We start from the raw sequence: 72,089 nt of genomic DNA on the forward strand, positions 1-72,089 counted from the left end.
GTAATTAAATAAATATAAGTTGAAACTACAATGCCCATATCACTATACTCGTAAGAATGCCTAAAGTTAAAAAGATGGACTAGACCAAGTTTTGGGATTGATGTGAAGCAAGTAGAATTCTCAGAAGCTGCTGGTAGAAATGTTAAATGGTATAGTCACTTTGGAAAATTGTATCTTAATAGTTAACATGCTTTTCCCTATCATATGATGACACCCTTTCCTCTTAGATATGTACTCAAGTGAAAAAAAAAAAAAAACCCTTAAGTTCGTACAAGGATTTATACACAAATGTTCATAACAGGTTTATTTGTAATGGCCTAAAACTGGAAACAACCAAATGCCCACCAACATACGAATAAATAAAGAAATTATGGTATAGTCATACCATGGAATACTATATGGCAATAAAAATTAACTAATAATGATGCATGTGAAATCTCAAAATAATTGTTAAGTGAATGAAAAAAAGACAAAAAAGGAGCATGTATATTACAAACAAACAAACAAAAGTCCTGAATGGCCTTTTTGGTAAGGAGACAGGAAATGCCCACCGACTTAGATTTGAGATATCTGTGGCTCCATATATGGTTTCTGACAATGGCACCAGGAAATTCTTTTGTAGAAGACACTGTCATTCAATACATCAACTGCAAAAATTTAAGTTCTCTTTCTTCATTTATAACAAATGACTAAAAGTGATGTTTAGCTATAAGCTATTACTTATAACTTATAAATAATAATTATCCTTCACTGCTTCTAGGCGTCTTCCAGAGCCCACAGCATTCTGTATTGGGAAGTGCAAACCAGTCTGGAAAGAAAGTGTTTTGGACATGTGAAGCTTGCATTGATTTAAGATGGTCTGGAATTGAAGCACAATGAGCTTGTAGCTCCAGGATGGCACATGTTTGAATTAAAAATTCTCTGCCAAGTACAGCCAAGTATTTTCTAGGAAAAGCCATTGAACTGAGCTGAAGCTACTGGGGTACCTGTTTTTGTCTGTTTATTACTAATTGAATAGAATTCCTTCCGGATGTCTTTACCAATCAGAATTTTAGGCCACCTGGAAATGTTACCAGTTTTTCCTTCAAGAAAAATTGTTGGGTTGAAAAAAGAAATGCACTTCTATGCTTTTTTTCCTTTTGTTTTAAAAAATCTCCCCCTTAGAGAGTACTAGACTCTTAAGATCAACTGAATTTCAGACTCATATCTTCCAGGAATATGAATCTCCAGTGAATAATGAAAGACAAATTATAACAGTCATAAGCATATTCCACTAATGTAATACTCAGGAGTTCCTTGTGCATATGAAATCTCCAATTTTATTCTTTGAATCTATTTATTATACTCTTTGAAGCAGAACCATACAAGTGAAGGTACAATTTAGATGTCTATTTGATATGAGAACTTAAGAAAAATAAAATGTAGTTAAGCAAAAAAAGTTTAGAGTGGATTTCTGAGCAAAATTAGATTGCTTTATATTCCACTTCAAATGTACTCTCAAGTATCATTTGGAGTATATACTAATGAAAAGAATATTGGCTTTGCAGATTAATCTTAGCTATGTTCAAATATTAATATCATGAGAATCAAAGTGAAAAAAAGATAATAAGTATGCAATCTTTTTATGAATATGTTTACATTCTTAATATTTGAAAAAATATTCCTAAGAGCTCCCATTTTCCTATCTCTACCTAGAGACTAGTTCAGTTCAGTTCAGTTACTCAGTTGTGTCCAACTCTTTGCGACACTAAGGACTGCAGCACACCAGGCCTCCTTGTCCATTACCACCCGGAGTTTACCCAAACTCATGACCATTGAGTTGGTGACGCCGTCCTACCACCTCATCCTCTGTCATTTCCTTCTCCTCCCACCCTCAATCTTTCCCAGCATCAAGGTCTTTTCAAAAGAGTCAGTTCTTCGCATCAGGTATCCAAAGTATTGGAGTTTCAGCTTCAGCATCAGTCCTTCCAATGAATATTCAGGACTGATTTCCTTTAGGATGGACTGGTTTGATCTCCTATCAGTCCAAGGGACTTTTAAGAGTCTTCTCCAATACCACAGTTCAAAAGCATCAGTTCTTCGGTGCTCAGCTTTCTTTATAGTCCAACTCTCACATGCATACATGACTACTGGAAAAACCATAGCTTTGACTAGACAAACCTTTGTTGGCAAAGTAATGTCTCTGCTTTTTAATATGCTGTCTAGGTTGGTCATAACTTTTCTTCCAAGGAGTAAGTATCTTTTAATTTTATGGCTGCAGTCACCATCTGCAGTTTTTTGAGCCTAGGAAAGTAAAGTCTGTCAATGTTTCCACTGTTTCCCCATCTATTTGCCATGAAGTGATGGGACCAGATGCCATGATCTTAGTTTTCTGAATGTTGAGCTTTAAACCAACTTTTTCACTCTCTTCTTTAACTTTCATCAAGATGCTCTTTAGTTCTTCTTCGCTTTCTGCCATAAGGGTGGTGTCATCTGCATATCTGAGGTTATTGATATTTCTCCTGGCAATCTTGATTCCAGCTTGTGCTTCATCTAGCCCAGCCTAGAGACCAGAGGTCAGCAAACCTTTTGTGTAAAGATCAAATAGTGAATAATTTAAACTTTATGGACCTTACAGGGTTTGTCAGGATGACTCCACTCTGTCCTTTTAATACAAAAGCAACCACAGACAATGCACAAACAAGTAACAATGGCTGTGTTCCAATATCACTTTCTTTACAAATAAGCTGTGGATCACATTGGGCCCATGAGCCATAGTTTTCTGACCCTTGATCTAAACTTGTACCCCTATCATCTGCCTTGACTGTTGCTACTGTCTTTTATACTGGTGAGGAGCAGCCCACTATAAGGGCATGAGTGTAGAGAACCTGTTTGGAAGTTGTAGGTTTCAGCAGAGATGGAGCTGCAACTACCCCAAGATTGTCTGCAGGAAAATTTCAAGCTCCGTCAGAATCACAATGGTTATATAAATGACCCTTGACATAAAAATGACTGGAATTCTTATTGAAAATAATTTGAGGATTTATTTCTATTCTATTTCAATGGACTATATATCTGTTTTTATGTCAGGGCCACACGGTTTTGATTATGGTAGCTTTATATTAAGTTTTAAAATCAGGAAAATTTGTTCTTTCTTTCCAAGATTGCTCTGATGAATTCCACATGAATTTAATGGGGAAAAACAATTTTTTTCCACCAATGATACTGTTTGGTGGAAAAGATTTTTCTCTGATGCTGTGAAAATTGGACACTCATATGCAAATGAATAAAGTTCAACGTTTACCTTATACTGTATATAAAAATTAACTCAAATAGATAAAATCTTATATTTACATCTAAATGTAAGAGATTAAACTCTAAAACTCTTGGCAGACAAACGTGTAAATCAGAGGACACTATTAAGAATGTAAAACACATCATACAGAGTTTAAGAAAATACTTGCAAATCATATATCTAATAAGTTAATATCCATAATATATAAAGAACTCCTACATCTTAATAACAACAACAACAACAACAATAAAAAAAACCCCAAACAGTTAACTCATTTGAAAAATAGGTGTTCCTCCAAAGAAGATAAGCAAGAGGCCAATAGTTCATGAAAAGATTCTCAGATTCACTAGACATTAGGACACAAATCAAAACAACATTGAAATGTCACTTCACACTCAGGATGGCTATTAGGATGGCTATTATACAAAACAAACAAGCAGGCAAACAAACAAAACACTAGGAAGTATCGTTAAGAATGTGCAAAAATTGGAACACTCATGCATTGCTGATAGGAATGTAGAATGACACAGCCCCTGTGGAATAGAGTTTGATGGTTTCTCAGAAAGCTTGAACATAGGATTACCATATAACCTAACAACTAAAATAAAATATTAGTCACAACCTGTAGACAGAGTGTTGTTTTACTTGGTAGGAGTGTTTAGGACACAGAGTCTGGGAGTCAACATCTCAGTAGCTCTGAGAAAACTGCTTCAAAGAGGAGAGAGGTGGACTCAGGCTACATACAAGTTTGTAAAAAAGGAAGCAGGCAGTCTGAACATCAAAGATTACTGTGAGGTAAGGAAAACCAGATATCAAGTTAAGGAATTTAGCATTCTGTGTATGGGAAGATGCAAGACTTTGGGCAAACCAAATGCATTCCTTTCATACGCGCCTTAGTTCTCTAGGACCAAATCCTGTTCCCTAGTTCACCTTAGTGAATGCCAGATGTGGCAGATGGCTGCTTCTTGCATCTCAATCCCAGCTCCTCAGCAATCACTGTGGAGGGTGGTGGTGGTACCTTCTGGATCACAGGCATTGTGTTCCATTTTGGGAGCCTTCATTCACATTTGGAGACCTGAAATTGTTGATGGTTGTGACATTTCTTGTTTATTGATATGACAGGAGATATTTCATTTTACAAATCCAACAATTTTACTTCTGGTTATATATCCAGAATAACTGAAACCAAGGACTCAAACAGATACTTGTATACCAATGTTCTGAGCAACATTATTCACAGTAGCCAAAGAGTGGAAACAACTCAATGTTCATCACCAGATGAATGAGTAAGCAAACGTGGTATACACATATAATAGAATGTTATTCAGTCTTAAAAAGAAATGAAATTCTGAAACACGCTACAACATGAATGAGCCTTCGAAACATTATGCTATATGGAATAAACTAGACACAAAAGGAAAAATTGTATGATTCTGTCTCTATGAGGAACCTAGAATAGGCACATTCATAGAGATAAAAGGTAGAATAGAGATTAAAAGAGGTTATGAGGAGTGGAAAATAGGGAGTTGTTGATTAATGATTGCAGCGCTTCTGTTTGGGAGGATGAGAAATTCTGGTAGTGACCATGGTGGTGGTTGTAAAATGCTGTGAATGCAGTTGATACCACTGAATTGTACATTTAAAAATTAAGATGTTAAATTTTGTTGCATATATTTTATTATAAAAAGTCTGAAAAGAAGCAAGTTTACACATCCAGGCTTCAAATGCTAAGGTTGCCAGTTTTTTAGGATGAAATAAAGAGTTATAGACATTTAGAGCAGAAAGGAATAGAAGAGATCATCTGTGTCAGCCACTGAACCTTGGAATAGCATTTTATTTTAATAAAATAATGAGAACTCTTGAATCCTCAAAAAATTGGTGGTTTAAGAAATGCTACATGGAGACCCTATGAGATAGCAACCTGGTTGGTTGCTATCCTTGAAATTCCTTGAAATTGTGTTTGCTTAGAAAAAGCACACAGTTTTTACTTAGAATGTCTGTTAAATGGCAATAAAAAAGCAGTTTTCAAAGATGTTTTAGTTATCACTTCAGATAAGATTATGGAAACAATACATAAATCGGCTATCTTAAGAAAGAATATCATTATCGTTGTTTTAACAGGCTATAGAATTTGCATAACTGAGGACGACAAATTATTTCACTCCTAGTAATAGGCAGCTGAGAAGGCAATGGCACCCCACTCCAGTACTCTTGCCTGGAAAATCCCATGGACAGAGGAGCCTGGTGGGCTGCAGTCCCATGGGGTCGCTAAGAGTCGGACACAACTGAAGTGACTTAGCAGCAGCAGCAGCAGTAACAGGCAGGGACCTCAGCCACCCCTCCACCCCCAGTTCATTAGTCTTCTTTTTCAAGACTTACTAAGAATCCCTCTTTCGACCTGTCATCTTTTCCCAGCTGTCACTTTCCATATTGCCCTGATAATCTTGTTTCTAAAAAGTTAAAGTCAGACTAGAGCTCTGGCTTTCTATCTTCTTTTTTCCTATCTGGTTCGCCAAAGAGGCCAACCAGTTTTTCATCTTAAGGCGTTTAATCACTAGTCACTCTAGATGGATGAATAGGGAATAATAAAAGCCACACATTGGAAGGAAATTTCAAGACAGGTCAAAAGAGTTTGACTTTGGTGTTTATTAAAATAAATGGTGGTCAGCATGTGTAGTCTACCTTATTACTCTATCTATCTGTGATTTCCTATTAAAATTTCCATGGAAATTGCTTACCTACCTTCTTCCATTTTCCTTTTACTCTTATTGCTGGAAATAACTTCAGCATCTATTGGAAAAACCCCTTTCCTTAGGTCTTAGTGTTACACATACCCTTCAAACAACCTTTCTGAGATGTTTTTAGGGTAGAATATGGCATTCAAACATTTAAATCTTCCAGGTAAGGTGAAGTCGCTCAGTCGTGTCTGACTCTTTGCGACCCCGTGGACTGTAACCTACTAGGCTTCTCCGTCCATGGGATTCTCCAGGCAAGAATACTGGAGTGGATTGCCATTTAAATTTAAGAGTGTCACTGACATGTTGGTGAGAGAGTCTTAACAGCACTGTTGTGGAAAATCACTAATCTAGATAAAGAGCAACCGCTCCTGATTTTTGTGGCTACCATTGCCTGATTTTTTTTTTTTTTTTTTAGGGAAAATGCCTCTTCCCTCTGAACCCATCTGAGTGGCAAGGAAGGGCACAAGATTCATATATTAGTACTTTAAAATCATTCTGGTGTTAGTGATTGGGTAATGACATCTTGGCTGATACAGAATCCCCAATATTTTCAAGAAGGAAGGGATCATCTACTATCCCTTGCCAAGGATTCTCTGGGACAAAGAAAGTGTCAAAAAGATGTCCCCCATTCCTAAGGAAGTCTTGGAACTGCCAGAAAGAAAGTGAAGTCACTCAGTCATGTCCAGCTCTTTGTGACCCCATGGACTGTAGCCCACCAGGCTCCTCCATCCATGGAATTTTCTAGGCAAGAGTACTGGAGTGGGTTGCCATTTCCTTCTCCAGGGGATCTTCCTGACCCAGTGATTGAACCTGGGTCTACTGCATTGCAGGCTGACGCTTTACCATCTGAGCCACCAGGAATGGCTCAGACGAGTCAGGGAATCTTCTGGAATTGCCAGAAGAGGGTAAGAAAATCTTATTGGGTTAAGCATGACATGTCAGTAATTGCAGAGAGTCTTGACCAGTGCCCATTACATATGATCTCAGGTGAGCATCCCTGGCAGGGCACTGCATCACTGATCCATCTAGACATCAGCCACTCTAGCCTACAGGACAGTCCACTCTTCCCAAGAACAAGCTGTATCTCAGAATTTCTCCTCCAACAAAAGCACCAGATTCTTGCTGGAGAGCTAGGCTCTGACCACCGTCTTTACAAGTCTTCATGCTTTCAAATCGTATGACCTTTCCCTACAAAGGCAGATGATGGTAGATGAAGGTTGATTTTTTCATCATGAAAAGAAAGAAATAAGGTTACCTCAGTAGGTCAGTTGAAGGCAATCTTTTTTATGTGGTCCCATAACCATAAGCAATCAATCAATTGTAGGTACTTGAACACTTTTTGTGTGCTTATCATTTTGCTTGACTCAATACCAGCTCTCAGAGGGTTTACTTAAATTAGGAATTAAATCAATCATACTGGGCCAAATTGAGACTAATTCATTCTTAAAGTTCACAGTTCTTACTGTCAGTGAGGGCGGCGAGGTCAGGCTTTTTCATCATATAAAGGTCATTCTAATCACACAGGCTTGGCAAGGATAGCTGATGTGGGTACCAGGATCTGCACAAAGTCCTTGGTGTGATGAAACTCCATTTTACAGATAGATTATTCTACACATATTCTGGTATACTTCCATTTCTGTAAGACTTTACATTTTACAAAGCATTTGCACATTTATTGTCTCATTTAATTTGCTCAGTGACCTCATGGAGTCTATTCTATTGTCTCATTTTTAGATGGAAAACATGTGTCAGAAATAGATGAGCAACTTTCCCAAGTCCACTCTGCTGACTGGTGATCAAATCAGGAAAATATTTACATCTTCACTCAAATCTCAGAGCTCTTCTTCATGCCACACCACAGCTGGACACAGGCAGTCCATTTGACAATGAAATTCTCATTTTTTTAGTTATTCATCTTTGATTATTCCACTGCAACTTCCTTTCTAATGACTAACAGTTTAAAAGGAGAGCCCAAGTCTACCTTTCACTGAAATTATGTATTTTCAGTAAAGCCCAACGATTTGAGAATTCAGTGTGAAGAAGAAAGAAAAGAAGCCGCTCCATTATATTTAATACCATATCTAAAATATTCCATAGATGAAGATAGGATTAATCATACTGTCATATTTTAGTCAATTGTTTTCTGACTCCCTCCCCCACAAAAAGATTTCCAGTATTTTTAATAAGTTATTCTGCATTTTTAAATTGTCCTTGTATAACAATCAGTAATGGAGGAATAAAGTAAATTCACCACATTCTCTACCGCTAGCTAATTTAATGACCATTTCAGGAGAATGACTTTATACCTGTTTCAAAACATCATGGGATTATGATTTCTTATCCTAAGGGATGCTAAGGGAACTTAGCATGCTAAGGGAAGGGAGAAAGGTGATTTGTTTCATTTGCTTTGCTTTAAGAATTTGTACCGAAACAAATCGCTGCTCAAACAGACCTAGTTGTTAGCTAGCAGGAAAACCAGCATCTCAGAGTTGGTAGTGGCACATATTTCACTTGCTAGAGTATTCTTGGCATTTAAATCTGGAGTCACAGCACTGTCGTCTCTATAATTCCTGTTTTTTAAAGATATTGGCTTAGAGAAATATTTCTGGGGAATGCAAAGGTGACCATCAATGGTAACTGGCATGAGACAAGGAGGGACCATGAGGCTCTGTACTGGGCTGTGCTTTGTCACCCAGTCATGCCCGACTCTTTGAGACTCCATGGACTACATAGCCTGCCAGACTCTTCTGTCCATGCAGATTCTCTAGGCAAGAATACTGGAGTGGGTTACCATGCTCTCCTCCGGGGGATCTTCCCAACCCATGGATCAAACCCAGGTCTCCCACATTGCAGGTGGATTCTTTACCACCTGGGCTACCGGGGAAGCCCAAGAATACTGGAGTGGGTAGCCTATCCTTTCTCCAGAGGATCTTCTCGACCCAGGAATCAAACCGGGGTCTCCTGCATTGCAGGGGGATTCTTTACCAGCTGAACCACCTAGGAAGCTCCTCATGAGGCTCCACAAACCATTAAACACATGCCTTTCCCAAGACTACACTTCTCCAGACCTAGATATGCTACCAGACCAGACACTCTTTTTAAGAAATTTAGTGTCTTGGTTTTCTTCAAAATCACATGATTTTTAATACTGTGCAGCTAAACAAAACACATTGCCTAGACATGTTATCCACCATGTCATCAATTCTTGTCCCTTCTACTTTCACTGCCCAGGAAAGCCAGGCACTGCTCCCATTATCCTAACCCTCACCTAAGCAGAACAAATGGTCCAGAATGAACCATGAGGACAGTGGAGCAGCTGAAAAAAGCTAGACTCTCAGAATCACTTTTGAGGCCAAAATGTCCCTAGAACTCTCTTGGTGGTCCAGTGGTTAAGACTCCATGCTCCCCTGACAAGAGGCACAGATTCAATCCCTGGGCAGGAAACTAAGATTCCCAGGTTGCACAGCCAGGAAAAAAAAAAAAGCCTTAAAGATTCTGGGCTATAAATGAGTTTAAAGAGGGCTTACTTGAAACCTGGGGAAATCAGTGTGAATTACCTTTATTTAAGCTAGAGGGAAAACAAAGTTTCAAAACAGAGATTAAAAAAAAAAATCTTAGTTTTCTGAGTAATGGACTGAATCATTTTTTCAATTTCCATGTTTCTTTAATATTTAATCAAAATCTATGCTTTATAAGAACTGTTTGATATTTATGTTTATATTCTATATTTATCTAAACATTCCATTGAGAGAAAGTTATCTAAACATTCCATTGAGAGAAATTGTTTGGTTATCCCTGATTGAATATTTTAAAATCTTTTAAGTATTTTTAGAGATACTTGTTCCTTCTTCAGCTAAACAGGGCAAAGATTGCTCATTTGTTCAATTAATACATACTTTGGTTGTTTTTTGCTTTGTAAAACGTTTATGTATGTGTTTATTTATTTCTGGTTATGTTGCATCTTTGTTGCTGCACACGAGCTTTCTCTAGTTGCAGCAAGTGGGGACTGATCTTTGTTGTGGGGCAAGGACTTACTGCTATGGCTTCTCTTGTTGTGGATCATGGGTTCTAGGCACTCCAGTTCAGTAGTTGTGAGGCACGGGCTTAGTTGCTCCTTGGTATATGGAATCTTCTTGGATCTGAGATCGAATCTGGGTCCCCTGCATTGGTGGGTGGATTCTCATCCACTGTATTACCAGGGAAGTCCAACACATCATTTTTGAAGGCCAGTGATAAACTATGCAGGAGCAAGACACCATACTACAAGGTGTGTCTGTACATGGAAAAGGTTTCATGAGCATCTGGGTAGAAAAGAGGAAATTCACAAAGGCTGTTGAACTAAACCTTAGGAATATATGGGATGAGGGGCTAAGTTAGGAGGAAAGCTGTTTTAATGCATGACAAAAATGCAAAACTCTTTTTTGAAAAGTGTCAAGAATTTCAAACTAGCAACAGAACATTAAACCAAATGTGGGCTCTTTTGCAGATGGGGACCATGGAGCTGCTCTGGCTATAGCCCTTCCACCTGATGAAACCAAGTTTGCAGGTACAGAGAGATGGAGGACAAGGATATTTTTAGGGAGCAGTCAGAAGCAGATGTCCTGAAAGTAGTGTGTGTGTCATATCCAACTCTTTGCAACCCCGTGGACTGTAGCCCACCGGGCTCCTCTGTCCATGGGGTTTTCCAGGCAAGAACACTGGAGTGGGTTGCCATTTTCTTCTCCCCTGAATGTAGCCTTGTGTGGAAACTCAGAGCCGTGAGGCCTTGCTGGGAAATTTGGTCTTCACTTTGTAGGCAATGGGACATTATGTGAAGTTCTCAGGAGAACCAGATATCTTTAGAATAATACACATGGTAGCAGTAAGAATGAGATGGAGAGCAGGGGCAAGACTAGAGGAGGGAGACCCATAAAGCAGCTCAGGTGGCAGATCTTCATGAAGGCTGGAAGACACACTGTGCAAATTACAAAGGGCATGGATATTGTATGATGTTTCAGTCCAGAAGAACTGAACTTAGCATGAGCCCTTGCCAAAGCAACTGCAAGCCCCACGTCCTGTCAGGGCAGGAGGAACACTGATGCATGGTGCTGCTGTGAAACCAGGGCCCCAGGAGCGATTTCTCAACCTGGTTTGTTGTAGGAGTGGCATTGATGATTTATATCCAGCGTCAGCTACAGATTAGCACTGCCATCTACCTCTACAAGGATTATATCATGTGCTGATATTATATCAATCTGCTGATATTCAACACACCGCTGAATGGAGTTCAGGGTGGAGAGCAGAAATGAAGCATTCTGTGCTCTGGAAAGCAGCTTCCCAGGTGGCAAAGTGGTAAAGAACCCACCTACCAATACAGGAGACATGAATGTTGTGTATTTGATCACTGGGTCAAGAAGATCCCCTGGAGGAGGGCATGACAACCCACTCCAGTATTCTTGCCTGGAGAATCCCATGGTGGGCTACAGCTCATGGGGTCGCAAAGAGTCGGACACGACTGAACTGACTTAGTGTGCATGCATGTGCTCTAGAAAATGGGCAGAACAGGTCTTTAGATAGATGTTTTCAGGAACTGATTTTATAAGACCGTTTATTGTATCTCCTCATATCTAGAAAAGCACTAAAATCCTTCACAGTGACAGCTGCTCCCTGTGACTAGCAGAAAACCTTCTGCAAAATATAGTGGTTGATTTCATGTACTTCCCCTTCACTAAAATCACGTATATACTGACCTCCCCCCTCACTTTGGAACCACTTCTCAGAGCTATCTGAGGTGTTATCTCCTGGGCTGCAGTCCTCATTTTGTCCCAAATAAAATTTAACTTGCAACTCTCATGTTGTGCATTTTTTAAGTTGACACCAGTCTTGGTGAGACCTCCAGAAGCCTCTGTCTTTGGGCTCGTTTTGGCCCTGAGCGAGCATTTTGTGTCCACTCTATAATGCAATGCACCCTCGGACATCAGTAACAGGAGGGAGTGCACAGGCATTTCGATAGAACCCAAGTTTACACTCTCTCTAAGATGTCAAAATGTCCCATTTGATTTGCATTGGATCCAGCATGTCTCCAGTGGCCCATGTGAATATGTGTCTTTCCGTTTCTCTATGGGTTTCCTCAGCTACACCTGGTGCAGCAATAATGAGGAGGAGGATTGTCTCTTTTCCACAACTGACAAGGAATGAGTCACACATCAACCCACTCAACTAGCAAAATACTTGACAAGAAATAGAACTGAAGAATTTTAAAGCACTTATCCTACAGCCTATGAGATAGGCAGAAAATATAACACTGAAGATCCCAAACTGATAATTTCTTAAATATCATAACTTCTCTTTATCAATGTCCAAAGTGTAAATGATAAATGAAAGAACAGAATGAGGTCTTTACATTTAGGTGTTTTACCTGGCATAAATGTCTTTGTATTTTTCATATCAGGAATATTCAGGAAAGACTTTCTAACTTACCTTTTAAAATGGGATAACTCATGTGAGTTAAAAACATTGCCTGCAATGTCAGTAAACAAAGGATGTTGCAACCAAAGAGCCACTACACGATGAGCCCTGGGGCTATTCAGGATGGAGAAAACAGGATTCTGGCTCTAGACAGCTAACGTGCATATCAAAGAAACGATATCAATGAGCCCAAGTTCTTGCTCTTGCATCTTCCCATACACAGAAAAGTACTCAATTCATTAACTCATCATTAACTCACCATATCTGATTTTCTTTCATTTCTTTATAACTTTTTGATGTTTCTACTACCTGGACTTTATTGCGAAAATCCCTCTACATCCTGACTCTTCTCCTACCTCTTTGCAACAGTCTCTCAGAGCTACCCAAAAGGCTGCACCCATGGCTTGAATTCTTCAGAAAATCCACCAAATAAAACATAATTCTCAACTATTAGGTTGTGCTTTTTTTTTTTTTTTTTGGTCGACACTTACTTCAAAGCTTATCCTAGTTTTTCAAACAGACATCTGGAATAGCTCAGAGAGACTCCCCTTGGGAAGACAGCATGCTTTTGGCCTCCCACTAATGATTTTGAGATGCCCATGAGTTATTTAAAAGTTTGGCCTCTACTGTGGCTCAGACAGTAAAGAATCTGCCTGTAATGTGGGAGGCCCAGGTTCTATCTCTGGGTCAGGTCGATCCCCGGAGAAGGAAATGACAACCCACACCAATATGCTTGCCTGTAGAATTCCATGGACAGAGGAGCCCAGTGGGCTATAGTCCATTGGGCGACAAAGAGTTGGACATGACTGAGCAACTAACACTCAGTTCACGTACTAGAGCTTGGGTTTTCTGGAAGGTAACCCTTGCCTGAAGGACATCCATAATCCCATCTGATGGCTTGTTAAAATAAGCCATCTTTTTCTTCCTGTGCACAGATCAGTTCAAGATCTTTCTATTCATAAGTCTCTGTTTTCTATTCTAGAGTCTCAGGAGTTCATGGGCAAGAATATGGGCCCTTAAGGTTTTGAGCCACGTGCTGGCGTGCTGCAATTCATGGGGTCGCAAAGAGTCGGACACGACTGGGCAACTGAACTGAACTGAACTGATGTGAATATGTGTGATGGAATGTCAGACACAGGCAGGCATCAGCTTAGTCTTCCTTGAGGGTGACTCAAAGATTTTGGACTAAATCAGCAGAACTGAATTTGAGTTTGATTCCTTCCTCCAAATCTAGGACTAAAGACTGAGGAATTATAGATGCCCTTGAGACTTGTAGAAATAGAGCTGTGAAGAGCCTCCTTGTACTGAGGAAGCTTAGCAGTACTTTATTTATTTATTTTTATCATGGTAAAAGTCGCATAATATAAAACATGCTATTTTAACCATACTCAATTGTACAGTTCAATGGCACTAAGTACATTCACACTGGTGTGCAGGACTCACCTTCTGTCTCCTGAATTTTTCACTTTCCTAAATCACATCTGTGTCTGCATTAAACACTCAGTCCCCCTTCTCCCTCTCCACTTCACCCCCAGCCGCTGGCTGCAGTATTTATTCATAACTGGGACAGTTTGCTGATGAGAGAAGATGGGATGCACAACATCAAACTGTTCCAACCTAGAGAACCAAGTATACAATAAAAGAATGTGTCACCTTGAGCCAAAGATTTCTTTGGGGGGTAGATCATTTTTAATATGTATTTGTTTATTTTGAGGTGTTCTGGGTCTTCATAGCTGAGTGTGGGTTTTCTCTAGTGGCAGCAAGCAGGGGTTATTCTTTGTTGTGGTGCTTGGGCTTCTCATTGCAGTGACTTCCTTCTCTTGTTGGGAAGCAAGGGCTCCCTAGATATGTGGGCTTCAGTAGTTGTGACTCTGGGGCTTGAGCTTTTTACTTTTAACAGAGCATCAGGTGACTTTTTTCTTAAGCTTGAAATATTGCCATTAGATTTCTTTTTTGTTTTAACCAGAACTCAAATTGTCTTACTTAAAAATACTGCCATTGAGTTATCAGTTCAGTTAAGTGGCCTTTTTTCTCCATATATATGTTATTGTATCTTATTTTAATTTAATAATAAATATTGTATATTCATGTTATATTTTCTATAATTATATACTTATATTTATTTATATATAAATTATATTGTAATAGGTGTGTGCGCTTAGTTGCTCAGTTGTGTCTGACTGCTTTTGACCCCATGGGCTGTAGCCCACCAGGCTCCTCTGTCCACAGGGATTCTCCAGGCAAGATCACAGGAGTGGGTTGCCATATCCTCCTGCAGGGGATCTTCCTGACCCAGGGATCTAACCCAGATCTCCCGCACTGCAGGCGGAATCTTTATCTGAGCTACCAGGGATTTTTAATTGTGGTAAAAAATACATAACATTAAATTTACTATCTTAGCCATTTTTCAAGTATACAGTTCACTGCCATTAACTATATTCAAATTGTACTGCAACATATCTCTAGAATTTTTTGTCTTGGAAAACTGAATCTCTATAGTTTACAAAAAACAACTTTCCACTTCCTTCCCTCAGGCCTGGCAACCCATTTTTTCTATGAGTTTGGATACTTTAGATTCTTCAAGTGGTATTTTTACCCAGTGCAAATTCATGTGCCCAATGCATAATGTGGCCAAACAAACTTAAACATCATAAACTGGAGCAAAGAAAGATTTATTGCTGGGCCAAGGAGAATGGGTGACTTTTGCTCAAAATGCCCCAAACTCCCCAAAGAGTTTCAGCAAAGCATTTTTAAAGGAAGACCAGGTGAGGGAGGAGAGGGTCGCAAGGCAAGTGCCCAACTTGTGCACAATTCTCTGATTGATTAATGGTGAGGTAACAGGGCAGTGTCACAGGGGCTAACATTATCAATGCTTAAGAAATCTGGAGGCCATATGTTCATGATCATCAGAGAGTTGATTTCTTCCATTTGGTGGTAGTTTTAGCATCTGAAAAAACTCAGGAAATACTCACTAGAGATTATTATTTAGGTATTTCAGGGTGGAGCTAAAGCAGAGGATAGAGGGGAGGGGTCTGGCCCTGAAAGGTCTCATAGGATCCTACTCAATTATAAGCCTGGTTTATTTTGCTAAGTATAGTGTTCTTTGACAGCTCAGTTGGTAGAATCCGCCTGCAATGCATGAGACCCCGATTCGATTCCTGGTTCGGGAAGATCTGCTGGAGAAGGGATAGGCTACCCATTCCAGTCAATATTCTCGGGTTTCCCTTGTGACTCAGCTGGTAAAGAATCTGCCTGCAATGCAGGAGCCCTGGGTTTCATCCCTGGGTTGGGAAGATCCCCTGGAGAAGGGAAAGGCTACCCACTCCAGTATTCCGGCCTAGAGAATTCCTTGGACTGTATACAGTCCATGGTTCCAAAAAGTTGGACACAACTGATCAACTTTCACTTTTGCTTTCAAGCTCTTTGGTTCTGTAACATGCCACTGTGCTGCCTCCGTTCTAGCTGGCCCTTAACCTGCCATTCCCTTTAGTGCCCTGAGTCTTCCAGACCAGTCCCTGGGGAAGCCAGAACTTCCAACACATGCCCCATCCTCCTCTTTCCCTCATGGAGGAGCAGCCAGGAGTTGGGAACTAGACCAGGCTGCGGTGGTAAGGAGGAGAAACTACAGAAGTCAAATACAAAGAATTTTCTTACTCACCCTTTTCTTCTTGGCTTTGTCCCTACCTGCTGTGCTGCTCTCTCTTAACTGGTTGTGCAGTTATCTCAAAGGCAAATATCCTCTATATTATTTTTAAGGATGTGTCTCCATGGTGGGTGGGGGTGGGGTGGAATGTTGCTTATGTTATTCTTGTTTAACTCAATTAAATTTCCTTAAATACCTTGCCTTTTATATCCCAAACTTCCTGGTATCCCTTTAGAGGAGTTTAGTAGATCTAAAAACAGCAGTGCATAAAATTCAGAAATAAGGTAAACAAACACTCCACAGAGACCTGAGCCCTATGTGCAGGGGCATCCAGCCACTGACCCATATGACCAGGTCATGTGCTACTTCAAAGGACAGAGTTTAATGCATTGTAATTCTATAATACCTGATGCTTTTAGGCTTCTCATTGAATAAAATCTGCAATTTTTATTTGTTCCTTTTTTTTCTGTTCCCTTTTTATTTGTTCCCTTTATTTTATCTTGTTCCTTTTCTTTAAAGATAATTTTCAGTGTAAATTTTAATTTTGCTCAGTAATTGGTGTCTTATAAGAGATGTTAGAAGGACATCTGTGGTAGTCCAGTGGTTAAGAATTTGCATTTTAATTCAGGAGACATGATTCCGTCCCTGGTCTGCGAAGATCCCACATCCCCAAGGCAACTAAGCCTGTGGGCCATGACTAGAGAATCCACACTGCAACTAACACCTGATGCAGCCAAATAAATTAAAAAAAAAATTTTTTTTAAAGAGAGATGTTAGAGGCCTCAGTTAGCCATTAGTACTTTTAGAGTAACAGATTCCCTTGACAGCTGTTCTCTGCTATCTTTTCCCAGAAGCCAGTGAAATTAAATTAAAAATAAACAACAATTTAATACCAAATTAAAAAATGAATAAATAAAGAGAAATAATGTCAAAAATATTTTTAAAGTAGATAAATAAATATGGTTTTTTGGTGTAGATCTGAATGTTAAAATTTAGGGAATGTTAAATGCTTCTGGAACCTAATTAACAATTACCCCTAGATAAAGTTATAATAGAATAGAAATCATAGAGATCTGTACAGTATCTAATTCAAATATCTTAATTACTGCTTTGGTTGGCAAAGAAAAACAATCCAAACATCCACTCTGGAAAAAAATCAGATATGATTGGAATTAAGAAATAGAAAGCATCCACATTTGCTGAGCTGCTCTGTGCCAGCTACTGCACCAGAAAGAAGGCAATTCAGCTTCATCCATTGTTATCAGGGTTGTTTCATGTAATTGCCAAAAAGTCTAGAAATTTTTATTTCTATTTAGCTGGTTAAAAAGAAAACATAACCTTTTTGATCAGAATACTTACAAATTATCTTATGTGTAAATCAGCTTTATAGACATAGAGTAACTGAAAAACTCTCATGTCTCAACTGAGCTACAGTTAGAAATAGCTGTTAGAGTGTTATGGAATCAGGGTCGATTGGACAAATATAAAGTGCTACCAACATGTAAGGTAACAACAAGCACCAATTTTTTTTTAAGACTCTGTTTAGCTCCATGTAAAACTCAAATCCAGCAGCAAAATGGCTTTATTGAGATACAAACAAAAATACCTTTCATTAGAAAGAGTCTTTTTTTTTCATTTTTGTAATCAGAAAAGTGAATGCTTAGGTATTGAACAGTGGATAACAGGCTCACAGAGATTAATTGGGTAGTTATGATTCAGCTAAAATCTCAATATTTCCAAGATCTCTGAGGCCATTTGAAATCTGGAGACAATTGTATTTCAGTTACTAGACTTTTTTCTTTCTTTATTCTTATTTGTGAAACAAATGTCAATAAAAATGCATGTTTTTGAGACTACAGTAAATTCATTGAGGACTTCTGTAGGAAATTTTTAAGATTTTTATGTAAGACAGAATCAAGGAGGTCACAGTGACATTGCTTGGGAAGAAAAGAAATGATTGATAAATATAAGGGTCACTTTTCCCATTTCCTTATTGAGGAAGAAGAGAAGGCATGGTTCATTCATAAACACTTGACAAATATTTCTGATTGATTCAAAGCTGGTTCTTGTTACAGATATGAAGCTCTTGTTTTGGTAAGCAGAACTCAGATGGTTCCAAATTCTCTAAGAATTTTCCACAGTCATCATTATTTCCAGATTTCCTGAATATTTCTTTTCTTCCAGAACCTTCTTTGGATTTTCGTGCTATCCCTTATTTTCTATACATAAGTAGGATCATTCAACCATTTTGTATCCAAAGCAATTTTTTCTCAATGAGAGGAAAATTCTAGCATATGTGAGTCTTCTTTTGGTGAAAATAAAATGTTTGTGTTTTTGTACTTTGGCTTATACACATAGGATGATTACATTTAACCAAATATTAAATCATATAATGAAAAAATGCTAATATTTATAGAAGATTTCACAATAGTTTATGGTTCTATGTATCATACTTAAGAAATATTTCATCGTATTTTTCCACTTATGCTACTGGGAAATAGAGACAAACAGGGACATGAATGGGGGTGACTGCAACTGGTGCATCGTGTTGTTTGGTGGGTCAGTTACAACTCAGGTCCATTTCTCATAAAGAACTAATCACTGGAACCATCTTTCCAGGCTGAATACATGCCATGTGCAGAGAAGTGTTTGATTAAATGAATTTATATTCAATTCTAAAATTCCTACATATTTCAGGTGATTCTTCTTTATTTAACTTAATACAGATTGTTCACAACGGCACACATTATGTATTCTCTAAATTCTGTATTAGCATACTATGCAAAAGCATTGCTTAGAATTTTATTTTTCAGATACTGCGACCCTCAACTTTACTGCTATGACCAAGACACCTGAACTGCTTTGTTTTCCATCATGATGTGGCCCACAAATGTTCTCTCTCTACTCTTCACTTCTTATCCCAAATTATAGAATTCTCAATCTGACATCTGAGGACCCACCACCTTCTCTAACCAGTTTCACACTCTTTCCCAACTTCCAGAGGCCAGCGTCATCACTCTCCCTCCAAACTGAACGTGTCTTCAACTTATTTAAAGTAAAATACCTTTACTCCTCTCTTCTTCCTGGCCACATCCTTCCTGCTTCAAGGTCTACCGCAAGCTGTACCACCTCTAAGCAGCCCTCCCTAACTACATCACATTAATTTTCCCCGTGACACTCCTATTGCACCTGTTGTTTGTCTTATTTATTTTCCTCCTTAGTCATGTATTACTTTGCACTCTAATGCCTTCCCAAAACAGCTTTATCAAAGTATAATTGACATACAGTGCAGGACATATTTTAGGCATACACTTTGATGCATTTTGACACGTGCATACACCTGTGAAGCCATCACCAGAGTCAGGATATAAACATATCCATCAATCCCCAAAGTCTCCTCATTTCTCTTCATGATGGCTGCCTCCCAACCCTGCATCTCCCAGAAGCCACAAATATTTTCTATCCCTCTAAGAATAGCTTGAATTTTCTAGAATTTTGTATGAATGAAAATATATAGTATGTGCTCTTTTTTCTGGTCTCTTTCATTATTTTGAGACCCAAATTGTTATTGTTGTAGCAGAGAAGTGTAGTATGGCTATTTTATTATTTGTTTGCCCTGGCCCACATGTTTAGTCACGATTCTGGAAAGAAAGACCCTCTTCAGCACAGTTCCCGTAAAGGGATATCTGAGGGATGTTTATTGGCCTTCAGCCCAAAGGCAGTTAACAGTGTAATCAGGTATTTTAACAACATGAAACCAATCTGTGCAATGATAAGTTGCATTAATGGGTCCACTGCAAGCATTGCATTCCAGTCTGTGTGCCATGTTTAAATGTCTGTTCATATCGTAAGATGATATGAGAGGTCCAGAACGATGTCACATTGAGATACCCTAGGAGAATCAGTGTCATTCTTAGATAAGACATGGGAGAACACCACTGATTACTTCAGCTCTCTGTGGTGCTCAAAAGTAGGTGAGGAATGATCAGATTCCTCATTAGCTCCAGCCATGGATATAGGACTATGGATGGCCTGTCAGGAAGATGGATTTTGGTTCAAGTAATATATTCTAATATTTAGAGATTTCCACATGAATAAAGAGTCCTTGACACCATCTGAGTAGAGATGGATGTCCAGTGAAAGAGGGTGTTGGAGGGATTCTGACCCCAGAAGGAAGGTTGCAATGGAGGATCCTTAAATAACTTACTATAAAGACAAATGGAAACATTAAGACTGAAGAAGAGTGAATGCATTTTCCCTTGAGGATGTGACCTCTGTCTTGGTATCTGAGGTTTGTACTCATTTTCAGGATGGCTCTCATCAGCACCCTATTGACCTCCTTTAGCCTATGAGATGTTCTTGGTGTACACTACCACCAAAAAATGGCAATTTATTAAAGAGATGTGGATAAAAGAATGAAGCCATAAATAACATCTTTACCCTTGCAAGTTTTCTGCTTTTGCAACCTTATACACTCTTCAGTGTCTATGTCATGTCTCTCTTTGGGCCAGTGTTTAATTTAAAGCATCAGGTCAATTTTGTCCTGAACTAACTAGAGACAAGCAATTGTTAATTTTGTGCACATTAAATCTACAGTAGGATTTGCTAAGGGAAAACAATAAACAAATAACAATATCAACAGTGGCCACAACAATGATAAAAAAAAAGAAGACATTGGAAAGAATTTCTTGAAACTTCTCAACACAGTATTCATATCTGCCTCAACCATAGCTATTTCAGGATCTAGCACATGGCTCGTTAGGAGAAGGAGTTGTGTGTGTGTGTGTGTGTGTGTGTGTTGGGTGTGGGTGGGTGTGGGTGAGTGAGACTGTGTTATGCATAATAGATGATCAATGAATTCTGCATCCTCTCATGTTTAAAACAACAAAATTATTAGAAAATAACAGCTTACATTGACTGAGCCTGCCATATAACAAAGTATTGCAGGCTGGTTATCTGGGAAGCTGATATTGAGATGAAATTAGAAGTTCAGATGGTAACACTTGAAAAAAAAAAAAGAAAAAACCAGGCTGGGAGAGCCATTAAGGCATGACTCACCATTGATAAATATCCCCCCCCCCCCCCCCCACTAACAATGGCCTCTGGAGCACAGCTTCCCAGCTAGAAAAGTCCCTATATGTTGAAACTGTCTAGGCCTTGGTATCCCTGCTTTGCTGAAGAAAACCACAACCTTGGCTATCAATTCCTTTCTGAAGCAAGAAGAGTGCAACTTCAGCTCAAAACTAAGGTGGACCCTCAATAAGCCCCCTTTCTTGAGAAGGTTTCAGCAGGGTGTCTGGATATCCGCCACTGGAGATGACTGACTGCTCTGATCTTCCTAGGGCTGTCCTGGATTTGGCAATAAAATCTCCATGTCCTGGGAATGCCCTCAGCTAGGCTACTTGCTTTACATTCATTAATTCAATCTTAATCTTGAATATGATTCCATTTTATGAATGATGAGACTGAGCCTCAGAGTGGTAGGTGACTTGCCTGGGACCTACACAGGTTAAACTAAATTGACATAAAACAGATTAGGATCCAGTGGAGATCAGATTGGGCTACAGATTGAACGTGATTCAAACCTTTTATAGGCAACTTTGTCCTTTTTTTTTTTTTTTTTGGACAGGTGTGCAGGTCCTAAAGTCTTCATTCATCTTGCATTTCATGCTAAGTCACTTCAGTCATGTCCAACTCTTTGCAACCCTATGGACTGTAGCCTGCCAGGCTCCTCTGTCCATGGGATGTTCCAGGCAAAAAATACTGGAGTGGGTTGCCATGCCCTCCTCCAGGGAATACTTATGGTACATGGAACTCTATTTTGCCCACACAAAGGACCCCAAGCTGCATCCCTTCAACTTTTTTTTAGATAAGGTATAATCAGATAGGACTATGACGCTGTGATTTCAGGGCTTACTAAATTTATATAGATGAAAAAAGTTGAAAAAGAGCAAATGCCGGCAAGGGTGGCTGAGATGTGAATTCAATGTACAGCTGGTGGGTATGGAAACTCTGCAGCATTCTGGAAGACAAGCTAAGGTTAAGTTCTGTGTGCCGGTTGGCCCTCAAATCCCATTTCTGGGAGGAGGGCACTGTGAAAAACAGTGATCTGTGAGAAGACTAGTCCACAGATGATGTGCAAGTGGCGGTGCATATGACAGTGGGGAATCTCGGATCATCCTTGTACGTGTCATGCATTAGGTAAATAAAGTGCGATGGACAGATGTGGCGAAATGCCATGTAGCAGCTGGAAACAGAAAGCTAGAACCTCAGCCATAGGATAAGGCTTAAAGGTACAGTGTTGAAAAAGGCTATATAGGAAGAAGTAAAAAGTAGAAGAAAACAATAAATGCAGTGAATATCTATGCAAATTCAATAATCATACACAAAAATAACCTACTTAACAGAGATACATTCATATTTGAGAACATTTATAATATGAATTTGTTGCTCTGAGTGGGAGGAATGGAGCAGAGATAGAAGATGAATAGATAGATAACTGGTCAGACTATTGTTGTTCAGTTGCTAAGTCATGTCCGACTCTTACTGACCCTCATGGACTGCAGCACACGAGGCTTCCTTGTCCTTCATTATCTCTCAGAGTTTGCTCAAACTCATGTCCATTGGGTCGATGATGATATCCAGCCATCTCATCCTCTGTCATCCATTTCTGCTGTTGCCCTCAATCTTTCCCAGCATCAGGGTCTTTTTCAATGAGTCCAATCTTTGCATGAGGTGGCCAAAGTATTGGAGTTTCAGCTTCAGCATCAGTCCTTCCAATGAATATTCAAGATCAAGTGCCTTTAGGGTTGGCCAGTTTGATCTCCTTGCTGTCCAAGGATCTCTCAAGAGTCTTACCCACTACCACAGTTCAAAGCATCAATTCTTTGGCATTCAGCCTTCTTTATGGTACAACTCTCACATCTGTACAACAACTATAGCTTTGACTAGATAGACCTCTGTCAGTAAACTGATGTCTTTGCTTCTTAATACACCGTCTAGGTCTGTCATAACTTTTCTTCCAAAAAGCAAGTCTTAATTTCATGGCTGCCATCACTGTCTGCAGTGATTTTGGAGCCCAAGAAAATGAAGTCTGTCCCTGTTTCCACTTTTTTTTGCCCCATCTATTTGCCATGAAAGTGATGGGACTGGATGTCATGATTTCAGCTTTTTGAATGCTTAGTTTTAAGCCAGCTTTTTCACTCTCCTCTTTCACCTTCATCAAGAATCAGACTGACAGAATGGCTGCTATCCAAAAGTCTACAAGGAATAAATGCTGGAGATGGTGTGGAGAAAAGGGAACCCTCTTACACTGTTGGTGGGAATGCAAACTAGTACAGCCACTATGGAAAACAGTGTGGAGATTTCCAGATAAAAAACTTGAAATAGAACTGCCATATGACCCAGCAACCCCACTGCTGGACATCCCAAGGAAACCAGAATTGAAAGAGACACGTGTACCCCAATGTTCATCGCAGCACTGTTTATAATAGACAGGACATGAAAGCAACCTAGATGTCCATCAGCAGACCGATGGATAAGAAAGCTGTGGTACATATACACAATGGAGTGTTACTCAGCCATTAAAAAGAATACATTTGAATCAGTTCTAATGAGGTGGATGAAACTGGAGCCGATTATACAGAGTGAAGTAAGCCAAAAAGAAAAACACCAATACAGTATACTAACACATATATACGGAATTTAGAAAGATGGTAATGATAATCCTGTATGCGAGACAGCAAAAGAGACACAGATGTATAGAACAGTGTTTTGGACTCTGTGGGAGAGGGAGAGGGTGGGATGATTTGGGAGAATGGCATTGAAACACGTATATTATCATATGTGAAACAAATCGCCAGACCAGGCTCGATGCATGATACAGGATGCTTGGGGCTGGTGCATGGGGATGACCCAGAGGGATTGTATGGGGAGGGAGGTGGGAGGGGGGTGCAGGATGGGGAACACATGTACACCTGTGGTGGATTCATGTTGATGTATGGCACAACCAACACAATATTGTAAAGTAACTAGCCTCCAATTAAAATAAATAAATTTATATTGAAAATAATAATAAAATAAAATGCTGATATAGAAAAAAAAGAGTCAGACTGAAAGACTGGCAGATAGACTGAGAGATGGGCAGCCTGATGATATTAGCAAGCTGTTAACTGACTTACATGGTTAACCAAGCCTTCATCTAAGGGCAGAATAAAAGCGGAGGCAGAAAGAGATGCAATACTTGAATGCAAATTAATATTTATGAACACAATTAAGTTCAGTGTAATACTTTACCAGAATCTGAGCAGTGAATTGATAGCTGTATATAAAAGGTTGTTGGAAAGAATAGCTTCTACAGAATATAGAGCCTGGAGTTTATAGGAGGAGAATGAACACAGATCAGGTCTAGTGAAAGATCTATCAATCAAGTGTAGGTTACCCAAGGGGTTAGGGGCTCTTGGAGAACAAAGGAACGAGCATAAGTGCAAAAAGTTTAGAGTTTAGTTTACCGTACTTATAAACAAGTAGGAATTTATATACATTTATTTTCTGTAAATAGCACTAAGAATTTAAAATTTGTGAAGTATCATTTTCCTTTCCCCTGAGAATCTTTAAGAACAGAACATTAATCTAGCTCTCTCACCAGGGCAAGGTTTCTTGCAACACCAGTGAATGATGGATACTCTGTTCATTTAATTTTAAAATACAAAATTGAGATGCAGTATCCCAAGTAATATGGACATAAACTTTACAAAACATCATAAATATCCCTAATGAGGTTTTAGCTCCTAGTCATGGTTTCTTGCTGGTGGCTGAGTTCTCTGTCTTCATATGTTTGTGAATTCTGATGGATTGAGTGAGCATGTGAGTATATTAGATGAAAGAACTGGGGCTAGGGGTTTGAAAAACTTGATTAATTAATCATCAAGAATTTCCCAGTGTAGAATGTCTGTCTGGAGGATAAATTAATGGATAAATTAATTTTTCAAATTGAATGTTGCAAATATTCCATGATATCATTACAAGAGAGTGAGCATAATTTTGCAGACCCCACAGGAAGAGAATGTGAAATCCTGGCTGTTTTGCTGACTGGAATATTCATAGTGTTGGGTTGTTGGTATTTTCATAGACTTTATTCCATAAATCCAAGGTCTATAAGGTTATGTAACATCACCTAGTTAATTAAAATATATAGCTTACACTCCTAATTTTTTCCAAACTATTCTGTTTTTAATTGAAAAGGCAGAAAATGTAGGGGTTAGGAGATGAGCTTTCCCAAATTAAAGATTAAGCTTCAAATACAAAGTGGACACTTGGTCTCTGCCCTTCTGAAAATAATGATCTCAGCTCAGCTCTAAAGTCCTTAGATTAAGGGCTTCATTTGTATGAAAAGGGTTTCACAGATGGTGTGAGCACCTGCAAATTCAGGAGACAAATCTATGTATTGGCTTTCCAAAATTATATGATCAACTCTAATAAAAATAGAAATGCAATATATGAGATAGACATATAAACTTTGATTATTGATGAGCTCTAACAGAAAATTACACAGTTTCCATTTAAATCATATTTTCATTGTAGTTAAAATTCTCTTTTACAGTTTATGTCTTAAGCTCATTAAGTTCCTGTATCTTGTTATGTCAAAGACATTTTTCCCTCAGTTAATCTTGATACTTGCAGTTATGAAAGAATTAGTCATTAATTCCAATATTTGTAAAATCAAAATTTGCTTTATTAAATTTTTGAGTGGTTTATTTTATTAAGGTGAATGTATTTTTAATCATTTATTGTCTCAGAGATATTAAAAAAATTTTAAAGTTTGCTTGTTATAAACAAAAAGTAAAAGAACCAGTGAGTAGCCATATGTATAATCAGTTGCACATGAAGATAATCAAGGTCAGTTGATTATTTTCATTTTTATGAGCTGGCATCATGATAATAAAATGTTGAGATACATATTGACAGTTCTGCTGACTGGAAATATGAGTGATGCTTTGTTTTCTTGTAGATTACCATTATGTTGCCATTTATATTGTATGCATATCTCATATAAACTGGGGATTCTGAGAATGAAAAACTCAAATTTCTGACCATTCCAAGTATTCTGAGGATGACATTCATGAACATAATATTTTGCTGATAGTTTCTTTCTCATAAGGTTTATAGTTTTTCAAACATCATTGTTTTCCCATTTTATACTAAATCAGCAATATTTAAAACTCTTGACACAATTTTGGCTTTATAATTCTATACTCTGACTTATTTCTTAATCAAGGTATGCAAAATATAGTAAATGTGATAAAAACATTTAATCTATACCCAGAAAGATTGTTTATTTCCTTCCCAAGTGATCAATTGATTGAGTAGAGCCAACAATTAAAAACTCCAGCTTTGTGGGAACACGGTGAAAAATTACTTTTAGTTTAAAAATGGAAAACATTTAATGAGAACAAACTCTGACTCTGCAGATTAAGTCAGACCTGGGGCAGTACCACAGATGGGGAGCAAAAGCGCTCACCCTTACAGAGCATGCAATTAAGGTACTCAAGGTATGCTTGCAAAACATTATTGTATTAATAAATGTTACAAGATCAGTTTGAAAAAGTCTTTGGAATGGTCAAATTAAGGAACTATCAAGGAAGATCCAGAAGGAAAAACCCTCTGAGCTTCACTTGGAAGGGCTGTGTGTTGGAGGTCAGTGCAGAAAAGATGAGTGGAGCTGCAGATAGAGTCTGAGGCAGAGTAAGGGGATGCGGAGAGCCCTCTCAGTCATGGTTCACTCATCTATCACGGCATTACAAATCTTTCCGAGACTTGAAACAACAGCAGGTATTTTACCATCTCTCTTGTTTTCTTTGGGTCAAAAATTTAGTGAGAGATTGGTTGAGCACTTCAGGCATGGATCTTTCCTATATTTGCAGTAAGAAACCTGTGGAAGGGACCTGCAGGGCTGGATTAGCTGGGGCTGGCTGGGCACCTGCTCAGTCTCTTCGTGCAGTCTCAGAGCATCTCTTTGTACTCTCTCCACACTGTCTAGCTGTGGCTTCCTCAGTATCCATGTAGCAGTTTGACTCCTTGCTTTACATGGTAGCTCCAGCTTTCAGCATGAGTGTTCCAGTGAGTCAGATGACTGTTGCCTTGGAAGTTGTAGCCTTGGAATTCATGCAGTGAAGCCTCCTGTGATTCAGTAAAGAGACACAGACTCATCCAGATTCTAGAGGAGAGTTATCAGGCTTTACCTTGATGGGGAAATGGTAAGGTTCTGGAAGAGTACATGATACGAAGGATATTGTTACAGCCATCTCTGGCAAGTAAAATCTATAGTCAGTCTTCAGGCCACAGTTCTTACACTTCTCACATACAAAGCACATTCACCTTCACTTAAGGATACTCCCCCAAAGTTTTATCCCCTCATGACATCACTCTTAAGATGTTGCAAATCTATAACAAGTCCATGTACAGCTGAATCTTTTCAAGTGTGGTTCTTCAGGTGCAACTTGATTTGTGAAACAGTGAGGCGAATTATGTGCCATTCCCCCACATCCCATAGATAATCTTGAGACGGGAGTAGGCTAATCACTACAGGTATTCCTGTTCAAAACAGGGAATGGATGGGAGACTTACAACCATCATTGGTGGTGGTTTAGTCGCTAAGTCATGTACGACTCTTGTGACTCCATGGAGTGTAGGCTGCCAAGCTTCTCTGTCCATAGAATTCTCCAGGCAGGAATACTGAATGGGTTGCCATTTCTAAAATGCACATACGAACATTTTTCAAGTTTGTTGATTAAGGCTCAATCCTACTCTCTGGGAGTTATTTCCTGTGACTCTTGGCCCTGCATTCTGACCACTGGGCACCACCCTCTGAGTCCTCTTTCCTTTTCTATAGAAAGAGGACCATATTTGCAACCTGAAAGTTTTCTCAGCCTACTTCCTGGTTATAAAAGTTTGAGTCTAGAAATCTTTTTTTCCTGTTTCATTGTCTCTGTCCCGTGGAGTCCAAGCTAGCAGTGCTTCCTCCAAAACGATTCTCTTAAAAATTTTGTGGATTGTTTATGAATCATATTTAAGTTCATAGATCATATTTGAGCCATAGCATAAATATCTTTGAGATAAGCTTTTCCCAATTGAGCTTTTTACTGAATGACAATGTCCTTCAAGTTTAGAAGCTCCACTGTTTAATGAATAGAATCTGTGCAGTTCACCCTTAAAGTTCTTAGGGGGGCCTACTGTCTGTCTGAAAGCATCTATGAATCACTGTCTTAGATTTTAGTGAGGTCTTAATGAAGTATTTAATTGTTCCACTATAGATTTGATCATTGGCTAAAGGCTTTTTTTTTCAAAGTTTTTAATTGAAGGATAATTGCTTTACAGAATTTTGTGGTTTTCTGTCATACATCAACAAGAATAAGTCATAAGTAAACCCATGTCCCCTCCCTCCCAGACCTCCCTCCCATCTCTATCCCCACCCCACCCATCAGACTGTCACAGAGCCCCTGTTTGAGTTCCCTGAGTCATACAGCAAATTCCCATTGGCTATCTATTTTACACATGGTATTGTAAATTTCTATGTTACTCTCTCCATACATCTCATCTTCCCTTTTTCCTCCTCTCCTCCCACATGGACCATAGGTCTGTTTCTCCATTGCTGCCCTGATAATAAATTCATCAGTGCCATCTCTTCAGATTCCATATATATGTATCAGTACACAATATTTATATTTTTTATTTCTGACTTATTTCACTCTGTATAATGGGCTCTAGTTTCATAAACCTCATTAGAACAGATTCAAATGTGTGCCATTTTATGGCTGAGTAGTATTACATTGTGTATATGTACCACAGCTTATCCATTCAACTGTCAATGGACATCTAGGTTGCTTCCACATTCTAGGTATTATAAATAGTGCTGCAATAAACAATGGGATACATGTGTCTTTTTCAGTTTTGATTTCCTCAGGGTATATGCCTAGAAGTGTGATTTCTGGGTTATATGGTGGTTTTATTCCTAGCATTTTAAGAAGTCTCCATACCATTTTTCATAGTGGCTGTACCAGTTAACAGTCCCACCAGCAATGCAAGAGTGTTCCCTGTTCTCCACATCCTCTCCAGAATTTATTATTTGTAGACATTTTGATTATGGCCATTCTGACTGGTGTGAGGTGGTATCTCATTGTTGTTTTGATTTGCATTTCTTTGATAATGAGTGATGTTGAACATCTTTTCATGAGCTTGTTAGCCATCTGTATGCCTTTTTCTGAGAAGCGTCTCTTCAGGGCCCTTTCTCACATTTGATTGTGTTGTTTGCTATTCTGGTATTGAGTTGTATAAGGTGCTTGTGTGTTTTGCAAGAGAATTCTTTATCAGTTGTTTCCCTTGCTATAAGTTTCTCCCATTCTGAGAGCTGTCTTTTCACTTTGCTTGCAGTTTCCTTTGTTGTGCAAAAACTTTTAAGTTTAACTAGTCCCACCTGTTTATTTTTGTTTTTATTTCTATTACTCTAGGAGGTGGGTCATAGAAGATCTTGCTTTGATTTATGTCATCAAGTGTTCTGCCTATGTTCTCGTCTAAGAGTTTAATAGTTTCTGGTCTCACATTTAGGTCTTTAATCCACTTTGAGTTTATCTTTGTGAATGGCATTAAGTAGTGATCTAATTTCATTCTTTTGGATGTAGCTGTCCAGTTTTCCCAGCACCACTTATTGAAGAGGCTGTCTTTGCCCCATTGTATAAAATGGCACACATTTGAATCTTGCTTCCTTTGTCAAAAATAAGGTACCCATAGGTGTGTGGGCTTATTTCTGGGTTCTCTATCTTGTTCCATTGCTCTATATTTCTGTTTTTGTGCCAGTACCATACTGTCTTGATGACTGTAGCTTTGTAGTATAGGCTGAAGTCAGGAAAGTTGATTCCTCCAGCTCCCTTCTTTGTTTTCAAGACTGCTTTGGCTATGCTTAGTTTTTTTGGATTTCCATATGAATTGAGGAATTTTTTGTTCTAGTTCTTTGAAAAAAAGCTATTGGTAACTTGATAGGGATCACACTGAATTTGTAGACTGCATTTGGTAATATTGTCTTTTTCACAATATTGATTCTTCCTACCCAAGAACATGGAATATCTCTCCATCTGTTTATGTCATCTTTGATTTCTTTCATCAGTGTCTTATAGTTTTCTGTATAAAGTTCTTTTGTTTCCTTAGGTAAGTTTATTCCTAGATATTTTATTTATTTATTTATTTATTGTTGCAATGGTGAATGGCATTGATTCCTTAGTTTCTCTTTCTGATTTTTCATTGTTAGTATATAGGATTGCAAGTGATTTCTGTGTATTGACCTGGTATCCCGCGACTTTGCTAAATTTGGTAATTAACTCTAGTAATTTTCTGATAGCTTCTTTTGGGTTTTCTATATATAGTATCATGTCATCTGCAAACAGTTAGAGTTTTACTTTTTCTTTTCTGATCTGGGTTCCTTTTATTTCTTTTTCTTCTCTAATTGCCATAGCTAGGACTTCCAAAACGATGTTGAATAATAGTGGTGAGAGTGGACACCCTTGTCTTGTTCCTGATCTTAGAGGGAAAGCTTTTAGTTTTTCACCATGGAGAATAATGTTTGCTGTGGGCTTTTCATATATGGTCTTGACTATGTTGAGGTAGGTTCCTTCTATGCCCATTGTTTGAAGTGTGTTTATCATAAATGGGTGCTGGATTATGTTGAAAGATTTTTCTGCATCTATTGAGATGATCCTATGGTTTTTATCTTTCAATTTGTTGATATGGTGTATCATGTTGATTGATGGGCATGTATTGAAGAATCCTTGCACCCCTGGAATAAACCCAACTTGACCATGGTATATGAGCTTTTTAATGTGTTGTTGGATTCTGTTTGCTAGAATTTTGTTGAGGAATTTGCATCTATATTCATCAGTGATATTGGCCTGTAATTGTCTTTTCTCATGTTGTCTTTTCCTGGTTTTGGTATTGGGGTGATTGAAGCTTCATAGAATGAGTTTGAAAGTGTTCCTTCCTCTGCAGAAAAATAGGGATTAGCTCTTCTCTAAATGTCTTATAGAATTCCCCTGTGAAGCCATCTGGCCCTGGGCTTTTGTTCTGGGGGAGATTTTTGATCACTGTTTCAGTGTTTGTAATTGGGTTGTTCATATTTCTGTTTCTTCCTGGTTCAGTCTCGGGAGGCTGATCTTTTCTAAGTATCTGTTCATTTCCTCTAGGTTGTCCACTTTATTAGCAGATAGTTGCTCATAATATTTTCTTATGATCTTTTGAATTTCTGTGTTGTCTGTTGTAACCTCTCCTTTTTCATTTCTAATTTTATTGATTTGATTTTTCTACTTTTTTTTTTCTTGATGAGTCTGGCTAGTGGTTTGTCAGTTTTGTTTATCTTCTCAAAGAACCAGCTTTTATTTTTATTAATCTTTGCTATTGTTTTCTTCATTTCTTTTTCAGTTATTTCTGCTCTGATTTTTATGATCTCCTTCCTTCTCCTGATTTTGGGGGTGTCTTGTTCTTCTTTTCCTAGCTGCTTTAGACTTAAAGTTAGGCTGTCTATTCAATGTTTTTCTTGCTTCTTGAGGTGTGATTGTATCACTATAAACCTCCCTCTTAGAACTGCTTTTGCTGAGTCACATAGGTTTTGCATTGTTTTGTTTTCATTGTCATTTGTTTCTAAGAATCTTTTGATTTCTTTTCTTATTTCTTCAGTACCCTCTTTGCTATTTAGTAATGTGTTGTTTAATCTCCATGAGTTTGTGTGTGTGTGTGTGTGTTTTGTTGTTGTTGTTGTTTGCTCCTGTAGTTGATATCTAGTCTCATAGTGTTGTGGTCTGAGAAGGTACTTGATACAATTTCAGTTTTCTTAAATTTACTGAGGCTTGATTTGTGGCCCAAGATGTGGTATATCTTGGAGAATGTTCCATGTGCACTTGAGAAGAAAGTAGATTTTCCTGCATTTGAATGGAAAGTCCTGAAGATATCAATTAGGTCCATTTGGTCTAATGTTTCATTTAAGGTTTGTGTTTGCTTATTGAGTCTGTTTTGATGATCTGTCCATTGGTGCAAGTGGGGTGTTAAAGTCCCCTACTAGCTTCGTGTTGCTGCCAATTTCTTCTCTTATGCTTGTTAATGTTTGCCTTATGTATTGAGGTGATCCTGTGTTGGGTACATAGAGATTTACAATTGTTATGTCTTCTTCTTGGATTGATCTTTTGATCATTATGTAGTATCCTTCTTTGTTTCTTATTATATCCTTTATTTTAAAGTCTATTTTATCAGATATAAGGATTGCCACTCCAGCTTTCTTTTGGTTTCCATTTGCATGGAATATATTTTCCCATCCTTTTACTTTCCATCTGTATGTGTCTCTAGATCTGAAGTGGGTCTCCTGTAGGCAGCATATATATGGGTCTTATTTTTGTATCTATTCAGTCTGTAACTTTTGGTTGATGCATTTAATCCATTTACATTTAAGGTAATTATTGATATATATGTTCCTATTGGCATTTTCTTGATTGTTTTGTGTTTGTTTTTGTAGGTCTTTCATTTCTCTTGTGTTTACTGGCAACCTAAGTCCCTTTAGTATTTGTTGCAAGACTGCTTTGGTGGTGCTGAATTCTCTTAACTTCTGCTTGTCTGTAAAGCTTTGATTTCTCCATCAAGTTTGAATGAGACCTTTGCTGGGTATAGTAATTGTGGTTGTAAATTTTTCTCTTTCAATACTTTAAAGTCTCTGAGGCTTTCTCAATGCTTTTCATTCAGCTCTTCAGCAGTTATTTCCACCATTCTATCCTCCAGCTCACTTATCTGTTCCTCTGCCTCTTAGTCTGCTATTGAGTCCTTCTAGAGTATTTTTCGGAGAAGGCAATGGCACCCCACTTCAGCACTCTTGCCTGGAAAATCCCATGGACAGAGGAACCTGGTAGGCTGCAGTCCATGGGGTTGCTAAGAGTCGGACACGACTGAGCAACTTCACTTTCACTTTTCACTTTCATGCATTGGAGAAGGACATGGCAACCCACTTCAGTGTTCTTGCCTGGAGAATCCCAGGGACAGAGGAGCCTGGTAGGAGGCCATCTATGGGGTCACACAGAGTTGGACATGACTGAAGCAACTTAGCAGCAGCAGCAGCAGAGTATTTTCAGTTTCAGAAATTGTGTTATTCATCTCTGTTTGCTTATTCTTTATTTCTTCTATGTCCCTGTTGATTGTATTAACTGTATTAAAAATGCTTCTTGCATTTTCTCCATTCTATTTTCAAGTCTTTGGAGGATCTTTACTATCATTATTCTGAATTCTCTTTCAGGAAGATTACTTATTTTCTTTTCATTTATTTGATCAAGAGTTTCTGCCTTGCTCTTTCATTTGTGCTGTGTTCTCTGTCTTTTCATCTTTTTCTTTTTTTCTCTAACTCGCTCCACTTGTGATCTCCTTTCCCCAGACTTTAGGATTGTATTACTTCTTCCTTTTGATTTTTGCCCTTGGAGAGAAATGTTGGTTGGGTGGTTTGTGTTGATTTCTTGTTGGGGGTGATTTGTGCCTGTGTCTAGTGGGAGGAAATCAAGTAGGTAATTACAGAAATGCTGAGCCATATACACACACACTTCCACCCATACAGTTATAACCAAAGTGTTCTAAATAAAAGAGTTCAGGAGGTTGACTTGGTCAGCAAGGAAAACCAGAAGTAATATCAACCAATTGAAAGCAGAGTTAGCTAATGCCCAATCTGGAAATCTGAGCATAAGCAGAGGGCCAACTGGGGAATATAGCATAGAGAGCTCAACAATTTAACTTACTTGGTGAAAGAAAAGAGTGAAGGAAAAAAAGGGAGAAAAAAGAAAGAGAGAAAAGAAAGAGGAGAAGGGAGGGAAAAAAGAAAAGGAAGGGTTGGAGAAAAGGATTAAAAAATTTAAAAAGAGAGAAAAGAAAAAATAGAAAGGAAAGATGAATAGACATATGTGGAAAAGATTTATATATATTTGGGTATAGCTACAGCTGGTAAAGAACTGTAGGAAAGGCAATTGAATATATCAAAAACAAAATCCAAAAAAACTTATCAAGAAAAAAGAGATAAGAAAGAGAAAAAAATAAAAAACTTAAAATGAATTTTTTCTCTTTTTTTTTTGACAAGAAACACAAAGAGGAAAACTCTGTAGCATATAAAAGGCTAATATGGAGCTGAAATATGGAGGTGGAAATATGTAGAGAGAATAAACAGTGTGATTTATAAGAAAAAAAAAAGAAAAAAATCTTTAAATGATTTTTTTTTTTTTAAACAAGAAAAACACAGCACCACAAAAAGCTAATGTGGTGGTGGAAATATGTTGGGGAATAGGCAGTGTGATTTATAAGAGAAAGAATCTTAAAATGATATATTTTTAATTTTTATGACAAGAAAAAAAAAAGAGGAAAACTCCACAGTACCGCTAAAGTCTAAAAAACTGAACCCATGGACACTCCGAAACCTACTACTGGATGCTGCACTGTCCTTCAGAGAAAGGAGATCCAGCTCCACCAACCAGAACACAGCCACAAGCTGTGGCTTTGGGGGAATGAAGAATGTGATTTATAAGAGAAAAAAAGAAAAAATAATTTAAAAAAGGTTCTCAAGGCTGCAGTTCTTGGTTGTGGAGTCTGCCCCCGTGGATGCGGTTGGGTTAGTGTCCTGTGATGTTTTCCTGGTTGGTGGAGCTTGTGGTTGTGTGCGCTGGCTGGGTTTGTAGGCCGTGCCATTCTCGGTCCTAGGAGCCAGCCGTCTGTTTGGGACCACAGTCCACGAGCTGTTAATGGACTGAGAGGTGCAGCTTTCTCTGTTTACGGCCCTCCAAGTCCCTGCTTTGCCTGGTTTTCCGAGACTTTGCAGCTCCCCTTTGGGCCCGCCTGTGAAGGAGTTTCCCTGTGCACGGGAACTCCTGTTTCAGGGCTCCCTTTTCCATCTTTTCCCTTTTTATGTCTCCCTCCTCTCTGTTACCTCATTTCAGGGAGCTTACCTGTCCTCTTGGAGGCCTGGGGTCTTCTGCTGTCTCCTAGAGGTTGCTTTGTAGGAGTTGTTCCACATCTTGATGAGTTTTTGGTGTATTTAGGGGGAGGTTGGTGATCTCCCTGTCTTATTCCACCACCATCTTCTTCTGTCTCTAGGCCTTATTTTTATTTTGAAATTTCTTTGATTTCTGAGAAAGGGAAAAAATAATCTGTTTTTAGTCTCTTAAATTTCCTCTAAATTCCATTCAGAATTAAATAATTGTTCTTTAGTTTATATCTCCTCTGTCTCATTTTATCCTTGGCAGAAAGGATAAAAAAGACTGCATTTTAAATATTCTGTCTGGGAATTTGCTTAGCTGGATGACTAAGTTCGTGAAATATATTTCCTATATCATCCTTGCTACCTCAGTTAACAGTTTTATCAAATTCTCTGTTAGTGTAGAATGAGAATCTCTTTTCTTCCAGCTTCCAGAAATATTTTCTTTACTTTCTGTTAAGCTCTTACTGACAGTTTCATGGAGGCTTATTAGGTTGCAGTATCCATCTCCTCAAGGTTCCTCTAGCATCTGCCTGCCTGCCTTTCTCAAAGGTTTAGTTTTTTATTGCAGCAATTACCCACTTTCAGATACCAAAATTTGTTCTTGTTATCTATTGCCATGTTAAAAAAAAAAAAAAAAAAACTTACCCCCAAACTTCACAGCTGTTGTGGCTTTAAATAATAACAACGATGTGGTTGTCTTGCATGGTTTCTGTGGTTATAAGTTTGGAAAGGACTAGATCTGGTGACATTAGCCTTGAGTCTCATTGCGCACCTTCACAACATAGTGGCCTCTAGGCAGGAGAACTATTTACATGGCTCTTTTTGGAGTTTCCTACCAACCATGATGTAATACCTCTGTTTCTGATCTAGTCTTGGAAATCACACAGCAATGTTTCGGGCTCAAAGTGAAAGGGCATTGGAGTCCACTTCTGATGAAGAGGTAGCATGTTTCCAGGAGAATATATGGAATGGGACATAGTTTTGCAATCATCCTTGGAAACTGCAATCTGCAACAAGTCATTTATGAAGTTGTCTTTAGATCTAAATGTGATGGGGTGCAATAGGAGTTGGAAAGAGGCAGAGAAAAAGTACTGTGTTGACTGTAACAGAACACATTAAACATTTTGTCAGCTACTTCAAGACTTGGGAAGATTTGGGGAAACGAAATGCTCCCCACACTCCTCTTTTATTTTATTTCCTTTTATCTTGTGTATTTGAACAAATTATTTTAAAATTTGTATCCTTTCAAAACAACCTCACAGAGAAGCACAAGTAAATAATGCTGTTTTACATATCTGAGACTACAACAGATAGTCTTCCTCAGTTTTTGCTGTCAACCAAAACGTTTTTGTCACATTTTCTGTTAGCTTTTTTTCATCTCTTTTGGGACTCTGTTGTTAGAAACATATAATTATAATTGTTACATCTTTTGATGGACTGATCTCTTATCGTTATAACACATCCCTCTTTGCTCTTGTAACAATTTTTGTCTTAAAATCTGATATTAGTGTAAACACTCCAGATCTTCTTGGGTTAATGTTTGCATGCTGTTTCTGTTTTTATCCTTTAACTTTTCATCTATTTGTTGAATCTAGATGGTGTTTCTGTAAGCAATATATAATTGAATTCTTAGAGAAAATTCAATTTGACAATTTATACATTTGACTGGATTCTTTAATCCATTCACATTCAATGTGGTAGTGATATAGGTAAGGGGTAAGAGAGACAAAACCATGCTTATTAACTGGGATAATGATTACCAGGGTTATAATCTTGATATTAAACTACTGTCTAATTATGTCCCAGAAAAAGGTAGGTGATGTGTACTCAGATGAGGACATTGGGCAAGGAGAAAGACATGATATATAATCAGATACGCCTTTGGTTTCAACAATTTATGTTGAACCTTAGTCACAGTGAGAGTGGAGGTGGGTGTCTTTCAATTCACTTGATCCTTTTGTGTTTGGCTTTTCCAGGACAATGACCATTCAGCTTGGGGGCAAAACCTAGAGCTCTTTTATCCTATTAGATTTATTGAACTCTATGAGACATCCCAGAACAGACATGAACCAGAATCCCAAAGGGGGACAAACCTAAAAGACCATGTCCTATGGAAATGAGGATTTTTTCTTTATTCCTCTTCACAGCAGCTTAATGATATCCCCCCAGCTTTATTGCGATATAATAAACATGCAATGTTGTGTAATTTTATACAATATGATGACTTGATATACTTTTTAAAAGTCTACTCTCTTACCAACTTTTACACATATAATACAGTATTGTTAACTATAATCACAGTGCTTCAGATAAGATACAAAAACACTCATCTATAATTGAAAGTTTGTGTTCTTTGACATTTCCCTATTTTCCCCACTCCAACCCATGGCAACCATTATGCCACTATTTCTATTAGGTTAGCTCTTTTAGAGTTCACATATAAATGATATCTTAGCCACCAGGTACTTCTCTGGTGGCTCAGATGGTAAAGAATCTGCCCGTAATGCAGAATACCCAGGTTCAATCCCTGGATTGAGAAGATCCCCTAGAGAAAGGAATGGCTATCCATTCCAGTATTCTTGTCTGGAGAATTCCATGGACAGAGGAGCCTGGAAGGGTACAATCAATCCATGGGATTGCAAAGAGTCATACTTGACTGAGTGACTAACACTTTCTCTTTCACTATAAGTGATATCATATAGTAATGTCTTTGTCTATTTCACTTAGGATATTGCCCTCAAGTCCATCTATGCTGTTGCAACTGGCAGGATTTCCTTCTTTCGATGGCTGAATAATATTCTATTCTTATCCAGTCATCTATGATGAACATATCTTAGTTGCTGTGAATAATGCTGCAAAAATACGAAAGTGTGGATATGATGTAAAGATCTGAATTGTATTCCTTTGGACATATTCTCAGAAGTGAGATTATTGGATCATATGATCATTCTGTTTTTATGTTTTTTTGAGAAAGCTCCATTCTGTTTATCATAATGGCTGTAACTATATACATTCCAATCAACAGTGCATAAGCGTTCCCTTTTTTCTACATTGCCACCAACACTTGATATCTCTTTTTGGTGGTAGTTATTCTAAACAGGTGTGAAGTAATATCTCATTTAGGTTTTGATTTGCATTTTGACTAATGATGCTGAGCATATTTTCATGTATCTATTGGCCATGTATATGTCTTCTTTGGAAAAATATGTATTCAGGTTTTCTGCCCATTTTTAAATTGGATTTTTTTATTAATAGCTATTGTGCTATATCAGTTCCTTATATACTGTTGACATTAATCCCTTATCAGATACATGGTTTGCAAATATTTTCATCCATTCAGTAGGCTGCCTTTTCATTTTATTGCTTCTTTTGCTGCTCAGAAGTTTTTTATTTTTTCTCTTGCTACTTGTGCATTTGGTGTGCACAAATGTATGCTGTTGCAGCTTATGTTGCCAAGATGAAAGTCAAGGAGCTTTTAACCGAAGTTTTCCTCTAGGAGTTTTATTGTTTCAGGCCGTATGCTCAAATGTTTAATCCATTTAGAATTAATTTTTGTGAGTGGTGTAAGACGTGCTGTGCTTAGTCACTCAATCATGTCCAATTCTTTGTGACACCATGAACTGTAGTCTGCCAGGCTCCTCTGTCCATGGGAATTCTCAGGCAAGAATACTGGAGTGGATTGCCATGCCCTCCCCCAGAGTATCTTCCCAACCCAGGAATCAAACCCAGGTCTCCCACATTGTAGGCAGATTCTTTACTGCCTAAGCCGCCAGGGAAGCTCTACTGGAGTGGGTAGCCTATCCCTTCTCCAGGGGATCTTCCCAACCCAGGAATCGAACCTGGGTTTCCTTTACCAACTGAACTACCAGAGAGGTGCAAAATAGGGGTTCAGTTTTATTTCTGATGTGATTATCTAGCTTTCCCAGCACCATTTGTTGAAGAAACTATGCATTCCCCATTGGATACTCTTGGCTCCCTTGTCAAATATTAGTTGATGGTATAGGCAAGAACTTATTTCTGTGCTCTGCATTCTGTACCATTGGTCTACATGTATATTTTTATGTTTTGATTACTATCACTGTAATGTAGTTTGAAATTAGAAATGTGATTTTCCAGGTTTATTATTTGTCAGGACTGCTTTGGCTAGTTGGGAACTTTTGTGATTGTGTGCAAATAGTAGGATTCTTTGAAAAATACCATTGGAATTTTGATAGGGATATCATGAAATCTATAGATAACTTTGAGTAATATAGACATTTTTACAATATTAATTCTCTGGATCCGTAACCATAAAATATCTTTCCATTTCTTTGTATTTCCTTCAATTTTTTTTTCATCAGAACCTTGTAGTTTTTAGCGTCAGATCTTTCATCTCCTTGGCTAAATTTATTCATAAGTATTATATTGTTTTGTATGCTATTGTGAATGGAATTGTTTTTCATAGTTCCCTGGGACATTTCATTGTTAGTGTATAGAAATGTAACAGGTTTTTGTAAGCTGATTTTGTATCTTGAAACTTTACTGAATTCACTGATTGGTTCTGTGAGTTTTTGGTGGTGTCCTTAACTGTGTGCATGCTAAGTCACTTCAGTCATGTTCAGAGTTCAGTCAACTCTTTAGACTGTAGCCCATCAGGCTCCTCTGTCCATAGACTTTTACACGCACAAATACTAGAGTGGGTTGCCCTCCTCTAAGGGATTTTCCCAACCCAGGGATTGAACCCGTGTCTTGTGTCTCCTGCATTGGCAAATAGGTTCTTTACCACTAGTGCCACCTCGGAAGCCTGGTGATGTCTTTATGATTTTATCTCTTGTATATCTACTATAGATTTTTGCTTTGTGGTTATCCTGACTGCAGCCATGAAATTAAAAGACACTTACTCCTTGGAAGAAAAGTTATGACCAACCTAGATAGTATATTCAAAAGCAGAGACATTACTTTGCCAACAAGGGTCCATCTAGTCAAGGCTATGGTTTTTCCTGTAGTCATGTATGGATGTGAGAGTTGGACTGTGAAGAAGGCTGAGCACCGAAGAATTGATGCGTTTAAAATGTGGTGTTGGAGAAGACTCTTGAGAGTCCCTTGGACTGCAAGGAGATCCAACCAGTCCATTCTGAAGGAGGTCAACCCTGGGATTTCTTTGGAAGGAATGATGCTGAAGCTGAAACTCCAGTACTTTGGCCACCTCGTGCGAAGAGTTAACTCATTGGAAAAGACTCTGATGCTGGGAGGGATTAGGGGCAGGAGGAGAAGGGGACGACCGAGGATGAGATGGCTGGATGGCATCATGGACTCGATGGATGTGAGTCTGAGTGAACTCCGGGAGTTGGTGATGGACAGGGAGGCCTGGCGTGCTGCGATTCATGGGGTCCCAAAGAGTCAGACACGACTGAGCGACTGAACTGAACTGACGCTTATATAAAATATTTTATAAATGGAAAAATTTATTTTATGCTGATAACAACCTGACCCTGATTGCATACAAAAAACTCTTTGTAATCCCTCACCATTTTTCATTTTGATGTAACAGCTTGCTTCTTATTTATACTGTTGTGCTTTAGCAAATCATAGAATCATAGCTATAGTGTTTTTTTAAATACTTTTGTCCTTTAATCTTTGTAGTAAACACTTTATCATATTATAGTATTAGAGTAATCTGAATTTGACTATGAATTTATTTTTCCCTTGAGCTTTATATTTTCATATGTGTTCATGTAACTAATTAGCATCCTATTATTTCAGCCTAGAGAACTCATTTTGGCACTTCTTGTAAGGCAGGTGTTCTGCTGATGAACTGTTTCAGCTTCTGTTTATCTGGAAAAGTATTTATCTCTTCTTCATTTCTGAAGAGCAACTTTGTTAGGTAGAGTATTTTTGGTTTGCATTTCTTTTATTTTCATGTACTTTGAATATATCATCACAGTCTTGTGGCTTGTATGGTTTCTGCTAGTAAATTGGCTTATAGTCTAGTCAGGTTTTCTTGTAAGTTAAAAGGTTTTCTATTGTGGCTCTTAAGCTTTAGTTTTTGTCTTTGAAAAAGAAAGTTTTGTTATAAAATGTCTTGGAGAAGACCTTTTTTAAGTTGAGTTTGTTTGGAGACCTATGACTTCATGAACTAGGATTTACAAAACTTTCTATATTGGGGAAGCTTTCAGCCATTATTTATCTAAATAAGTTTCTGTCTCCTGCTCCATCTCTTTTCCTTTGGTTCACCAATAATTTTCAGATTGTTTTTCTTTTGATGATATCCCATTAGTTCACATAAGCTTCCTTATCCCATTAGTTCACATAAGCTTCCTTCACTCTTTTTTACTGTTTTCCTGTGGTTTTCTTCTCATTGGATAATTTCAGAGTTCCTGTCTTCTAAATCAATACTAATCTTTTATTTTTCTTGATCCATTTAAGATTTTTAAGGTTCTTTTTTGCATTTTATTTTATTCATAGTATTCCTTGCTCTCAACTGCTTCAGTTCAGTTCAGTTGCTCAGTCGTGTCCGACTCTTTGCAACCCCATGAATCACAGCACGCCAGGCCTCCCTGTCCATCACCAACTCCTGGAGTTCACTTAAATTCATGTCCATCGAGTCTGTGATGCCATCCAGCCATCTCATCCTCTGTCGCCCCCTTTTCCTCCTGCCTCCAATCCCTCCCAGCATCAGAGTCTTTTCCAATGAGTTAACTCTTCACATGAGGTGGCCAAAGTACTGGAGTTTCAGCTTTAGCATCATTCCTTCCAAAGAACACCCAGGGCTGATCTTAGTCATGTCCAAACCTTTGCAAAGTCATAGATTGTAGCCTGCCAGGCTCCTCTGTCCATGGAACTTTCCAGGCAGGAATATAGAAATGGGTTGCCATTTCCTTCTCCAGGGGATCTTCCCGACACAGGGATTGCACCTGCATTCCTGCGTCTGCTGCATTGGCAGGCAGATTCTTTACCACTGTGCCGCCTGGAAAGATAGAGCATTCCTTAGCTCTAGAATTTCTGTTTGTATCTCTGTTAAACTTTTATCTGTTAAACTTTTCATTTTGCTCATTTACTTTTTTCATGATTTTATTCAATTGTCTCTCTCTGTTTTCTTATAGCTCATTGAGCTTCCTTAAAGCAGCTATTAATATTTTGAATTCTCTATCGGGTAATAGACAGATTTTATTTTCTTGGGCTCCAAAAGGACTGAGGATAGTAGCTGCAGTTATGAAATTAAATGACACTTGCTTCTTGGAAGGAAAGTTATGACAAACCTAGACAGTGTATTAAAAAGCAGAGAAATCACTTTGGTGACAAAGGTCCATATAGTCCAATATGGTTTTTCCAGTACTCATGCATGGATATGAGAGTTGGACCATAAAGAAAGCTGAGCGCTGAAGAATTGATGGTGCTGTGGCACTGACTTGCTAAATCACTTCAGTCGTGTCCGACTCTGTGAGACCCCATAGACGGCAGCCCACCAGGCTCCCCCATCCCTGGGATTCTCCAGGCAAGAACACTGGGGTGAGTTGCCATTTCCTTCTCCAATGCATGAAAGTGAAAAGTAAAAAAAAAAAAAGTGAAAGTGAAGTCACTCAGTCGTATCTGACTCTTAGTGACCCCATGGCCTACAGCCTACCAGGCTCTCCATCCATGGGATTTTCCAGGCAAGAGTACTGGAATGGGGTGAGTCCCTTGGACTGCAAGGAGTTCAAACCAGTCAATCCTAAAGGAAACCAATCCTGAATATTCCTTGGAAATACTGATGCTAAAGCTGAAGTTCCAATACTTTAGCCACCTGATGTGAAGAGCTAACTCATTGGAAAAGACCTAATGCTAGGAAATATTGAAGGCAAAAGGAGAAGGAGGCGACAGGATGAGACCATCAGATAGCATCACTAATTCAATAGACATGAATTTGAGCAAACTCTGGGAGACAGCAGAGGACAGAGGAGACTGATGTGCTACCGTCTATGGGATCTTACAGAGTCAGACATGACTTAGCGACTGAACAACAACAATTGGGTAATTCACATACCTGCATGTCTTTGTGGTTGGTTTCTGGACAATTACTGCAATCTTTTGTTGATGTCATGTTTCCTCGTCGTCGTTTTTTTTTTTTTTTTTTTTTTAATTTTCCTCAAAGTCTTGCACTGCTGTCTTTGCATTTTCAATAACACTCATTTCACTCAGTCTTTAGTAACTGACTTTTGGAAAGAAATACCTACCATCTTCCCTCTCAGTGATTCTGAGACTTTCTCTGGACTTCTATGAATATGCTTGCTTCATGCTTTTGCTCCCTCTTGTGGCAGAATTATCAGGCTTATATGCTTTCTCTCGATTCTGCAATGCACCAGACTGAGAGCAGGCAGCCTCCCCTTTGCCTTTTGAATGATGGAACTAGAGCTCATTCAGGCTAGCTTACTATAGAAGGTCACTAGCTATTTGCCAAATCTCATTCTTTCTACTGTCAGGAGAACACACAGAGATCCATCCACATAGTGAAAGGGTGTGTGGATGAAGCATGTGGTGCTGTGACACTGCCCAATAGGCAGATGGGAATATCTATGGAAAAAGGATCCCAAGCAACTCATACGTGAACCTCCTGATAGAATCTGTGATACAGTTAGTTGAGTCTACACCCCTGTGATGCCCTACAAGGGTCCTACTGCCCACTCTCTCAGCCTTGTCCTAGGAGTCATGCACCTTGCAACTCAGTATTCTGGATAAAAGAAGAGAGAACTGAGACTTCTTGCTTCTTTGGCATTGTCTCACATAGCTGGGGAGCTGGGCAGTCACTGACACATTCTCACTTCCTCCACAGAACAAAATCACATGCCAAGAAATTCTCACTTGTCACAGAATCATGTCACTTTGTGGGGGCTAATGTCAGTAAAGTAGAACTGTCTTACCCTCTCCAATACATCAGTACTCATATGTTGTTCTAATAGTGTGCTGGAACTTCTCCATTGGAAACCTGGACTCCTATAAAATGTTGTTCATCCAAGATAATTGTCTAAGACAGAGTTCTGCAGGGCTTCTGGACTATGACTGAGGGGGACTAGAGTCTGTCCTTGGACCACCGAAGGATCCACAGCCAGGGATAAGATCTGTGTGCCTATTACTTGGTGAATGTATGGGCAAGATTCTTCTATGGTCTCTTGTTGAAAGGTGTTTGGTACTGCTGCTGCTGCTACTGCTAAGTCGCTTCAGTCGTGTCCGACTCTGTGTGACCCCATAGACGGCCTCCTACTAGGCTCTCCGTCTCTGGGATTCTCCAGGCAAGAACACTGGAGTGTGTTGCCATTTCCTTCTCCAATGCATGAAAGTGAAAAGTGAAATTGAGGTCACTCAGTCGTGTCTGACTCTTAGCAACCCCATGGACTGCAGCCTACCAGGCTCCTCCATCCATGGGATTTTCCAGGCAAGAGTACTAGAGTAGGGTGCCATTACAGCTCCCAAAAAAGCACTTTTGTTAGTGAATGGATGCTAAACTGCTATTGTTGAATAGGAGGTATCACCAGGGACATCTTATTCAGCCATGTTTCTGATGTTAGTCCTTTGGAGTTCCAGTTTTTGATGTGAGAACAGTCTTGGTGTACTTTGAGTGGAACAAAGGTGTATGGAATGACCCCAGTCCCAGTGGTTAGAGTTTTAAAGTACACTAGGGCAGCTCACTGTGGCTTCCTGATGGTACAGTGGTAAAGAATCTGCCTGCAATGCAGGGACCACAGGAGATATGGGTATGATCCCTGGATCAGGAAGATTCCCTGAACGAGGGCATGGCAATCCAATCCAGTATTCTTTCCTGGAGAATCCCATGGACAGAGGAGCCTGGTGGGCTACAGTCCACAGGGTCACAAAGAGTCGGACATGACTGAAGCAACTTAGATGCATGCACACAGGGCAGCCCATTACAGATATTAGCACGGCACTTACCTGCAAAAGTGAATTAAACCATGTGATCTATTTTCAAATAAGAAAATGGTGGAAGATACATTAAAAGAGAGGGAATTATTATGCATTTGGGCTAACCATGACCCAGTCACTGGGCATAAAATTACAAAGGAGGAAATGATTCTGCAGGGCACCATCTCAATTTTCTCTGCTATTAACCAATTTAATCCTTGGCTATTTTTACATGGTTCTGTGCTTGCACAGAGAGTGTCTTTACAGGCAAAGAATGTGGAATACCATAGGTTACTATTATGCTACTTTGATAGTTGCTGATTGTGGCCTCCCTAAAATGGTTCATTTGTGACCAAATACACTTTTTGACTCCCTCATTCTCTATATTATTTTTTTGGTGTGTGCTGACATTGGCATATATTAACAGCAAAGCACTAAAAATTATTTCTTTCTTATGAAGCATAGAATGATGGTAGACTTAACCTATTAACAAAGGTAAAAATCCAAGTTAGACTTCTATTTTCCTTCATCTGATGGTTATGGGAATAAAAGTCTTGCTGTAGCCTAGTCTTTAATTTCTATTTTTGGTCTGTACTATAAAGACTTATGGAGCCAAACATCTTGCATGCTCACTCATGACTGACTCTTTGCAGCCATGTGGACCATAGCCCACCAGGCTCCTCTGCCCATGGGATTTCCAAGGCAAGAATACTGGAGTTGGATGCCATTTTTCTCTATAGAAGACTTGGGTTCCTTATAAACAGAAATGTCTGTAAACTGAATTCCTGTGGACCTGATGAATATACAGCCTAAAGCTGATTTGCCTTACTGCTGTGCACTGAACTGGACATCTTGCTTTGATTTAATTGTATGTGTGTTTTCTTGCTGTTTTCACACTCTTCTATTAGTTTGAAGGGAAGATGTTACAAGAGTAAATAGGAAAGTTACAAATCAGTATCAGTTCAGTCAGTTCAGTTCAGTTGCTCAGTCGTGTCTGACTCTTTGCGACCCCATGAATCACAGCACGCCAGGCCTCCCTGTCCATCACCAACTCCCAGAATCCACTCAGACTCACATCCATCGAGTCAGTGATGCCATCCAGCCATCTCATCCTCGGTCGTCCCCTTCTCCTCCTGCCCCCAATCCCTCTCAGCATTAGAGTCTTTTCCAGTGAGTCAACTCTTCGCACAAGGTGGCCAAAGTACTGGAGTTTCAGGTTCAGCATCATTCCTTCCAAAGAAATCCCAGGGCTGATCCCCTTCAGAATGGACTGGTTGGATCTCCTTGGAGTCCAAGGGACTCTCAAGAGTCTTCTCTAACACCACAGTTCAAAAGCATCAATTCTTCGGTGCTCAGCCTTCTTCACTGTCCAATTCTCACATCCATACATGACTACTGGAAAAACCATAGCCTTGACTAGACGGACCTTTGTTGGCAAAGTAATGTCTCTGCTTTTGAATATGCGTTCTAGGTTGGTCATAACTTTCTTCCAAGGAGTAAATGTCTTTTAATTTCAGGGCTGCACAAATCGGTATGAGTAAATGTAAATGTGGCCATTTTTCTCTTCATCTACATGCATGCAATAGCTAAGTTAAGCATAAAAAAGTTTCCTGGTTGAAGTCACCTCCCTGCTTTTGGCTCAGTTGAAATAGGTCAGTGTTCTGCATAAAATATTTATAACTACATCATTTTAAAACAAACAAAATTCTTTGAATTAAAACACTGGAAATTTGTACGTAGGGAATCATGCATATCTCAATTATTCCATTTCACTCTTGCAATTTTGGTACAGGGCTTTTTTTTTTTTTTTTTTTTTTTGCACCAGTGTAGACTGTGCTACTAAATTTTCTTGCCTGGGTTGTATAATTTCTATTAATAAAACTAATTGCTGATATTATCTATTATGCTTTATATTCCAAATGGAATGTTTATTTTAATGAAAATTGATTATCTATTTTGCAACAGTGGTATTTAAAAGGGATAATACACTTAGGGCCACCATGTAGACACAGACAGAAGATGCTTTTATTGTCTATCTTTGGTTTCTTTTTAAAAAAATGAAATAAGACTCTCCTTCAGGGCTCCAAGTTTTCATCACAGCTCAGTACTGAAGATTGAAAATGAGTAATCATTTGCTGCAAATGGAAGAGAAGCATTTGCTTCAAATGAAAGTTGTTTTATCTCCCAATCTTCAGAGTAATCATCTTAATCTTGCAATATGATGATGAAATACGCCCATGGACTATTATTTGTAAAGCAAGTTCATCAAATTGCTGTTCACTCTGCTCTGAGCACCAGAGCATTTCAGAACAAATTAACATAGGCTACTAAACACACTCAAAGCAATAACTTGGATTGTTTTTTTTTTGTACTGGCACACAGGAGATAAAATACTGAATAAATAATAATGTTTAGTTACTCAAATTCTAACCAACATTAAGCTTAGAGTGGTGCTTAAAATACAGTGACTGAAGCAGGAATCCTAGGAGAATTCAAAGTAGCCATTATATACCTATTTCCAAAACACTTTGGGTTTCTCAGACCTAAGGAATAAGGTTTAAGTCCTTAACCTGGCTAAGGTCTTCAGGATGCTGGAGGCCCCACACCTTTTTATATATGGGTTCACTGACCCCCTATCTGGAAGGACTTTTCTCTGTGTCTTTGTTGACCCAAAACTAAACAATCTCTAAACCTGAGAAATGAGGATTTTTTTATACACCTCCGATCAGTTCCCAGCTCCCCAGCCTCAATTCCTTTGTGATATAGCTGCTTGCTCTACTTGCTTCTTTTCTGCTTGGTACCATTGTAATGTCTCTGGAAGTCAGCTCTCTGTCAGTACCAGCCTCATTCTACTTACTCTAAACTCTTTGTAGTAGGAATTATTTCTTCCCCTTTGTTTTTCATTGCTTATTCCTTAAACACTTAACAGAATGCCTGGAATTTAGTAGGCTTCAAAAAAATACTGACTGGAATAAGATTGTAGAAAGGCATGCAGAGGTCGCAGATGTATATTTGCAATTATAGCTTTAAAAATTAATCAGTGGAGAAACTACCTGAGTGGTTGAAACATAGTCTTGAAACATAGTCTTCCAATGCAGAGGGTGTAGTTTTGATCCCTGATCAGGAAGCTAACCAGCCAAAGTGGATGGTTAGCTATGTTGGTTAGAGCTTGGTGCTAATAACACTAAGGTTGTAGTTTCAATCCCCGTATGGGGCATCATCTGTAAATTTGGGCTTCCCAGGTGGTGCTCTTGATTCAAAACACTAAGATTTTTGGCATCTGCTCCCATCACTTCATGGCAAATATATGGTGAAACAGTAGAAACAGTGAGAGATTTTATTTTCTTGGACTCCAAAATCCCTGTAGACAGTGACTGCAGCCATGAAATTAAAAGACACTTGCTCCTTGGAACAAAAGCTATGACAAATCTAGACAGCGCATTAAAAAGTAGAGACATCACTTTCACAAAAAAGGTCCATATAGTCAAAACTATGGTTTTTCCAGTAGTCATGTATGGATGTGAGAGCTGGACCATGATGAAGTCTGAGTGTAGAAGAATAGATGCTTTCAAACTGTGGTGCTGGAGAAGACTCTTGAGAGTCCCTTGGATTGCAAGGAGATCAAACCTGTCAATCTTAAAGGAAATCAATCCTGAATATTCATTGGAAGAACTGATGCTGGGGCTGTAGCTCCAATACTTTGGCCACCTGATGCTAAGAGCTGACTCATTGGAAAGGACCCTGTTGCTGGGAAAGATTGAAGGCAGGAGGAGAAGGGGACCACAGAGGATGAGATGGTTGGATGGCATCACTGACTCAATGGACATGAGTTTGAACAAACTCCGGGAGGTAGTGAAGAAAAGGGAAGCCTGGCATGCTGCAGTCCATGCAGTCGCAAAGAGTCAGACATGACCGAGCAACTAAACAGTATACCAGCAGGTAGCACTAGTTGTAAAAAATCAGCCTGTCAATGCAGGGGAGGCAGGAGATGCAGGTTCAATCCTTGGGTGGGGAAGATCCCCTGGAGAAGGAAACGGAAACCTGCCCCAGTATCCTTGCTTGGAAAATTCCATAAACACAGGAGCATGGTGGGCTACAGTCCATGGGCCTATGGAGAGTTGGACACACAGACACAGGGAGCTAAGATCCCACATGCCTCCCGGTCAAAAAAACAAAACATAAAGCAAAAGTAATATTGTAACAAACTCAATAAAGACTTAAAAAAATTGTCCATATCAAAGAAAATCTTAAAAAAGAAAGTGCTTTTAAAAAATAATAATCATTGGAAACAAAATGAGAATGATGAGTAGGTCCAAAGGTATGGCAGCTTACTTTGGGAGAGGAGGTGTATGTTTTCTGACCACACACCCTGTAAGGGCAAACTGGAACCTCTCTGAAATATTTAAGTTACTCAAATTCTCAGTATTTCCTGCTAGTCTCATTTTTGTGTGTTTTGAGCAATTTATAGAAAAAAAAAAGTATATATGAATGAAGTTGATTTAACAATACTATTCACATTCAGTTATCACTTAATAAGTAAAAAGTACTATTTTCTAGTATACATATGATCTAAAGGAAAAAAAAAAAATTTAAAAGCCCAACACCATACCTGGATACATCAATGCTGAGTTGCTTTAGTTGTTTCCCACTCTTTGCAATGCCATGGATTGTAGCCTGCCAGGCTCCTTTGTCCGTGGGATTCTCCAGGTAAGAGTATTGGAGTGTGTTGCCATGCCCTCCTCCAAGGGATCTTCTTGGGCCAGGGATAGAACTAGTGTCTCTTATGTCTCCTGCATTGTCAGGTGATTTTTTTTTTTTTTTTTTACCACTCTAACACCATAGCTACTTTTACACAAAAACAGTGTCAATTCTTTATGTTATGACAGTGCTAAAGTACTTCGTGTGATACTTCTGAAAAGTGCAAATAAATTTGGCAAAACCAATAATTGTGGTATTTAAGTTGCTACAATCAGTTACACATTCAAACACACAATTTAAAAAGTGGCTTTTAGGTAGTGACGTTTTAGAATCATTCAGTTCAGTTCAGTTCAGTCGCTCAGTCGTGTCCGACTCTTTGCGACCCCATGAATCGCAGCACACCAGGCCTCCCTGTCCATCACCATCTCCCAGAGTTCGCTCAGACTCACGTCCATCAAGTCAGTGATGCCATCCAGCCATCTCATCCTCTGTCGTCCCCTTCTCCTCCTGCCCCCAATCCCTCCCAGCATCAGCATCTTTTCCAATGAGTCAACTCTTCAGTGATACTATTTGATAAAATTAAAAAATAATGGACATTGTTAAGGAAAATCCAGAGCTGGGCAGTTAAAAGAAAAAAAAAAGATTTTATTCAGGACTACTGCAATAAAGAAAAGAGACCTCTGTGTAGCACTAGGCTCTATTCTGAATATAGCATAAGCAAGTGTGAATTTGCAGCTGGGGATCCAAGTTGGGGGCCGGGGGAGGTGGGGTAGGTCAGTAGATCACTAATAGTAAACATCAGGGTAAGGTGGTTTGGGGTGACCTATATTATCATCATCAGGAATCTTATTCGGATGGGTCACCCCAAATCCCCCTGATCAGATATCAAGGATGACTAACTAAGGAGTATTGGGAACTAAACTAATTTAGCAGAGTTCTTGCTAAAACTGGACTCTACCAAAACTGTACAGATAGGCCAAGGAGAACATTCTGAAGCTTGACCAAAGTGAGATCAAGCAAAGAACTTTTATTAGTCTTTATCCAGCCTCACCTGTTTCTGAAATTCAGTGTTGGAGAGGAGAAGATTTGCTGGAATCCAACCCTTTTCCTCTCTTTCTCATGCTGACTGCCTTAGCCTTGTTGCCTAGCTGGAGCCCAGTGGATATGACCTGACACGCTGACTGAGAGAATAGTTGAATGGACTTCAGATATCAGAAAGATACCACATGGTGTTCCATCCCATAGTACCATCCAAAAAGGGAGTGTGCCCTGCCTGGGCCAAAACTACAGATGAGATAGAGCTCTCAGGATCCCTGTTCAGAAAATGCCCAAGGAAAGATTGTAATAATCACAGATGTAACCTGAAATTCTGGTTTTCAATGTATGCTGAGGATAGAAAATGGTTGAGTATATCATTGTCCAGTTGAGAAAATATATTGATGACTGATTCTGCTTCATACAATGAATTAAAAAAAAAATTGTTTACTTATTTTTTTTAAAGGAAAAAAAGGGAGGAAAAAAAGAAAAAAAGAAAGGAAGACCTCACTGGTCTTCCTTGCTACACACAGGCTTTCTCTAGTTGTAGTGAACAGAATTTCTCTCTAGTTGTGGTATGCAGGCTTCTCATTGCATTGGCTTCTATTGGTATGTGGCAAGGACTCTAGGTTCCTGGGCTCAGTAGTTGTCATGAGCAGGCTTAGTTGCCCCAAGGCATGTGGGATCTTCCCAAACCAGGGATGGAATTCGTGTCCCCTATATCGGCAGGCTGAATCTTAAACATTGGACCACCAGGGAAATTCCTACAATGAATTTAATTTTCTGCTAAACTATCTTGCAGATGATATATAACCTTTAGTATCCTTGTGGCAAATATCAGATATCAGTTAGCAATGAAACAGTTGAACTAATAGTGTGGTCTAGAAACCAGCCATTGAAAGCAAGATGTCTGGTATCAAAGAACAGATCATCATGGTTGTAATGGTGTTGGGAGGAAATTTTTTCCTTTATCATCTTACATTCTAATCATTGAGAACTTTTGAATTAATGGATGATAAAATAACAAAAAAACAATCATTCAAAGGGGCAACCAGGAGTTTCTCAGTAATGAGTAGCTCTTTAAATAGCCAGAAGCAAATATTTATATACAGATTTAACAAGAAAGGAGAATTTTAAGGCTTCTGTGAGATAGCTTGGAAGATTCTGTGAGCTTCTTTGTACTAACGGCAATAGGCAATCTGTCTCTATAACAGCTGAATTCTCAGGAAACTCCCTGAGGGGTGTGTGTCAGGGAGGGGGCATTAATGGCAGCTGCATTTTCAGGAGGCTCTGCCTTAGTCAGATAAAGGAAGTTCAGATAAGATTTCTTTCTTTCTGTCCAAAAAGTTTCACTTTAAAATAATCTTTACACCCACACAGCAATCCGTTTATTTGCTAAATTCAACATGTTCATCCAGTGCTTACTGTGTGCAAATCCCCCATGCAGATTCAGGGAGAATTGATTGTTGAGTAAATGTAATAAAATGCTGGCCTTCATAGCATTCTTTTTCCCAGGAAGACTCAGGCAAATATTCTAAGCATGCTGGGGAGAATTTTGTAATTTGTTTATTCAGGAATATCTGATAAAGACTTCCTAGGTGCCAGGCACTGCTCTAGGTAATGAGAGAGGAGCCTGGCTTTGTGGGATTTGCAGAGAGTGAGAGTACATAGGGTGCTACACCATGAGGAGGCAGAAACTGTGAGAACCAGGGACAAGCCATGGAAGAGGGGCCAACTCTGCCTGTGAGTCTATGGTGACTTCAGGAAATAGCAATAGGACAAAGATGCTGGACATAGAAGTCTTTAGCACAGTATTTTCATAATAACCTCCTAATTGCATTGTGATTTTTGTTGGAGACATGATAATGCAGGTTGCTTTTTCCTGAGTTTACAACCTTAAGTTTCATGGTGTCTAAATCACACTTCTTTGGAAATGAGGTAACATATTTGAATGTATTCATATAACAATTGACACATAGTGGTATCTCTATGATTTCTAAAAACCTCATGTAATAGGAATGGTGCTTATACATTCAGTCTTCTGTTTTATCAATCTAGGATGGACAGTCTGTAGTAAAACAGTTTTGTTTTATTAATATACTGAAGAGCTGGGAAAATACTGTGACATGTAGCACTGAACCTTGTGGCTCCTGATCAGAGAAGGGTCCCAGGACATGGGCAGCTGGAGCTGGCCATCTCCCCTTGGAGCATCTGTGAGTTTAAGGGTGGGAACCTGGATGGGCGGGCATGGGGACTGTAGCAATAGCATACTGATGAGAAATGGGACAGCATGCCAGCTCCAGCTGCCCACATCCTGGGACCCTTCTCTTTCATCAGAAGCCACAAGGTCCAGTTCTGTGATTTGCCTAAGAGGAACATATGATCAGGATACTGTATATGGTTTCTTAGATTTATAAACTCTGTCTGATGGAGCAGTAATTCGTTCATTCGTTTCTGAAAATTGCAGCCCACTTTGGAAGTACCAATGACAGAGTGCTCCATCATTGTTGAATTTGTCTAATCGGTTCTCTGAAAGTTGAAAATATGCATCTTTTCTCAATAGGGGTATTTTACCAGACTTTTCTCGTGCCAAGCCAAGGATGAAGACTTGATTCAATATTTCAGAACCCCAAAGCCCTTCAGCCACATTCTGCCCCATTTCTCGTCAGCACGCTATTGCTTCAATCCCCGTGCCCACCCATCCAGGTTCCCATCCTTAAGCTCCAGGGGGAGATGGTCAGCTCCAGCTGCCCATGTCCTGGGACCCTTTCCTTTCATCAGGAGCCACAGGGTCCAATGCTCACATGTCCCAGTATTTGCAGCTTTTTCCCAAATGAAATATTGTGTTTTAACTTAAGACAGTGAGTGCTCACCTGCTGTGAAACTAGACCTGTGGCTGGCTGATCAGTGCCTGTTCTGCAACTGGCCATAAAAACCAGGAACCCAAGAAGTAGCTTGAGGATGTGCAGGGGGTAACCCACTGATTCCACAACCAGATCTGTTCTCTCAAATTCTCCCAAGAAAATGAAGACCACACATAAACTGCGTGCAGACATCTAGGCCTTCACACACTGAGTTCTTAGTTGTGGGCAGGACCTCTGGTGTTAAGATGATTTCCTCTTTTGTGACAAAACAGAGTACAAATATTTAAATACAGGTTATTTGATCTTCTTCTTTTTGTATGGTTTAGAATTGAGTTGAATTCAATTGTATATGGTAATCAGGGTGTTTTACAAAATCATGCAAATATTGTTTCATTTGAAAAACCAAAGAATTTCAAGCTTGACAGCACTAATGAGAGTTTTCATTTTAAATGCTATCAAGAATGAGGCCCAGATGCATAAGCTTCATCTCATCAATCAAATCTCATCTGGAATTACTTGTCTTAAAGAAGGAAGAAACATCTAAAATCCTTTGTCCCCCTGGGGTGGGGGTTGTTCTTTTATCAAAATGACTCCTTTGATCCTTTCATGATAGCAAATTTACCAAAAATAAAAATTGTGACATGAAATTTATTCTAATCAGAAACATAAATTGGACTGCTTTTTCTGGCTATCTGAATGATTAAAGGCAAAAGGATTTTATGTGAATCCCAACTCAACTCTTTAGTAAAAAAGAAGCATAATAACCAGGTGAGAACTATACAAAGCGCTGTCCTTTTTAAATGTCATTTCTTGAAGGGATTCCTTTTGGGTTCTTGAGTTTCAAAAATATTTGAATCTCATTTCCTTTTTTGTTGTTGTTTTAGTTTTTTTTCTTGAAGCATAGTTGATTTACAATGTTGTTAATTCCTCTTAAACAGCAAAGTGATTCAGTGTTTTATATACATATATATATATACTCCTTTCCATTGTGGTTTATCATAGGATTTTTTAATTGGAGGATAATTGTTTTACAATTTGTGTTAGTTTCTGCTCTACTACAATGTGAATCAGCTATTATCCCATCCTTCCTGAACCTCCTTCCCACACCCCATCACACCCTTCTAGGTCATCACAGAGCACTGAGCTGAGCTCCCTGTTCATTCGATATAGCATTTCCCACTAGCTATCTGTGTTACACGTGGTAGTATATATATGTTGATGTCACTCTTCGAATTCGCCTTGCCTTCTTCCCCCACTGTGTCTTCAAGTCCATTCTCTACTTCTGAATCTCTATTCCTGCCCTGCAAATAGGTTAATCAATACTATTTTTTGAATCTTATTTTCAAATTTTCAAATGTTAACTAGATTAAGTGAAGTGGTTCATAGGAGAGGAGATATTTAGTAACTTAAAACAATAAGTAGGTAAAGAACAGAAAGCTTTCCTTGAGTGAAAAAGAGAATACTTATTGAGACCGACTACAGTATAATAAGGGCTTCCCTGGTGGCTCAGATTGTAAAGAACCTGCCTGCAAAGCAGGAGACCTGGGTCTGATCCCTGGGTTGGAAGATCCCGGAGAAGAGAATGGCTACCCACTACACTATTCTTGCCTGGAGAATTCCAGGGACAGAGAAGCATGGCAGGCTACAGTCCATGATGTTGCAAAGAGTCAGACACAACTGAGCAATTAACACACACACACACACACACACGCACGCACAAAGTACAATAAACTAGTCTTTCTTTGTGTCTGTTTAGCAAAGCTTTTTAAACTGATAAAGTTTGGACAGTAATATACTGTTATTTTCCTCATAGCATGTATTGTAGGCAGAATAATGGTTCTATGAAGATGTCCGTATCCCAGTCCCCAGAACCTGTGACTGTTTCCTACATGGCAAAGGGGAATTTGCAGATGTGATTAAATTAAATATCTTGACATTGGGAGATTATCTTCAGTCACCTAAATGGGCTCAGTGTAATAACAGAGTCCATATAAGAGGGAAGCAGGAAGAACAGAGTCAGAGAGATATTTAAAGATATTACACTGCTGAATTTGAGGATGGAGGAAGGCTTTGGGCCTAGGAATGTTACTGAATTCAGGTTCAGGTGCTTGTTGCTCAAAAGTGAGACAAGTACTGGTAGGAACAGAAAGATTGCTTTAATCAGAAGGCCAGCAACCTTGGGAGAAGGCAAACTCATGTCCCAGAAGCAACTCCAAACGTTCCGCTCAGCCATGAAAGTTTTTAAAGGGACAAAGAAGAAGCAATCTCAGTTAAACAGGGAGTCACATTTGTAGGGAGTCAGATTTGTAGCCATATTCCACTGCACACAGGCTTCTTGACTCCTTGTAACCTGTCTTTAGATGCTCTCTTGTTCATACAGTTTGTGTACAAGGTTACTGAAGAGCAAGCAAGGGAAAAGCCCTAGTCTTCTGTTAATTATTTATTCTTCATTTCTCTTTCTTTGATCTATTGAAAGAATGAACAGGTTCTTTGCCAACAGGTTAGGCAAAGTATTGTGTGATCAAAAGATTTGAAAAGTGTGCTTGGGCCAAAGATGAGTTAAAATATGGTTTTGCTAAAGTGGCGAGACAAAAGGGGCTTCTTGCAGAGAGTTCTTTCCAGCAAAACTCTGCTTAAAAGTTCCCACTGTCAGACATCATTCTATTTCTATGGGATTATGTGTGAATATCTGTCCTCTGTAACTTCTTCATGTTGACTTAGGGCACCATATCCTCATAGTGGAAGATGTTGACATGGATCTATAGCCTCTCTTTGTGGACAATTTTAGTTGCCTGATTATATATCTGGCCAGAGCAAACCACAATTATTTTGATGCCCACAAAAATATAGATTACTAAAAGCAGTAGTGTGAATTCTCTTATCTTAAGGCCAGTTCTTGGAATTGTGCTAGGCACGGATTCGGTAACGCTCAAGATGGAGCAACTAACATCACGGCTGCAGTCTGTTCATCATGCAGTTAGCTTTTTCCCTCAGGTGGTAGTTACAGTATCTGCCAAACAACTCAAGAATGTGCATCAGACACTGAAAGATTCTGTGAGTCTCTTGTCCTAATTAGCTGCATGAGCCTCCTCTTTGTGACTCAGGGAGGCCTGAGAGATTTCAGCTTTTCTACAAACAAGAGGCTGAGAACATGGAGGGGCCTTTGTACTTCATGGGAAATGGCAGAATTCTACTCAGTTTCAGGAGTGCAGGCAGCCTACAGAAGCAGAAAAAGACAAGAAAATAGATTTTCCCCAGATCCTTCAGAAAAAAAAAAAAAAAAAAAACACAATCCTGCAGGCACTTTGATTTTAACTCATTGAGAACCATTTTAAATTTCTGACTTTCAGAAGTGTGAGAGAATACATTCGTGTTCTTTAAAGTCACAAGTTTGTGGTAACTGATTATAATAGCAATAGAGAACTTATACAGCATATACCTGAAAGCATTCTATGGCCTTTGGTAAGAAATTTACAGAGTCCCTATCAGCACTGCCTTCTTTGTAGTATCTATGCAGAAAAAATGTTTGTCTTCAGCAGCAAAAACAAATTTTAAAGACTTTCTGAATAAATTAGCAACTTATACTTCAAAGCAGAGCAGAATCTGTTGGTTACTGAATACTTGATGAAGATACCTGGTTATGGGGTTTTTGATTAGAAGAATGGTCTGTTTGTTAAGCATTAGTTGTTATAACATGGTCAAACTAATTCCTCTCTCCAAGCAACATTTTCTGCTAAATGTCCACACTGGGCTATCCTGTATAAAGTCCTAAAGAGATTGTTTATTTTAAAGTGAGTATGAAAATACCATGAATGTCTATTTCCTCTGGCTAAAATTTAACAGCTACATAGTCTGAATAACTGTGAATACATTCCATGCTACTTGAAGTGAACATAAGGATTTGAAGAATGAATTTTGCTAATTACTAAAGATGGAAATATTCATGTGTTTCTGAAATGAAAAGTAATGCAGGTTGAGTCACTATACAAAATAACTTATATGATTTGACATAACCCTAGCAGGAGATGTAAATTTCTACCAGCATTTATAGAGCAAAGTTCATGTCTTCAATAGTCTTTGATTGTTATTTTCAAAGCAAAGTAAGTCAGCTGTTTATTCCTGTTTCACTCTTAAAGTCTTTATTAAAAAAAATTCCTCATTGTCTCTATTCAAGGATTGATGTAGATTCTACTCTAAAGTACTTTTACAGAAAAGAAGTAAAACACAATGTTTGATAGTGCTAGTTTGTAGAAATAAAGAGACCCCTCAGGTTATTATTATTGTCAATAGTATGCTGAACAATAGTGCATTTTTAAATCTCTAACAACTGCATGTAATTCCCTGGGCCAAACATTCAGGAGCTGATTGGATCACTTACATCTTAGTCAGATGCCTATGGTCTTATGATTCATAATAAAAAATATATTAAAATATTTGGTCTCTGAATATTTGGTCATGGAAATCCTAAAACTCAGAATTTCATAGGTGATGACTACATAAAGATGTCTTATATTACCAGCTGATTTTTGGAAAATCCCTAAGGATGGTGTTGATTGCCAGAGAAGCCCACCATGTGATTAAAATATTGGAGGTTTCATTACACCTGTCTTCTCTGTTGACCTCTAGAGGAAGGAGAGGAGCTAGAGATTGGATCAATTGCCAAAGGCCAGTGGTTTAAACAACCCTGCGTCTATACTTTTGCCTGGAAAATCCCATGGAGAGAGGAGCCTGGTGGGCTGCAGTCCATGGGGTCTCTAGTAGTCAGACATGACTGAGCAACTTTCCTTTCACTTTTCACTTTCATGCACTGGAGAAGGAAATGGCAACCCACTCCAGTGTTCTTGCCTGGAGAATCCCAGGGACGGGGGAGCCGGGTGGGCAGCCGTCTATGGGGTCGCACAGAGTCAGACACTATTGAAGTGACTTAGCAGCAGCAGCAGCAGCAGCCGCCTCTATAATGAAGCCTCCATAAAACACCAAAAAAACAGGGTTCTGAGGGCTTCCAGTCTGGTGAACATAGGAAGGATTGGGGAGAGTGGCTTGCTCACAGGGAGTATGACAGCTCTGTGCCTTGTTTCCTCATATTTTGCCCTATACATGGCTTTGAGGTGGCTGTTCCTGAGTTTTCAGTTCAGTTCAGTCACTCAGTTGTGTCCAACTCTTTGAGACCCCATGGACAGCAGCACGTCAGGCTTCCCAGTCCATTACCAACTCCCAGAGCTTATTCAAACCCGTATCCATTGAGTCGGTGATACCATCCAACCATCTCATCCTCTGTTGTCCCCCTTTCCTCCCACCTTCAATCTTTCCCAGCATCAGGGTCTTTTCTAGTGAGTCAGTTCTTTGCATCAGGTGCCCAAAGTATTGGAGTTTCAGCTTCAGTATCAGTGCTTCCAACGAATATTCAGGATTGGTTTCCTTTTGGATGGACTGGTTGGATCTCCTTGCTGTCCAAGAGACTTTCAAGAGTCTTCTCCAAATAAAGGTAAACTGGTAATCAAGTAAATACAAGGTTTCTCTGAGTTCTGTGGGCTACTGTAGCTAAAATTAATTGAACCCAAAGAAGGGACTGTGGGAATCTCTAATTTATAGCCACTTAATAATCACCTGAACTTGTGATTGGAGGGTCAAGTCCAAGCAAGAAGTCCTTGGAACATCAGTCTGGCACCAGTTGGTCAGAAGCAGAGATAACAACCCAGGGTTGCTGCTTCTTGGCAGTGGGGTTTGGGAGTGGCTTCGGCCCCTAAAGACTCAGGTGGAGGGGGGTGAGTTGAGACACACTGTCCCTTGTCCTTTTCCTCTGCAGGAGCAAGGTTTGAGGAGCTGGGTGGGTGAGTCAGCAGAAATGTCCCTCCCAGTGTGAATTCTCAGGGCTCAGCTGGCATTGGAGGGAGTGGAGGTCTCCTTGATGGGCCTTCTTTTGTCCCTGAGGAACCCACTTGTGATCTAGTAAGAGGACTTAAAAAAAAAAAAAAAAAAAAGATAACATCTTGGGCTTGCAATGGAAGGCAGTTTTGTAGGAATGAGTCCTTGTGGAATTTGATGCTTATACTAGATAGAGTCAGAATTGAGTTGAATTGCAGGACACCCAGCTAGTGTCATAGCATTGCTTGTTGTAGGTATGATAAGCTGCTCCCCTGACACACAAACCTTGAAATCAGAACTAATTTAATGTCCCTAAATCATTAAAATTTCACTACTATTTAACATGTTTGCTTCAGTGAGGCATACAAGAAACAACAAAGCTAACCACATAGCTCAAAACTGAGGCAGCCTCCCTACTTCTTCAGAAGCAACTGTCAGTGTCTCCAGGGTTAGGGGCTTATCTGCTTTAAAACTGTTTTTCCAATGTCAACGTGTTGCTTGAGCACACAGACATGTACACGCAGAGGCACACGTGCACACATATTAGACATACAGACCAAATGTTGTGTCACATTGGTTAGCAGTACAAGTTATATTTGTTATCTTGATTACTCACAGAATATTGTGAAATTATGTCAAATTTACATAATAAAACTGTAATGATATTATATAAAAAGAAACAAGTCAAGGAAATAAAAATACAAGCCACAGAATAGGATAAAATATTTGCAGAAGACACATCTGGTAAAGGACTGCTATCCAAAATGTACAAAGGAGTCCGAAAAGTCACTAAAAAGAAAACAAACAACTTGAGTAAAAATGGACCAAGACCTTAACAGATACCTTACTAAGGATGGAAAACAAGCATATGAGATGTTCCACATCATGCAACATCAAGGAAAGGCAAATTACAATAATGAGATATTACTGCATATCATATCCTTTAGGATGGCCCAAGTCCGAAACACTGACAGCACCAAAGGCTGAAAAGAATGTGGAGTGACAGGAACTCTCATAATTTGTTGATGGAAATGCAAAATGTTACAGCCACTTTGAAAGACAGTTTGTTTTTCACCAAACCAAGAATGCTCTTACCATACAATCCAACAATTCCGCTTCTTGTTATTTACCAAAAGAAACTGAAAGCACGTCCATACTAAAACCTGCACACAGATGTCTAGACCAGATTTGTTCACATCTACCCAAACTTGAAAGCAACCAGGCTGTTTTTCAGTAGGTGAATGGGTAAACTGTGGTACATCCCAATAATGGAATACTATTCACTAAAAATAAATGACTTGTCAAGCCGTGAAAAGGAAGGAAACTTAAATGCCCATTACTACTTGAAGAAACCCATCTGGAAAGGCTACATACTATATGATTTGAACTCTATGACATTCTGGAAAAGGCAAAACTATGGAGACAATAGCAAGATCAGTGATTTTCAGGGGTATGCAGGAGGGAAGAATGAATAGGAGGATCTCAGAGGATTTTTAGGGGAGTGAAACTACTCTGTATGATACCATAATGCTAGGTATGTATCATTATACATCTGTCCAAACTCACAGAATGTACAAGAGTGAACCTTAATGTAAACTGTAGACTGTGGGTGATTATTACATTCCAATGTAAGTCTATCAACTGTAATAAATGTACCACTCTAGTGGGGGATATTCAGAATGGGGGAGTCTGCACCTATGTGTGGGAAACCTCTATACTTTCTCAATTTGCTGTGAACCTAAAACTACTCTAAAAAATAAAATCTGTTTAAAAAGAGAAAGAAACATGTTGATAGTATGAAGCAAATAAATTACATCCTAAGCCTGTTTTCGCAGATATGTGAGGTAGCTACCAAATGCCTTTGACAGTATAAGTACATGTAGAATCCTAGAAAACATTTGCCTGACACAGCGTTGTGTTCCACATGCATGTGTTATATGTTGAAGTTATACACATATTTTCTTCTTCATAGAAATATAGTCCTCTGTACTGGGGGAAGGGGACAAACTTGCTTACAGAACATCTTGCAAAACCCAGTATCCACTGGGGGCCGCATGCACAGTAATTATAGTGATAGCATCATGGAGCAGATGATATTATTATTATTTTACAGTGGAAGAAGTAGAGACTCAGAGAATACATTTGGTCATATTATACAACAAGTAAGGAGTCCAGTCAGATTAATGATCTGGTTCAACTGATTCTAAAGCCTGTGCTCTTTCAGCACAGTCACTTGGAGTGACTTTCATTAACTTGTGTGAATCTCATCTCCATTCTATTTTATTTCCTGCCCAGCTAAGATGAGGTCTTGTTCCATGGCTGTTGCGAACTTATTACTTTAGAATAGAACAAAATAAGGTGCCAAAAATGATTTGCAGAACAAGGTCTCCTTGCTTTTCTCCTTGTAATGTATGAACAGTGGGATAAAATAGGCTTTGTGCTTCTGGGGCCAGAGGAAGCATTTGAGGTTTCATCAAGGAAGAAGCCAGAAAGTTACAGAATCTGAATCAAGAAGCCCCCAGTCTGGGTTGGGGAGGTGGAGTTTCAATTTGTTATATCCTCTTTCTCCCACATGCAATTCTGTTATCAACTGTGAGAATCCACAGACTGTGCTGAATCACATCTTAGAGAGTAAGTGGCTATCCTTCCATCCTTCCAAACCCACCTCTTAGTTCCTTTTCTAACAATTCCTCTCACTGAGAAGCTTCAGAATCCTCATGTGGACCATATATTATATGCCCTTCTAAAAAAATATTTTCTTTCAGTTTTGTTTGAACTACTGGTAGTCCAGTGGTTAAGACTCCAATGCAGGTGGTGTGGGTTCAATCCCTGGATGGGGAAGTAAGATCCCATAGACTTCATGGGCAAAAAACCAAAACATAAAATAGAAGCAATATTGTAACAAATTCAATAGACTTCAAAAATGGTTCACATAAAATTAACAAAAGGAATTAAGCTTGAATTTCAGGAATGGGGCTTAGCCTTATTCAGAGATTTAAAGTCATTCTGAGATTAGACTTTCTAGAAAGGGTTCAATCAATCAATTGTTCTCTCTTTGGGAAGCTTGTTCTCACATTGAGAAGATGTATTTTAAACCATAAGCGGATAAATCTGGGGTTTCTAACCTAGAGTAAAATCTTACTTAAGAAAACAAATCAGTGGTAAGGGGCATCCTTTGGGGAGGTGCCGGAGAACTGAGTATCATAGCAACTTTAATTTAGCTGGAAAATAAGCATTCTTTCCAAAATAATTTCATTTTTTTCCCTTGTCTATTCAATGACCCACCTCCTTAAGAATGGGGGTAGAGAATAGATTTCCAGTTACTGCCACTGTGAAAGTTCTTCCCACTCCATCCCATTTACCAAGGGTTCCAAGTGCAGCAGTGACAGAGGAGAGGCTGGTTTGGATTTACTAGCTATGTTGCTGCAACTGACAGGAACTTTGATTGGTGCTGAAAACTGTTGTTTGGTGATGAACAGCCTCCATCACTTCCTCATACTGCATGAAATGAAAATAGCAAAACAACTCCTCAGAGTCCAGTGTAGAGCCAGAGCCACCTGAAGACAGCCTCGTTAGTCTGATAGCTTTCATTTTGAATGTTGTCAATCCTGTTCTGTCTGTGGTTTGGCAAGCCTGCAGGCTTGTATCAGACTAATCACACACTCAGTGAATATACTTTATGTCACCTGAATGTGCATGGTACTCCCAGCAATTCACCAAGAAGAAGAGGTGGGCTTTGCTGGAGGAGTTGGGGGTAGAGGGTGGGGTTTGTCCACACTTGGGCATGCAAAAGCTGTTCTGAAGTTTTCCCATTGATTACCCCAGGGATCTTGAAAAACTCACTTGAAACATTAAGACAATGGCACACAGAAAGTTTCTGTTATGTTACATGCTTGTGTGTGCTCTTAAAGAAAAAAAAAATAATGCAAATATATTACTTTATGGAAAATGACAGATTCTTATAAAGAGGGGAAAATTAAAAATGTACATGTTTTCATCTAAGTTGTTTTCTGCCACTCTGCTTTACTAAGATTATTAAAGCATGCAGTTAAAACAAAATATTGAAATACATCATAAAATGCTTGGTATTTACCAGAGGGAAGTAAACATTCTTTTTGAAGAGTGTTGGAAGAATTTCCTTTTCACATTTTTATTAGATTGAGCTTGAAATGGAAAGTATCCATGCCTGGTTTATGGTACAATCCCTTAGAGTTTGAGAACTAAGGAGTAAAATGCAGTTTGGGATTGTGAGGTGTTTGGACGACATTTAAGAATGTACATAATGAGAATATTGTACATGAATCATTTTTGCCTTCTCAATTTTTCCCATATCTCTTAATGTAGAAAGAATAAAACTCATCAGAGCTTAGAGCTATGTTGACTAAAGTGTATTTGGCAGGATAACTAAATGAAAAAATGAGCAAGATTTAAAACAATAGACTTCTCAAAGTCACTGAATTCAGGTGATTCTCATGTACTGACCAGAAGCACCATCAGAGGGACTTTCATTGTGGTCCAGTGGTTAAGAATCCACCTTCCAATGCAGGGGACACAGGTTCAGTCCCTAGGTGGGGAACCTAAGATCCCACATTCCATGGGGTAACTAAACCCACCTAGTACAATTAAAGAACCAGCATACTGCAATGAAGACCCAGTACAGTCAAAATTAAAAAAAAAAAAAAAGAGGCACCATCAGAGATTGACGCCTCTGCCACCTGGCTGTCTTTCCAACTGGTTCATGGTCTTCAGCCTTGGTGCATCTAAATTATCTGTGGAGCTTAAGATATCAGATCTCCAGGCTTCCACTCAGAGATGCTGTCTCAGTGAGTCTTGGGTAAGATCATAGATGCTGGCTTTTATTTTTTGTAAGGAAGAATTGCACATAATTCTGTGGTTCACTAAAGTTTGGGACTCATTCTGCTGTCCATTCATCAGAGGACACAAGTCCTGGCCTCCAGCCTTGCCTCCACTATTTCCTAGCCACACTACTGAGCCTCTTCGAAGTTTCAGCTTCTTCAAATATTGAATGGGCACAATTATACCTGCACTGGCTCCTTTCAGTGATGTAATCTGTGTGAAACTACTTTCTTTATTACAGAGCTTTTAATTCAAGTCATCCTTGCTAGGTGTGAGCTGTGGACAGGTGCTGCCCCCAGTCCTAGAAGCAGAACAGAAAAGATGCTCTTGTGTTTGGCTGTTAGGCTGACAGAAGTTGCTCTTCTCTTTTGACAGTTCCCTGTGGTTGGCCTTCCAGCCCCATTTAATATCTTGTCTTTGCTCTTCCCAGACCTCATGCTTGGAATGCCATTGTCTCTTCAGCTAGGAAACAATGATTGTTCTTGTATCCCTTTTATCCTTACTGTTATATTTTTTAAATTCATATTTATTTCATTTCTTTAAATTTTTTTTAAATAAAAATGCCTACTAGTTTAGAAACTGGGTTTGTTTATCTTTGTATTACTTATGAGAACCAGTGAAGTGCCATGTAATGAATGACAAGCAGAGGACCACTGAACTCATTCTTATATGATGGTTCTCTGCTAACTAAAGCTCTGAGAGCTTAGAAAGGCATCTTTACGGTGGATGGGACATTAAGGCACACACACTAATAACACTTTTGTTGTGGTTTTTCAGTTGTTAAGCTGTGTTCAACTTGTTGTGACCCCATGGACTGTAGCCTATTAGGCTCCTCTGTCCTCCACTATCTCCTAGAGTTTGCTCAAACTCATGTTCATTTAATCAGAGATACTATCTAACCATCTCATCCCCTATGACCCACTTCTTTTTTGGCCTTCAATCTTTCTCAGTATCAGGGTCTTTTCCAGTGAGTCAGCTTTTCACATCAGATGGCCAAAGTATTGGAGCTTCAGCATCAGTCCTTCCAATGAATATCCAGGGTTGATTTCCTTTAGGGTTGATTGGTTTAATCTCCTTGCAATCCAAGGTACTCTCAAGAGCCTTCACCAACATCACAATTCAAAAGTATCAGTTCTCTAGCACTCAGCCTTCTTTTATGGACCAACTCTCACATCCATACATGACTATTGGAAAAATTCAGTACATGCAGAAAGAACAGTAGAACAGTGTTCACTGTTATTTAAAAATCCCTTTTCCTGGAATTCAGATATAATAAAAGTTAAGAGAGGATTTTTTTTTTTAATGGACTAAGCCACAGTCACTGTGAATAAGGACTCATGGTTTCTCCAAAGGTTGAATAGGAATGAGGTGAGTTAAAAAGATGAAGAGGAATATTCAATATGGGGGGATAGCCAAAGGCTGAAAGAGGGGCCAAGAGACCACATCTGCCATAAAACCCATTCCTGAGAATTTTTGTATCACTTAACTCTTACTTTCCCATTAAATCACATTTTAATTTTAAAAGTTTTATCTCCTAACCAGAGGTACCTGATATCCTATAAATAAAGGATAGTCTTGTGTTTGCAAATGGTATGTGGCTGCCCCCAAATAAAATCTTAGAAATTACAGAATTGAAACAGGATACCAACTGTGTCAGACACAGAGAGCCATGGCCATGACATGCATGATGCCCTGTGAACTAAAATCCCCTTGACATTGTTCTAGACAGTGACGTACAGTTTAAAGAACTGAAAATTCAGCTTCCCTGAATCCTTGCCAGTTGCTTCTGTTCAGCCCCCAGGGTCCCTTACACAAATTAGCAATTCTTTTTGTTTCAGTGGACATATAGTTTTCAACTTTTTAAACCCTGATGTTTACAATTCTTTCTTTAAGTGTCCAAATTACTTTGTGAAATTGTTTTGTTTTCTAGTGGGATTATGAAGGTTTTATATGCATGAATACAAAGGAAAGACTTAGGCTTTCAAATTTTCACCTAAAGCTCTGAAGGTAAATGCATTTTGCAGCTATCAGAATGCCTAAGCTTGGCTTGTTGATTTCTTTTTAATGGTTTAAAATTTCATTCAAAGTTGTATTCAGAATTAGATTCCCACTCTCACTTCTCTGCATCTTTCCTGATTTCATGTTTTGGATATTTGACCCTCTTGTCTTTCTCCTTGATTGTTAGCACATAGAGGAGTTATGCTCTTCTCTGGGGTTCAGGAAGGGAAATAAGGAGATTGCCCAGAGGGTAATAGCTCCAGAGCACATCTAGGGCCATTGGCCTAGTCGGGGGTTTAGAAAGCACCCCACCCCTGCATTTCAACCAGTGATGCCTTCCTGGATTCTATACAGGACTGGAAAATCTAATGAATTAGATCACATCTCAGGACAGGTCAGAGATGGACAGTCCTAGGTCAAGACTGAGAAAAGGGCAGGGAGAAAAAGAAGGAGAGGGAGAATAGAGAGAGGGGAAGGAGAGATATTAGATTAGAACCTAGAAGCCAAGTCACAAAACCATGAAGCTATAGATGAAGCTCAATGATTTAAAGATTGTCTAGATGGCCTCAGTGGCCAGGATTAAAAGTGTCATGGTGACTGTGCTTATGTTCTGAGCAGGACAGGTGCCCAGAGGTTTGGGATTCCTGCAGACAGTCCAGGTCTCCTCACCTGAAGACCGTGAAGAGACCAAGGACTCAGATTAGGGCTTGGCCTCTAATTATATTCTGGTGGAGTGGGGTCAAGGATAATGTCTAAGTAATAACATCATCAAAGGGGCAGTAGCTTCCCTTTGCCTTGTAATTTGACTTCACTTGAGGTTGGGTCACTAATCAGCCCTGGGAGTACTTTGTCTGTTGGCTTATCATATCATGGTTTTCTTAGAGTCCTCAGAGCTTGCAGAGCTAATAGATCAAAGGAAGGGTGCCCAGTTAAATTCGAGGTTCTGACAGACGACAAATTTTGTTTTCATACAAGTATTTTCCACATAATATTTGAGATGTATCAGAAAATTTATTTAACTAAATGATCCGTATTTTTATTTGCTAACTGGCATCCTACTCAGAAGACATCTGGTCTACCTCCTCAGCATCTGCAAATATAATGGACAGTGGCCACATGACTCCAATTGTCTGACAACCTAATTAGAAAACCATAGCCCACTGCTAGATGACCTGATTTTGGTCTGGCAAACATGTAGGTTGAATAGCTAGTTAGAGGCAGATTCTCAAGGTGGACTCTCATCTCTCTGTCTGTGCTCTTTTATCAGTCCTATTTTGAACTGCACTTAAGGGAACTCAGAATATAATCAAGGAACTTGGAGGACATCTCCAACATTAGCGTAAGGTGTGTCTCAAAACAAGTTTCAATTGCTATAATTCTTGTGAAACAAATGATGCTATTTGAAGGAAAAAATCATTAAGTAAATTTCTTTACATAAACAGTATGAAAACCACCTATGAATTTGAGGGTGCAAATATTCACTGCACAGTGTAGCTTTAAGGCACCAAGGAATAAGAAGGCTGTAATAACATCACAAGCCACCAAAGCCAATATTTTACTTAAAAATTTTATTTCCCTTTCTGCTTCATGTAGTTCTTGAAGTTTTATGCCATATTTTACAACTCTGATACCTCCTATATATCTGTAGAAGAAGCTTTATGGATGCAGCCCATGGCATTTTTTCTTTCTCTTTTGGGAAAAACAAACAAACAAAAAATAACAGTATTTTCTTTTTAGAAGTTTTTCAAAGTCTCCTTATCTTTTTAGGATAAAAATTTTGTTTCTTCACAGCCAAGGAAGCCCTTCTCTTGCTGTCTCCACTACTTCTTAAATACCTCTCTGTTGCCTTCCCAGGAAAGGTCCCCAAATGCCTTGTTCTTCAACATCTCACTGACTTGCAGGAGCATCACCTGTGTCTGAGGATTCTTTCCCTTTCACGTAGCATCAGGATAAAATACATTTGGTTATCTCAGTCTTTCTTCAATAAAATGTTCATCCTTTTTTTCACATTGTTCAAATATGTTCCAGTTTGTCTCCCCCTTTTCATCATCATTTTAATTATCCAAACTAGAATTTGACATAGCATCAGAAAGGGAAACCATCACATACTGAACTATGATAAAGAACCAAATTAAATTAACACTTCTTGCGGCAAACATCATTAGAAAATTAGCAACTATTTCACTGGTCAAAGCCTCAGAAACTCTGTATTCTTGCATTTCCTCACATGCTGTCAAGTTCAATATGGTTTCTTTTTAGTTAATTTGATTGCAATTTAACACAGTTAGAGGTGAGGAGTAGATGGGAGGATCTCAATTTTCTCAGCCTATTTGTCACGTCCATCACTGTTCAATTTGAAAGACAGTCTTTCAGCTGTCAGTAGAGTCCAGCCACTGTGCTATGTGTCAGAGTCTGCAGAGAATGACACAAATTATTTACTAACGTTTAAGACAGAGCTGATACCTTTGGCAAAGTCAAAAATCAGCAAGAGAACTGAACAATGGACGTGAGATCACTGCTTCCTCATTTAAAATTGCAAATAATCAAACACTAAATAACAAAATTAACAAAGAACAACGACAGTCCTAAATTAACTTTTTCTTCTTTCTAAGCAGCATAGCATAAATACTTTCTAGTTTCTACATATTCCTAGCAATTAACATTTTAAGCTACCTATAGTATAATTTTGTTGTTCAACTATCACATATTTAAATCATCTTATAACATTTGGATTGCTAAATTTCCAATACTACAGGCAATGCGTAGACATTGACATTCTTTAGGAATTGTTTCTAAAAGCGAATTTTCTGTGTGAAAGATTTTAAGCATTTTTAGTTCTTAACATTGCCAATTGATTTCCCCGTAAAAGTATTTATAATTTAAAATGCCACTAGCATAGCAGGACATGAATATTCCAGTTTCACTACAACATTGAAGTCATTGATTTAGGAGTTAATTTTAGGTATAAAATGTTGTTTCATCAGTTGATCTATTTAGTGAGGATACCCACTATTTTATTTGCTTGTTTAATACTTTTTATCTTTGTCTAAGTTATTTATTCTTATCTTCCCCCCATATTTTTTATTAGTGGGGTTGTGCATTTATTACAAACTTGAAAGATGACTTATTAAAAGCCATATAATTTAGATGTCAGATGTGGGCTGACTCTGATAGAAAGGAATAGCTGGAGAAAGAGGGTTCCCAGTCAAGGGAACAGAAAGTGAAAACTTCCTGGTGCTGTCATTTTAGGGAAATAGCAAGGAGACCTAGGTGCTTTGCACAGGTTATCAGGGAGAGACTGTCAGGAGATCAAAGTGGAGAGGGAAATAGGCCAAGATTGCAGATAACACCTTGCCAGCCATGGTTAAAAATGTCTGGTTTTATTCTAAGCATCTCAGAAAGTCATTATGTGTTTTTCTAAAATTATTTTTGGTTTCATTTCAACATTTTATTGTGACTTTGGGGGCACACTTTTTTTTTTTTGCATATGGAAATCTTTCCTTAGCCAGTATTCTATACCACACGTAACTCACTTTGGAGTATAGAAAATTAATTTGCTATTACTTAAAGCTCAACATTCAGAAAACTAAGATCATGGCATCCAATCCCATCACTTCATGGCAGATAGATGGGGAAACAGTGGAAACAGTGGCTGAATTTATTTTTCTGGGCTCCAAAATTACTGCAGAGGGTGATTGCAGTCATGAAATTAAAAGATGCTTACTCCTTGGAAGGAAAGTTATGACCAACCTAGACAGCATATTAAAAAGCAGAGACATTACTTTGCCAACAAAGGTCCATCTAGTCAAGGCTATGGTTTTTCCAGTGGTTATGTATGGATGTGAGAGTTGGCCTATAAAGAAAGCTGAGCGCCGAAGAATTGATCCTTTTGAACTGTGGTGTTGGAGAAGACTCTTGAGAGTCCCTTGGACTGCAAGGAGATCCAACCAGTCCATCCTAAAGGAGATCAGTCCTGGGTGTTCATTGGAAGGACTGATGTTGAGGCTGAAACTCCAGTACTTTGGCCACCTTATCTGAAGAACTGACTCATTGGAAAAGACGCTGATGCTGGGAAAGATTGAGGGCAGGAAGAAAAGGGGACAACAGAGAATGAGATGGTTGGATGGCATCATCGACTCGATGGACATGGGTTTGGGTGGACTCTGGGAGATGGTGATTGACAGGGAGGCCTGGCGTGTTGCGGTTCATGGGGTCACAAAGAGTCGGACATCACTGAGCAACTGAACTGAACTGAAATGCAAACATTTCCTTTTTGAAATTTTGATTTTTATTTTATATTGGAATATAGTTGATTTATAAGGTTGTTTATTTTCAGGTGTATAACAAAGTGATTCAGTTATACGTATATCCATTCTTTTTCAGATTCTTTTCTCATATAGTTTATTATAGAAGAGACTTTGAAAACAAACCTTTGGTTACCAAAGGGGAAACGGCGGGTGTAAACTAGGTCCTGGGACCAAAACATAGACACTACTATATATAAAATAGATAACCTATAGAGAGTCACTGTAGAGCACATGGAATTCTACTCCTTTTTTTTTCATATACATACTCTCTTTACTTTATCTTCTTCCTCTTTCTCCTCCACCTTCTTTACTACAGTTATCAGTGATTAGAAGTCAGATCAATAGCAAATCAATAATGATGAGGGCAATAATTAGTGTTACTGATGAGGAAAAAATAAAATATATTGGTATAAGTTGTCTAAGGTCACACCACTGTTGTGATGGGTCCAAGCTTGGAGTCAGTCTGGTGCCTTCCCTGCCACACCACATAAGGTGAGCTTAACACAAACCACAGTTTGAGGGAAGCCTCAGCACAAACACCTCCGAGAGTCTTCCAAGTGCTCAAAAGAAATCATTGTCTTTTCCCCTGTTTAACATTTTGCCTAGATTTTTATTTGCTCTTCATGTCAAGTCATGAGACTAATTCTGTAGCATTCATGCACACTTTCCATGAATATATTCACTGCTGTATTTGTCAGATAAAATTCCAATTACTTTGTATTCTTTTTAGACAATATGCTTCCTGCTGCGGGTATGGAGCTCACTCTGGTAACAGGCTTTTAAACAATCATAATTGTTTGGTTTATGATACACCATGAAACTCTAAGATAAAACAGTATTTTAGTAGCATCTGCTGTCACCAATAGAGTTAAGACTTTTGTCAGCAGGGGTTTATGATTGCTTAAAAAAAATCACCATAGAGTTAAAATTTAGCCTAAAAGCTGACTGCACAGGAGCAATTTTTCTGCTATGAAATATACTTAGTAAGTAGCAATAGGTTACTTTTATAATCATTTTTTGTTGTTATTCCCTAACTGAAAACAACTTCAATAAATAAGAAAGGAAAGGCCTCAGCATTTTATTCTACGCTAATGACTAACATCTTCTGTTTATCAAAGCTACCCCAAAACTTGGGGAAAACACTGGAGAAGTGTGTGTGTGTGTGTGTGTGTGTGTGTGTGTGTGAGTCACTCAGTTGTGTCCCACTGAGCAACCACATGGAGTAACCTGCAAGGCTACTCTGTCCATGGAATTCTCCAGGCAATAATTTTGGAGTAGGTTGCCATGCCCTTCTCCAGGGGATCTTCCTGACCCAGGGATCGAACTCAGGTCTCCTGTGGCATGCTATTTATGAGGGACATGGTGATGGCCCTTTCTGGTATGGGTGATGTACCAATGCTATGGATTTTATCATTTAATCATGGAATCTTTGATGGATACAGTTGGAGCTTAACATCCAC

This window comes from Capricornis sumatraensis, chromosome 6, assembly GCF_032405125.1.
Source record: "Capricornis sumatraensis isolate serow.1 chromosome 6, serow.2, whole genome shotgun sequence".
NCBI lineage: Eukaryota > Metazoa > Chordata > Mammalia > Artiodactyla > Bovidae > Capricornis > Capricornis sumatraensis.